Here is a 72089-nt window from a genome sequence, read left to right on the forward strand (position 1 = left end):
GACAACGAACTTATTGTGATGAATGCAATATTTTAGAACATCCATTACAATCCCAGATAACTTCTACATAATGTGAGAATTCTCAGGTTTGGCGGACACTTACACTACCTGTAATTCCAAATATGCCAAGTGTAACACTCCTTACCCGTATCTTACGCTGGGACAGGGTACGAGGCGTTACTGGACTTAAACTCATGCATATAAACATTTTTGGGTCATAAAATTTCGCTCAAATTAAAACTTTCAACCTTCCTCTTAACGTCCCTAATATGGACCTACAAGGCCCAAAACATGCTTTGGTAATGGTTCGGGAATAAACCGAACACTTTAGAAAACTTTGAAAAATTTTAATGCAAATAGGGGCACACGCCCGTGTGGAAGGGCATGCCCATGTGTCCTCTTAACATGGCCATGTTGAAGGTCCGAGTAGCTCACACGGCCTGAACGTATCGGGACACGCCCTTGTCCCTAGCCTTCATGGATTTATTTCTCAATTCGAACCTACAGGGGTTTTCACATGGCCTGGCACACATGGCATGACACGCCCGTGTCCCTCACACGGCATGACACGCACGTGTCCCTCACACGGCCATGACACGCCCGTGTACTAAACCTTGACATTCTATTTCTGACATCATCAACTATTTAGGGGCACACGGCCAAGGCACACCCGTGTGCTGGGCTGTGTGGCGAATTTAATTTCGCATTTAACGTGCAGACTTCATACGGCTTGGGCACACGCCCGTGTGCTATGGCCGAGTTCTCCACACGGTTGAGACATACAGTCGTGTCTCTACCTGTGTGGTTACTACTGGACATTCTATTTTGCCAAATTTAAGTGCAGGGGACGCACGAACGGGCCACACACCCATTGGGCAGACCGTGTGTCACACACGGTCTAGACACATGTCTGTGTATCTACCCGTGTGGACAAAAACAAGGTTATTTACCAAGCCTTTTTGTCACCCTTACACCAACCTAAAAAGCATCAAAGAATACCAATATCACAAAGACATGTGACCATATCAGCCAATACCAAGGCATCCACACATCATTTCCTAGCTACTTTCTATAACATACAACATCTTCTACTTATCAATACAAACCATGCAACAACCACATCCATGAAAATTCTCATCAAATACATTTAACAATAATCAATATTAGCCAACAGCAATGGCATATACAAAATGAATATCACATCAACATGAGCCAACATTCATGGCTAAACCAACATGACACTTAACAAAAAGACCAAGTCCTTATACATGCCATACTCAAAATGATAAATCTAAATATACCCAATTGTTCCGATTGATAGTGTGATCGAGCCTCCAACATCCTTTGATCCTCGAGCTAGCTTGGCGATGCTATAAGAAAATGGAAAAGAAAGGGAGTAAGCACAAAGCTTAGTAAGTTACATATAAATAATTGGCAACACTTTACAAAGTAATATCATACTCATAACATATTATACACTTGCACAAGATTCTCGAATGACCATAGACATAACTTACTCATTTTCATCCTTACTACTCATGTACACAACCCGAGCTTATTCTCATGAGTTTCGTGTAAGTACCTGTACCACTTGCAACATAATCATAACTTTTCTCAATCATGACATAATCTTTAAATCACTTGTTAAACCAGTTGGAATACTGAAGGATACCTGATAAGCCTTGTACAAAAGGGTAAAATGTCGATGCCATGTCTCAAACATGGTCTTACACTACCTTACATATTGAGGCCAATGCCATGTCCCAGGCATGATCTTACACTAGCTCTCATAACAATGCCGATGCCATGTTCCAAACACGGTCTTACACTGGCTGATATATTGAGGCCGATGCCATGTCCCAGACATGGTTTTACACTAACTCTCATAACAATACCAATGTCATGTTCCAAACATGGTCTTACATTGGCTCACATATTGAGGCAGATGCCATGTCCCAGACATGGTCTTACACTAGCCTACAAATAACCCTAGTATCATGGCATGGACATCCGATCTATTCCTACAGTTCAACCGGGAGTTTTACCACATCAAGTCTCGTCATGCATATTCATAACAAAAATCTTACATTCCATTCGATAACAATTATTCAATACCTAATAACAATAGAATGGTTTGATTTAATCCACTAGCTTGGTTTTCCTCCAGTCTAGGTTCGGATTCCGTATTTCTTGATCTATAATGACAACATTTATTTATTTAACCATCACATAAATCAAGATATTCCAAAATTCCTACTTTGGCAAAATGACCGTTTTGCCCCTAAACTTTCACATTTTTACAATTTAGTCCTTAGGCTCATAAAATAATTTTCATCGAATTTATTCATTAACCAAGCCTAGCCGAATATACTTTAAGCCTATATCATCTCACAATTTCAATTGTTTCACACCTTTACCACCCATTTTATAACTTTTACAAAATGATCCCTTTTTGGGGTTTTTCATGAAAGCCTCTTCACAAAAGTTGTTTATTTAACAACCATAATTCATTTTATTCCTTAAAAATTTAGCAAACAACATGAGTTCTCAAATGGCAACACCCTAGACTCTTAACCATTTTGCAAAATAGTCTCCCTATTAGTTAGTTTATACTACAAGGGTCCCAAAAATACAAAAAATCATTAAGAAAGACCATCAAAATCACTTACTTGTAAAGAAACCAAGTGGCTAAAATTTTCAAGCTTTAAAAACCCCTTTTTGCTATAATTTTTTATGGTAAAGAGAAGGAATGAAAAAGATGACAGCTAGTCATTTAGGTCTATTATTTTATTATCAATTAAGTCACCTAACATTTGACCATCCCTTGAATTAAGACTCCATGTCCAGCCACTAATATTTTATTGGTCTATTTACTCAATAAGGACCCCTAATTTAATGTTCCATAGCTATTTGACACCTTTAACTAGTAGAACAAAACTTTGCACTTTATGCGATTTAGTCCTTTTTCAAAATTAAGCATGCAATCACTGAAATTAATTCACCAAAAATTTTAAACACTCATACAATCATGCTATAACACATAAAATAATATAAAAAAATTCTCCGGCCTCGAATTTGGGGTTCCAAAACCACTATTCTGACTAGGCCCAAAATCGAGTTGTTACACCAAGTTCCATGTCATGACGGGTTACTATGGTGGATTCATCAGTCGGGTACATTGTCGAGAACTCTTTCAGAAAATGCCTTAAAGGCATACCTAGATCTCATCACCAAGGCAGATTGACAACTTGCCACTTAGACATTACAAAATTCACCACACAGGCTTTCCAAATAACTTGCCACAAAGGCTTTTTAGATAATTTCGCCACTACAGCTTTCCATGTAACACCCTATACCCAGTCTGGTCGCCAAGCCCGAATATCAAGATGCCACACCACCTTCTAATGCCATACACAACAAGTAAATGCTCATTCTAAAAGAATCGTCTTTCATATTATCAATTGTATAGGTTTTAAGTCAATCATACTATTTAATTATCATCGTTACATGGTAAACATACATCAAATAGTCCTGTAATAATAATTAAACATGCATAAGTACATTTAGGAAAATTTTAAAACTAACCACATAGGTATCGATACTCGTAGAGTGGTATTGATAATTCTCTCAAGTGGTATCTATACTGCTTGGAAAATCCATTCCAAATTAACTTAATATTTCTCTTCTTAAAAACCTAACTTTCAAAAAATATTGGTACCACTAAAAAAGTATCGATACTCGTGGCAAAATATCGAGATACCAACTAGCAAAATTCCTACACTTCAAAAATTATAGAAGTATTATTTTTAAATTCCGAATATTGATACCTCTATTCCAAACCTTAAAAACACAACATATATCATCACATAGATCATTCCAAACTAATTCAAAACATCATGCATCAAATACCACATAAATTTAGCACCAAAATGTCTCAAATATCATCTTAACATCATATTTCAAGTCCATAATTTCCAAGTATAATAGTCATGCAAACAACTAAAAAAAAATCATATCAAAGCCAACATAACATCTACCACATTGCCTTTTATTCCCAAAACAAAAATAATCAAATAACACCTACTAATAGCAACTAAAGTTTCTGGCTTGGACCACCCTTCAAGACCACACTACTCACATCGGCACTACTTATCTACACTGATTTTAATAAAGGAGTGGGTGAGCTTCACCAACTCAGTGAATGCTCAGAAATAACCACAATGTGCATAGAATATCAAAGGTTAATCAATAGCATACTACAACACGCTCACAAATTCTAGTCAAGTCAAAATATCATATTCACGTTTCATTAAATCATAAAACTAACATATACTCCTACCTACAATTACACTCAAGTCGCTTATATATAATTCATAATTCATCAAGACTAAACAACATATACATGCTTTAATAACCCACAAGTCTAGTTGATATATTCACTTGCATTCACAAGTTAAATCGAAACAATCCAAACCACAATTACATACACAATTTACTATAAGAACATAATAATATTTTCATGAAACTTAAGTCGACTCATTTAACATATTATTCGCATGTTTTTGCATCCATCTCACATTGTATTATTACAACATATAAGATCACATTTAAATGATAATTTGCATAGCAGCCACATACTCATTTAGGCATACATCACATTACACATATATACATTTTAAAGGTAATTTGGCACTTGAGGCTATGAAACATAAAAGTGGGCTCTATCACCACACATCGGATACACGAATCTCAAACACACCAAATGACTCATAGAGTTGAATATATCCCAAAAGTGAAGCATAAAGCTAATACTCTCCAACGCACCAAATGACTCATACATTCAAACATATCCCAAAAGTGAAGCATAAAGCTAACACTCTCCTACACACCAAACATGTCCCATTGAATGGAGCTTAGCTCACATTCCCTTATCTCCCCAACATGTCCCAGGGCCTCAATGCCCAAATCACAGAACACATATAGATGAGTAATCACAATCCTATGGCATGCCAACTATATCCAACGGTCTTATAAGGTCACAAGGCCAAAATATCCACAATTACACAATTTTAATTACTAATTTAATGCACATCATCTCTGTTCATATTCATCAATTCACATCACAAACATGTACAAAATACATACTTATCAAATTCACATTTAATTGCACTTAAAGTGCCAAAAAATGCTCATTGAGCCATCACGTATCCAACCACATATGAGTGCATTAAAATCAGTTTATCACATACATAACACTTTACATTAGCATCACATTTCATAATTCAACACATACATACTTACTGGTTCTTGCACACTTTCACTGCATATTTATATAGCTACAACATCTTCACTATTATGCCCACAATACAATATAATTCACAATAGTCACCGCATATATCTCATATCACAATATCGCATCATAATAATCAATCCAAAAATATTCTCATAATCACATAATTTACCAAAAATAAAACAAGGGAAATAGCAAGTTTACACATGGAACTTAGGATAGGGGTTTAGGCTATTCCTAAGCTCCCAATTAACACTATGAATTGTGTCTACTAACAGTGATTCCAAACAGTCAACGATTATGCTTTCGTCGAAAAGTCGAAAGCTTAAACTAGCTTTTCCTTGCCTTTTGCCTTGCTTGAAGAAGGTTCTAACAAATCCGAAGCTTCAGCACAATATTTTACACAACAGTACAGTCAAAAATCAGCTAAGGACTCACCATAAGCAATAAAAAAAAACAGAAGCCTAAGTTATGTTTTCATGTAGCCGAAAACTTTAACATAACCAACTTGAAATCCAAATATCTCGGTCTACACTTAATCTTTTCGCCTAAACAAGATTCATTCATCTAATTATTCGTCAATGACTAATTTTCAACCTTTAAACTACACAAAACTACTCAATTCATGGTATCGACTTTTTCGACATGTTCATGGGAATTTTAACGAAAATTCATTAAAACTTAAGAAATCTTTAAGGAAACTTCAAAATAAGTTTAGAAACCTTATAATCATGTCAAAACTAATTGAAAGACACTTTGAAACCACATTTTTACTCAAAATCCCGAAATCCACCATTAACAACCCAAATTTTGGCTTTTATTTAAAACATACGATTTAATGGTTAAAATTTCAGTTTAAAGGATCAAATAGCATCTAAAACTAACATGGAATCGAATCGTTACCTTAGTTGACGAAAAACCAAGCATTTGAATGAAAACTCGAAAGACCCGAAAGCTTGACAATGGAGAAAACTATGGTGTTTTTGGGTGTTTTTCTTAACTTCTATGGAGGTTTATGACTAGAAGGATGAAGAAAATCAATAGAATTAAGGTTTGCAAACAAAAAGTGAAAGAGAGGAGCTTGGGAAACGAGGGATGACACAATAAAAAAGATAGAGAAAACTAATGTGGGTTTTGTGAATATAAAAGGTGGGAAATAGGATGAAAATTAAAATTTGGTTTACTTGCCTCTTAAAAAATCTATGTTTTGACCCTTTTACAAATCAGTCCAATTTTCAAAATTGAAGGTCTTTAAAACTCATTTTCAAAAATTTATTTAATTTTCTAAAAACCATAATAAAAAACATTATCAATATATCATGTTACAAAATTTTGAACACTCTAAGGCTAAAATCCCTAAAATACCCTTAAAAATCTTAGGCCCTATTTTTAAAACTCTCTACTATTTATAATTATAGAAATTTTACACCAATTTTAGAATTTATACACTTTAGTCCCTATGTTCGAAAACTAGCAATTAAACTTCATAAAGTAGTTCTTTTTCACTTCTAAGCTTAAAATTTAACAATTTAGTACCAATTTCTTCAAACATTCAACAATGAAAAATTGTATAAACTTTATTTATTTTTTCAAATTGGTACATGGCTAGCTAAATCATGCTCCCACGACCTCAAAAACATAAAAATTTCAAGAAAAACACGAATACATACTAAATTGAAGGACCGACAGTTAAAACTCCAAAACCTTATTTTCTTCTTTCTTATTTGGTGATGAAGAAAATGAAAAGAAGAAATGTTTTGTTTTGTTTATTTTATTTTATTTTATCTTTTATACTTAATTTCTTATATATTTAATCTTAATTAATTTAACTAACTTTACATAATCAACCTTAAGCATAACTAACTAATTTGGTGGATTACAATTTTCATCCACCATCGATTGGCTACATATTAGTGGTCTAATTGTTTAGTCCTTCAGTTAATTAAAAGTCCTTAGCAATGAACTTTTACAACTTTTATAATTTAGTCCATATACCTTAATTAACTATCAATTTTACTAAAATAAGGTATCAAACTTTGATTAACATTTATACTAACCTCGTAAATATTAAATAATATTTTTTACAGGATTGAACATAAGAAATGGGGTTTCGAAACCACCATTTTTGACACACTGACAGACAAGTTATTATAGTGTCACATTTATTGTTAAAGCAACTACAATCACCTATATTCAATTTATACTATTAAATGATCAAATCCAATTCATTCATACATATCATACAAAATACCACAGTTTTTGAGTCTCATCCGAGCTTACGAAAGCTTTAAAACTAACTTGAAGTTGAAATAGAACCAGATTGTAAGAATTTCAAAAATATCGAGTTGACATCGTGACGTCAGGGAGTTTCTCATCATGATGCAACATATTGTCAAGCCTCATCCCAACAACCAAAGTTCGGCATCGCACCATGTTGTGGCATTGAAATCTCATTATGACGATCACTGTTCGACATCGCGACATGACATTCTATTTTTAAAAGGGTAAGTTTTAGGTACTTGATTGCAATGCCTAAAACCTTTCAAATTTACCAACACATAATATCAACAAAATCTATATACCTATGTATAATGAACCAATTATACAAGCATACCATCACCCATTTTAACAATTTCAATTGAATTTGCTAATAATTTGTCGAAATATTTCATTTAACTAATTAACATTTACAAAAAATGTACATGAACATAAAACTGATTATGATACCACAAATCATGTCAAGTTATAGTTTTAACATTCACATACTTTAGCAAATAACCAAATCAAAATACTAATTCCGACTCAACCTAGGTACATGTCATATAAGCAACAAAAGAAACTATACACATGTTCTTGAGTAGGGGATCTTTATCTGGATGTTGAAGTCAATGCTCGAGACCTCGATATGAACCTAACTTGCGCACGAAAAACAAATCGTACGTTGAGCAATAATGCTTAATGGTATTTCCATAATTCAAATCAATATAATGCAAATTCCAAATCAAATTCATAGAATCAATTTCAAATTCAAATATCAACCAATTTATATACAATTCATGCTAATCTTCAATTCATATAACAATTTGCATATTCCATAAGATACGCTAATTATACCAAATGAATCAACTAAACAATTTACTCAATTAACAAAACATATCATATCAAAGTCTTTAATGTACACATTTCTATTCAATTAACATATTCAATTAAGTTTACATGTCATTTTCGTATCAAAACAATTCAACCATTATCGTTTTGTGTCGGCCCTTAAGCTCGTTAAACCAGTTCACATGATCTTTTACATGCTACCGATATTCAAATATCATAAATAATACATGTATTACAACTTTGTAACATTTAATCATTTCCAATATTAATCAATCAATTACCACATTATATCCCCTATTAACTTGACTCAGACTCGAACTGATACACGGATCCCAAACAACACACCAATTTGACACTTAGTGCCTCATCGAAACATTTGAAGGAGAATGCACCGAGCGCTCATCAACATATAGCCGAAGTAACTCATACTCAATCTATCCTATGACATTCTAATTATACCTAACTTTGTTCGAACAGTAAAATTATACAATTCATCAAATAATAAAAATTACATTTCATCATTTCCAATTAAAAATTCAATTCATCAAATTATCACATAAAATAATATATTCCAGCCCAATTCAAAGTCAATTTCATATTTTCATTAAATTACACTATTTCAACTTTATTCAATTTAGTCTTCCATTTCAATAATAAATCTTAATCATAAAAATTCAATTCAAATAATCACTTTAAACTCACCTAAATATCATACTAGGCAAAAAAAAAAATATATATATATATATATATATATATATATATATATATAAATATGTAACAATTATAATGATTCACATCACAAAATACAAATCGAAGACTCGAGTTACTCGTTGTCGACTCTTGCCTTTCCTTTTCCTCTAGATGGCTCTGTGTCATCTTTAGCTACGAATAATAATCCAAAAATACACAATATTAAATTAAAATCAATTCACAATCAATTAAAAAGTCACACATATTTTATAATCTATTCAATTTAGTCCCTAAACCCGAGATAAGCATAACTTTCAACCTAGACCTTCGGATTAAAATCTGATTTCACATATAATCATTAAGGACATTCTATTTTCTATTCCTATTGAAATTTTGTGATAGTTTTACATTTTATTCAATTTGGTCCCTAATGTTCAAAACTATCAATTAAGCTTTACAATGTAGTCCTTTTTTAAAATTAAGCTTAATTTCTATCAAATTCACACCAATTTTATTAATTTCCCAATTATAGAAACTTTATCAAACTTTAACAATTGATCCTTGGGTTAGCATAATCAAGTTTTCAAGATAAAAGAATGTAACACCCCTAACCCGTATCCGTCGTTGAAATAGGGTTTCAGAACATTACTAGAACTTTCAAAACATTTTAAAATAAATCATGCAAGTTACTATTTGAAGACCAAATTCATTCATAATGTCCCTTAAATGGACCCTCGAGGCCCAATATGAATATTAAATTTGAATCGGGACTTAATCGGGAACCCTAAAAATTTTTGTGAAATTTTTAAAATTTTTCCAAGTTATAGGGCTCACACACCTGTGTGGTCCAAGGGATACCCCCGTGTGACCCTGGGGCACACCCGTGTTGCAGGCCATGTTCGACCTCGTGTAACTCTCTAACTTGTGCACACAACCATGCCACACACCAGTGTGCTAGGCCTTGTGGTTAAATAATTCAATTCGAAATTAGGTGCAGGTTTTACATAGCCAAGACACACGCCCGTGTTCTAGGCTGTGTAACACACACGGCTGAGACACACGCCCGTGTCTCTGCCCGTGTACTTAATTCTGAACATTCTATTTCTCAAAATTTAGGGTGCATGGGACACACGGCCTAACTACACACCCATCTATTCGATCGTGTATCATACACGGTCTAGACACACGCCTGTGTGTTTGCCCATGTGTACAAAATAAATCCATTTCTAGCTTCATTTCTCACCCAAAATTTTCACCAAGTTCCCACATCAAATTTACATCCAAATACCAACCATTTCAAGTATTGAATCCAAGCAATTTATAACATTTAACATGATTTATTGTTACATGATCTCATTCTTTTAATCTTACCTTTCATAAGTATATTTATTTAACCTTTCTCTATCAATCAATAACAAACAGTTATGTTATCCATAAAATGAACTTAATACATACATACATACATATACCAAAATATAATTATCACTAGCCATTCTGACATGCTGTCGTTATGATGTCAAAAATAAATAGCCTTAATCTCGATAAAATGATTGGAATAAGTAGAATAGGGAGAGTAAGGGTCAATTCCACAGGGACTAGGAGTTTGATAATTTTCTTGCTTTTAACTTTGCTTAGGTGTGATGAGTAAAGGGAGGAGTAGAAGGGGGTTTGTTTGAAGTGAAGTAAATGATTGAAATTAAACAAGTAAATTAAAGAGATTGAAATTGAAATCAAGAGATAAAAGTCAGCCTTAGGCTAAAGACCTTGTCTCGATTTAAATCGATCCTTGAATGGGATTTTACCTCTAGGCACATGCCGGTTACAGCCTATAGGGCCCAACCCCTATAACTTGTTTTTCTCTCAAGTGAATCGAGAACCTAAAATCAATTTTTTGATCTTAATTCTTTATGAGCTAATAGCGTCAATCGCTTATTAATTCAATGCATTGAAAATCTAGAAAAACCCGACTCGGATTCTGTCGTCTTAAATAAGAATCTAACCCGATTTCAGTTTCCCTTAGCGGACCGCCGCTAAGCGTGTTTACAAGAAGCCGAAGTGCCACAGGCCGATCCTTCCTCCCAACTGTTAATCGAAACTGAATTTTATTCCAACGTACACTTTTTGAAATAAAACCGACTTAATTATAAAAGGATGGTCGATTACCAATCCTTGATTCCTGAAAACTGAAAATGTAACCCTCAAGGGTATGAAGTGCTTTTCGATTCTCACGGCTTAGAATCGAGTCATCGCTTTAGCCTTTGGCTATGGAAAACTTAGCTAAGCATGGTAGAGACCATACTTAGCATTTTAAGAAAATAAAGTAAAAAGTAAATCAAAAAGAGAAATTTATTAAAACTAGAAAGAAACAAAGAGTTTAATAAATGCAAAAAGTGAAGAATGCTTGATGGATAAATCCCCCCTTTGAGGCTTACCCCAATGGGGCATTTATAGTCCTCAAAAATCCTAAAAAGTAGCATTCAAAATTAAGAGAAAAATCCTAAATAAATAAATAAAAATAAATCTTAATCCTAATTTGAATTTAAATGGGCGGCTAAGTCTCTTTCTCCACGCCAAATGCCTTTTAGAAATTGCTGACTAGACCTTCTAGAAACTGCTGACTGGACGCCACGTCAGCGACATCATGCCCTAAGTCACGCTCGGTAATTCGGCCATGTATCCAGAAAATCCTCAAAATTCCAAGACAATGAAAAAATTATTCCGAAAATTATTCAAAGAAAAATAGAAGGTAGGAGAAACAAGAAATTCAATCAGAGCACACTTCACTCTCTTTTCTTCTTTTTCTTTCTTCCTTTTTTTTCAAAACATTCTTTTTTCTTCTTTTATGCTCGAACCAAACTATTTTCCTGCTCATTCAAATCAAAACTGCACTGTTAAAAAATCTGCACAAAAATTGCACTGTTTGAAAGAACTTCTATTTGAACAGGGTTAATTTCTAGCTGGTTTTGTTCGAATCTGGACTGTTATTTCGAAAAGCTTCTTCCTTTTTTTTTCTTTCCCGAAACAATCTCACCTTGTCATGAAAAAGGGTAACAAAAAGATGGTAAAAATAAAATAGCCTCGGGTTTTAAGTGTGGTGAATCAAAGAAAAGGATAAGGCTCAAATTGGCTCCCTAAGGGGTAAAACAAAGAAGGTAGGCTATTTTATTTGGGAAAAGAAATGGGTTAGATCCTAATGCCTTTATCAAACCATAGCATCATAATCAACAATGTAATCTCAACAAGCATCGAGTCATAAGTTCTAGAATGGAATCAATTGGTTCGGCATACTCAATTAAAACAAAGAGCAAGAATAAAAGATATGCTCAATAGGTTCAAAAACTCACATAAAAGGCTTGTGAACTAAGTCATCCATCCAATTTGATCAATGAAAGCATGAAATTACCAAGAAAATTTACTCAAATTAATCATGCCATACTATCTTGAATCCTAAATTCAACAAGAACATGCTTGAATTCACAAAGAAACACAAAGAAACTCAATAAATCAGAGATTGGCAATCAAGATAAGTCAACAGTCATAATCAAGAAATACTCAATTTCAAATCAACGAATAAACAAGAGTTAACTTGATTCTAATCCCCCTCCCCCCCCCGGCACTTAAGATCATATTGCCCCAATATGAACAATAAAAATTAAAATGCACAGGAGAGGATGAAAGTACTCCCTGATTAATGTGGGGGTGTTGGCGGTAAGGGGACAAAAGGTGGGTTTGGGTTGTGCTATCTTGTGTCAGCCCTATTCTTGCTTCTAATGTGCACCGAACGCTCCCTCTCACTTAATGGTTATGGTGCGTCTAGAACATGGGGGACCCTGCTGCTGCCCTTTCACGATAATTGCTGGAAATTGGCCTTAAATTCAGTTAATTTATGCTTTAATTGAACCAATTCTTTGCTTCGGCTTTGTCCAAATTAAAATGCCCGGGGTACCTACAAAATTCAAATTAAAGAATTAAAAATAATTAAGCGAAATTAATAAAAAAAATCGAATACTAAAGATTGAAAACAAGAAATGAAAACGAAATGGGTTGCCTTCCATTAAGCGCCATTGTTTAACGTCGTTAGCTCGACGACTTGATTTCAAAGCTTGGGTTCTTCCAATTCAATCTCTTCAACCAATCCGACAGGGGCGTTCTCATAATACGACTTCAATCTTTGCCCGTTAACCTTGAATCGAACTCCTGAGTTGTCTTCTATTTCCACGGCGCCATAAGGAAAAATTTGATTTACCTTGAATGGTCCGAGCCACTTTGATCGAAGTTTTCCTGCAAAAAGTTTAATTTTCGAATTGAATAGCAAAACCTTTTGATTAACATTAAATGATTTAAAGGATATCCTTCTATCATGGAGTTCTTTCGTCTTTTCTTTATAAATTTTGGCATTATCGTAAGCATTTCGTCGGATTTCTTCTAACTCTTGAATGTGTAATTTTTGTGCTTCTCCGATCGCTTCCATCTCCATGTTACATTGCTTCACCGCCCAATACGCATGATGCTCAAGTTCAACTGGTAAATGGCACAGTTTACCAAAAACTAGGCAGTATGGAGACATTCCGATCGGCCCTTTGGAAGCCGTCCTATATGCCCAAAGTACTTCGGATAACTTTAAACTCCAATCCTTGCGATTTGGTTTGACAATCTTTTCCAGAATTGCCTTAATTTCACGATTTGACACCTCCACTTGCCCATTTGTTTGTGGATGGTAAGCCGTGGCAATTCTTTGTGTCACGCCAAATTTTTTCATGAGTGCTTCAATAATTCGATTGATGAAATGGGTTCCTCTATCGCTAACAATCGCCCTTGGTGTGCCAAACTTGGAAAAATAAAATTCTTTAAAAAATTAACAGTAGTTCTCGTATCATTATTATGGGTTGCTTTCGCTTCGACCCACTTTGAAACATAATCGACTGCTAGAATTATATAAGTGTTACCGTAAGATGACACAAAAGGTCCTATATAATTGAGGCCCCACACATCAAAAATTTTGCATACATGGATTGGATTCATAGGCATTTCATTCCTACGACTTAAATTACCTGCTCTTTGACACTTTTCGCATGATTTACAATAAAAATAAGTATATCTAAATATATTCGGCCAAGAGAAATCGCATTCTAATATTTTATGAGCAGTTCACTTCGGTCCAAAATGACCGCCACATTCATACGAATGACAGAAATTAAGGATCGAATTTACCTCTTCTTCGGCTACACATCGTCGAATTACCTGATCGGAGCAGTGTTTCCAAAGATAAGGATCATCCCAAATGTAATATCGAGACTCCCTTTTAATTTTATTAATTACCGCTCTTGGTAGGTGCATCGGAATTTTACCCGTCCTTGTTGCGTTAACATTAAGTGCTCTTCGGGAAACTCATCTTTGATCGGTGGATCAAACGAAGTGATGGGAATTCATCTCAAGTGATCGGCCACCAAATTTTCTCGTCCCTTCTTATCCTTTATTTCCAAATTAAATTCTTGGAGAAGTAGAATCCAACGAATTAGCCTCGGCTTCGCTTCTTTCTTGCTCATCAGGTACCGTAATGCTGCATGATCAGAAAAAATGATAATATTAGTACCTAATAAATACGAACGAAATTTTTCTAAAGTGAATAATATAGCAAGAAGCTCTTTTTCGGTAGTGGAATAATTTCTCTGAGCCGAGTCTAAAGTTCGAGACACATAGGCAATGATGTGAGGCTCTTTGTCGATTTTCTGATCAAGAACTGCGCCAATGTTAGTGTCAGAGGCATCACACATCAGCTCGAATGGATATTTCCAATTCGGTGGTTGTACAATTGAAGCCGTTGTTAGCTTTTCCTTTAAGGTGTTCCACGACTTTTTGCATTTTGGATTGAAATCAAAGATTTGGTCCTTGTGAAGAAGATTGCATAACGGTTGTGCGATCTTTGAGAAGTCCTTGATAAATCGTCGGTAAAATCTTGCATGGCCAAGAAAAGAACGTACTTCCCTAACCGTAGTCGGGTAAGGGAGTGAGCGGATAACATCGGTCTTGGCTTCATCGACCGCAATACCGTTAGAAGAAACTATATGTCCTAGCATCAACCCTTTATCGACCATAAAATGGCATTTTTCATAGTTTAAAACAAGGTTGTATTCTAGGCATCACTTCAAAACATTTGATAAATTAAAGAGGCATTCGGTAAAGGTGTTACCATAAACAGTGAAGTCGTCCATGAATGCCTCTATGACCTTCTCGATAAAATCAGAAAAGATACTAAGCATGCAACGTTGAAATGTGGTTGGCGCATTGAATAGACCGAAGGGCATTCGTCTATAGGCAAACGTTCCAAAAGGGCATGTGAACGTCGTCTTTTCTTGATCTTCAGGCGCCATTGGAATTTGGAAGAAACCTGAAAATCCATCAAGATAGCAGTAGTGAGTTTTACCGGCTAATCTTTCTATTAATTGATCAATAAAAGGTAACGGAAAATGATCTTTGCGAGTTAAAGAGTTCAATTTCCTATAATCGATACAAACTCGCCATCCATTTTGCACTCTAGTCGGAATTAACTCACCTTCTGATTTTTTTATTACCGTTACTCCAGTCTTCTTAGGCACAACATGTATTGGACTTACCCAACTACTATCCAAGATGGGATAGATAACATCAGCATCAAGTAGCTTTTAAATTTCCTTTTTTACCACTTCCATCATAGGCGGATTTAGTCAACATTGTCCTTCACGTGTTGGTTTCGTTCCTTCCTCGATCTTTATCTTATGCATACACGTTGAGGGACATAACCTTTTGATGTCGGCAATTGTCCACCCAATGGCTTTTTTGTGCGCACGTAGTATTTCCACAAGGTCATTTTTCTCGTCTTTACTTAACTTGTTTGACACAATAACCGGTAACGTATCATCATTTCCCAAAAAAATGTACTTCAAGTGATCTGGTAATTCCTTTAGTTCAATCCGAGGAGCCTGCAAAACTGAAGGTAATAATTTAGTTTTTGAAGGTGTAGTGATTTCGTTAGAATTAATGGAATCAATAGAGAAAGTTTGTTTCAACTACCTGAATTCACCATCGAAATCATCGAATTCCCTGCAAATTTTATTAACAAAATTAGTCTCAACAAACTCATCAATCGCAGGCTCAATTATATCGACAAAATTAATGCTTTGAACATCATCGGGATACCGCATCGCTTTGTAAACATTAAATTTAACGACCTCACCATCGAACTCCATTGTGAGGATTCCACTTCAGACATCGATTTTAGTGTTGGCGGTGCTAAGAAAAGGTTGCCCAAGGAGAATTTCGGATGAAGTGTTTGAGCGGTCGTTTTCCATGTCAATTACATAGAAATCGGCCGGAAAGATTAATTCGTTTACCTTTACCAAGACATTCTCCAAGACTCCCTCCGGGTAAATAATTGAATGATCTGCCAATTGAATAGTGACCTTCGTTTCCTTCAATGGGTCGGCTGAAAGAGTATTTTACACTGATAGAGGCATCACGTTAATGGAGGCTCCCAAGTCGCACATCGCCCTCTTTATGCCCACTTTGCCAATTTTGCAAGGTATGGCGAACATGCCTTGGTCCTTCAACTTCGGTGGAAGTCGTCGGGTCAAAACCGCAGAAACGTGCTCTCCGAGATTTACCTTCTCATGCCCTGTTAGTCTTCTTTTATTAGTACAAAGTTCTTTAAGGAAATGAGCGTACCTTGGCACCTTCCGGATTACCTTTAAAAGAGGAATGTTGATCTTGACTTTTTGGAAAACGTCTAGGATTTCCTTCTCCTCAGCTTGCTTATCTTTCTTTATAAATCTCGATGGAAAAAGAGGTTGTGTGGCGTAAGGAGATGGTGCTAGTTCGGATATTGGATTCTTTATTTTTCTTCGAGTTGTTGCATCATTTTCCTCTTGGAGATTGGCATCATTTGCTTCTTCCGTACTTGTGGATTTTTTGACAATTGCCTTATCATTTTTTCTTGTTTTGGCGTCGTTTTTCTCTCGAATTGGCATTATTTTTTGTTCAACAATTGTTCCGCTCCTAAGAGTGATGGCACTCACGTTCTCCCGTGGGTTTGCTTCGGTTTGTGAGGGAAGCTTGCTTTGAGATTCTAAGCGACCCATGGTTTTTGCCAATTGACTTATTTGTTTGTCAATTTCTTGCAAATGTGACTCTGTTCGGTCTTGAAATTTCTCTTGGGATTGCGCCAATCACTCTACGAGAGACTCGAGTGAACTTTTTGGCGGCTGATATGGTTATGGTAGAGGCGGCCTTGGTTGGTAAGATTGGTTCGACCTCTGGTTTTGTGCGTAGATAAAATTCGGGTGGTCTCGCCATCCGGATTGTAAGTATTTCTATGGGGGTTATAAGGTCTTTGAGGTGGCCCCGAAAAATTCCCCACGGCATTCACTTGTTCACCTATCCCCTCTTGGAGTGTCGGGCAACAATCGGTTGGGTGGTCTGGCATCGTACAAATTTCGCATACACTGGCTGATGCGTTCTTTCCTACAATTAGAGAATTAACAACGTTAGTTAATTTATCGATTTTATTTTCAAGTGAAACGGTACTTACTTCGTGAACCCTTCGGCTAGGTTCATTCGTGGCACCAAACTATTGAGAGTTGGCTGCCATTGTCGAAATTAATTCCCTTGCTTGGTGGGGGTCATGTTGACATGCGTTCCTCCACTGGCGGTGTCAATCATTTTCATCTCCATCGGAAGCAAACCTTCATAGAAATATTGCAGAAGCGTTTGTTCGCTCAATCCGTATTGCGGACAGCTCGCACATAGCTTCTTGAATCGCTCCCAATATTCATAAAATGACTCGTCATACTTTTGTTTAATTCCAAGGATGCTTCGCCTTAGTTCACTTGCTTTTGCTGCTGGGAAAAACCTGTCAAGAAAAATACGATTCAAATCACCCAAGTAGTAATGGAATTTGGCGGTAAATAAAACAACCATTCTTTTGCTATGCTGGATAAAGAAAAAGGAAACGCTCGTAATTTAATTTGGTCTTCGGATACTCCCTGAGGTTTCATGCTTGAACAAACCAAATGAAATTCGGCTAAGTGTGTGTGTGGACTCTCGCTTAGGAGGCTATTGAAGGTAGGAAGGAGATGAATTAACCCCGTTTTTAGAGTAAAAGGGGTGGTGCCTTAAGGAAATGTAATGCAAAGTGGTTGTTGTGCCGCAGGAGCCGCGGTTAACTCGCGAATTGTTTGATCGCCCATCGCTTTTGTTTGTTGTGCGTCAGGTGTTGGATCGGCAATGGGAGTGTTCTCGGCGTCAATCGGATTGGTGGAATCCGTTGATTCTTCATTGGTAGCACTAGTTGATTCTTCGGAATTTGTTTGTTGTTGTCATTTCTTTTTATCCCGAAGTGTTTGACCGTGAATTCTTCTTGCTCGTGCTTCGATTTTCGGATCAAATTCTTCACATGTGCCCGGATTTTGCCTGGTCATAAATCAGAAACAAGAAAATTAAATCAGTAACTTGTCGAAGTCCCCGGCAACGGTGCCAATTTTGACATGCTGTCGTTATGATGTCAAAAATAAATAGCCTTAATCTCGATAAAATGATTGGAATAAGTAGAATAGGGAGAGTAAGGGTCGATTCCATAGGGACTAGGAGTTTGATAATTTTCTTGCTTTTAACTTTGCTTAGGCGTGATGAGTAAAGGGAGGAGTAGAAGGGGGGTTTGTTTGAAGTGAAGTAAATGATTGAAATTAAACAAGTAAATTAAAAGGATTGAAATTGAAATCAAGAGATAAAAGTCAGCCTTGGGCTAAAGACCTTGTCTCGATTTAAATCGATCCTCGAATGGGATTTTACCTCTAGGCACATGCCGGTTACAGCCTATAGGGCCCAACCCCTATAACTTGTTTTTCTCTCAAGTGAATCGAGAACCTAAAATCAATTTTTAGATCTTAATTCTTTACGAGCTAATAGCGTCAATCGCTTATTAATTCAATGCTTTGAAAATCTGGAAAAACCCAACTCAAATTCTGTCGTCTCAAATAAGAATCTAACCCGATTTCAGTTTCCCTTAGCGGACCGCCACTAAGCGTGTTCACAGGAAATCAAAATGCCACAGGCCGATCCTTCCTCCCAACTGTTAATCGAAACTGAATTTTATTCCAACGTACACTTTTTGAAATAAAACCGACTTGATTATAAAAGGATGGTCGATTACCAATCCTTGATTCCTGAAAACTAAAAATGTAACCCTCGAGGGTATGAAGTGCTTTTCGATTCTCACGTCTTAGAATCGAGTCATTACTTTAGCCTTTGGCTATGGAAAACTTAGCTAAGCATGGTAGAGACCATACTTAGCATTTTAAGAAAATAAAGTAAAAACTAAATCAAAAAGAGAAATTTATTAAAACTAGAAAGAAACAAAGAGTTTAATAAACGCAAAAAGTGAAGAATGCTTGATGGATAGATCCCCCCTTTGAGGCTTACCCCAATGGGGCATTTATAGTCCTCAAAAATCCTAAAAAGTAGCATTCAAAATTAAGAGAAAAATCCTAAATAAATAAATAAAAATAAATCTTAATTCTAATTTGAATTTAAATGGGCGGCTAAGCCTCTTTCTCCACGTCAAATGCCTTTTAGAAATTGCTGACTAGACCTTCTAGAAACTGCTGACTGGACGCCACGTCAGCGACATCATGCCCCAAGTCACGCCCGGTAATTCAGCCATGTATCCAGAAAATCCAAAATTGCTCAATTTTGTCGACTTAAGCTCAATTTCTACAATTCAATGTCCTGAATCAAAAAGGAATGAAAAATGCCAAGTTAGCAACTCAAAATAGCTAATAAAGGAGTAATCAACCATGAAATAATGTATAATTTAAACACTAATCACATTTGTAACATCTTGATTTTCGGGTTTTTTTGCGATTCTCAATATTTTGGTAAAGTTTTTAAAATTTGGTATTTGGTTGTGGAATTCATAATTTGGGTAGGTAAATAGGCTTATGGAAGGCCCATGTGTTGGCCAAAAACCCGGTGGAATTTTTGAATTTTGGACTTAAGAAGTTAGGGGCCTTGGATAGGTGGTCTTATTAAAATTTGTAGGTAAAATGTAACACAAATGAGCCTTTGGTAAAGTGGCTAAGTGATGCCACTAGGGAGCTATAAAGGTGGCATGTAAGTGTTGGGGGAAGACTTGGGTTCGATTCCCTGGGATGGCGAAGGTAATGTTATTTTTATGCTTGTGCATGCTAGAGTTTAAAGTTAGATGGAACTCTATGGGGGAGAGTTTGAAACAGTCAGATGCATGGATTAAGGAGGGATAAGGGGAGAGATTTTAGGGATTTGAGAGAAGGATAGAGCTTAGACTAATTGAGGGGATTAGAGAGGGGATTTCGGCAGAGGGGTTTTAGTTAGGGATTTTCGACATTAGGGTCTAGGTTGTGCCGTTTTCTCCTTTTGGTGTAGTCTTTTTCTCTCTTTTCTTTTCCAGCCGGATCTACCTTCCTCCTATTCATCTTTTCTTCCATTTTTCTTTTCCAAAACCAGCCCACTACTCCCATTCGTTCACCTATTGTTTTTCTTACCTCCACTTCTGCCGAAATACCACAAAAGCCAAAATCTGTGAAGCTAGGGGGGCCGATTTCTTGTTGACCAGCAAACCTCTTTTTCTTTTCACTTTTTGGTGGCCAATCCCTTTATCTTTTAAGTATAAGTGGATTCAAGAAGAGAGACTATGGTAAGTACTCGAACTCTAAACGATTCCTATAGTAACTGTTGACAAAAGCCGAAACCCCTATAGTTTAGAAGATGGCCGAAAGTGGGTATAGGCTCTATTTGGTTTTTTCTTTAATCTTTTTATGGTTTGTTTAGTGGAGGAGCATCAAGGTGTAGGGTCGACTTGGATTAGTTTGGATCATCGAAGTGGCTAGAGCTAGTCATCAATTTCGGCAAAGGTAAGGTTCCTAAGGCCATTATGGAGGGTGGCCGAATGTGTAAGTGTTGATATTAGATGGTTCTCGATTTGGTTCAATTATTGTGAGCTGATCTATTAACGGTTGTTTATAGGAGAAATCGTGTAGGAGATCTCGTCGAGGAATATCGCAAAACAGGTGTGTAACGAACCCTTTTTCATAGCTTAAAACGATAAATGCCGAAAAGCTGAAATGCCGAAATTCTGGCATTTCGAGGACTTGCGAGCAAGCGAATGCTTATTGGTTAGTTAGATTCGCTAAGTTGATGATCGGGATTGTTGGAACAGGTAAGAGCACGATTTTTAGCATGACGGTAAGTTGGGCCTCGAGGGGCTGAAGTTGGGCCCAATGGGCTTTCAGGCCCATTTGGGTAAAATTGGTAGAAAATGAAAACCTGTTAAATTGCGCATTAAGGCTGGTAACAACATTATGGAATATAGGCTAAATGGGCCTAGATGACAAAATCGGCTAAGTAGGGCCCATTAGGGGTTTTTGGCCCAATAACTCGATTGCACTAAAAATGGGCCAGAATCGCTGTTTAGAACATATGAATTGTTAGTAACTAATAATGAACATGGAAAACCCTAATATTTGGTAGAATTATGAAATTACCTTTATAATATGAAAATGACTGTTTTGCCCTAGGTAAAAATGACCATTATACCCCTAGGGTTTACTTATAAATTTGATACGTGGGATATGATATACATGGTTGATACGATATGCACATGACATGTATGATATGCACATGATATGTATGAAATGCACATGATGTATTCATAATTGCATTGGGTTGGGTTTGTTATATGGATGAGGAAGTGCAAAAGGGCTTATACCCTAATTTATTGAAAAGGGCTTATGCCCCAGTTTATTGAAAAGGGCTTATGCCCCAGTTTATTGAAAAGGGCTTTGCCCCAATTTATCAAAAGGGTTTTCCCCAGTTATTAAAAGAGGCTAGGCCTCTAGTTACATGATAAAGCAGCTATGCTGCCAGTGGTGTATTGGTTGGGTGGGTTGAATCATTCCCCACATGGTGTGTTGGTTGGTACGGGTGGAGATTAGCGGATGATGGGTCGAATAGTCTCCCCAAATGGGCTTGCATTCATTCTTTCATTGACATTACTCGTGATAATGAAATGGGCCTACTGGCCATACCATTTACAGTAAAGGCTTCGACCCAGTGTATGAAATATGAAAAGGCTTCGGCCCAGTATATGTTGAGATCGGATGTGGGCTTAGGCCCAGTAGGCTGATATTGCTTTGGGCTCTGAAAAGGGCTTGTTACACATTGAGTTTCCAAACTCACCCTCTTTCCTTAACCTTGCAGGTGAGCCTTGATTTGGAGACTTGGAGCCGGAGGGGATTCAGAGTGGCCACGGTGATCGCCTTTGGGGTTTTGAATAAGTGTTTGGTTTTCATTAAGTTTGCTTTATTTATTATTTATTTTTGAGTTGTAATAAGGCCATTTTGATTTGATTTTCTTTCTTTTCTGGGATTATATTATTTTTAATAACTTTAAACTGGTTGATAATAAATGGGCTAGACTTAGGACGTGTTTTCAAAATGACACTTATTTTCCAAACAACACAACGTTACGATTATCCGATTTCTCAAAGATATCCACGTAAATAAATTTCAAATCAATATAACTAAGTGTGGTAATGGTTGTAGGCATGTCTAGGATTGGATCCAACCGAAGAGCTTGGTACTTAAGCAGCCTTCATGGCTCACCTCCTCTGTTACGGATTCCTACCTAGTGCCCAGCTTCCATTCACTTTGTTAGCTTAACAAAAGTCAGTTTTTAAAACACTAAAACTAAACATGGATTTTAACTCCAATGTGGCACATCGGATTCGGCCGTAACGTCTGGGCCGGGTTTGGGGTGTTACAACATTCCAATGGCTAGATTACAATAATCATTTACATTTACATGCCAATATGACCAATATAACCTATACATTCCATTGTAACCATAATTGCTTTACCATATTGTACCAACATGGGTCGATGGATAGTGTGAGTGATCTCCGCCAAGTCCAATGAGCTTCTGATTTACACTAAAATAAGGAAATAAAACTAAGCATAAAATGCTTCGTAAGTTCGTATAACATGGTACTTAACTTACCATTCATTCTATTTTGAGGTAACTATGTAAGGCGTATTCAATAAATTTGACCTCAAGCCCTACACATCCTCATGGCCCTTGTTAGTCCTAAAATCCACAATAACATCAAAACATATATGGGCTCAACAACAATCAAGATTCCAAGCACATATGCTTTCCACAACATGTATTCATTCAACGTGCATAATTTATCTCATTATTACAAGTATAATTTCATACTAGTTCATTTCGAGTTCAGATCATTTCATATCAGAACTTAACTCATATTACTCGGAATATCAAGGTCATGATTAGTACACTCAAGGTGTATAAGTCTATAATCAAGGATGTATATACTCATCAAATAAATTCCATGTACAATATCATCATTTCATATTTTCATATCTAAATTATCACGTATCGTCATTTTCATGTATTTTAGGCCGATATGTGTAATAACTCATTTCTTATTCATATATTCTTATGTCAAGAACTTTTACCCATTGAATTTATCTGAAATGTCTATGGATACGCAGGTAGTACACTCGAGGTGTACGAATCAGAATCCGTCAATTCATGTCCAATGGTACCTATAGGGACTATATCAGAGAGTACACTTTCGAGACACACATGTATACGACATGATTACCAGTCCAGGCTAAATCCTTTTTATGACATATGCTCAAATGAGTTTGATCTGGATTACCCATCCGAGCCAAATCCAATCCATAACATATGCTCAAGAAGACTCATATCAGGATTACCCGTTCGGGCTAAATCTTGTCCGCAACAAATACAGGACCTTATTCATTTCGGGAAATCATATATCCATCAAAATTTTGATTTATTCAACCAAGATTTAAACATTTTTTTCAAGTATTATTGGGCATGTGATTATTTCATACATCTATAATCATCCATATAATTCAAATGATCACATTCCACATTCATTCCAAGCATAAAAGTAACATTTTCATACGGAATTTAGTATCTTTCAAGCATTATCAAGCATGTGGTCAATCTCATATATTTATACATTTATTCAATTCAAATGTTCACATTCAATGCAAGCATAAAATTAACATTTTTATCATTTATCATTTGTCGGGCATTATAATTGATCGGGCTCTTTCATGTATCGAGCTTTAATGAGTATGTGATCATTTCACGTATTTATGGCATTTATACAATTCACAACATTTAATTCAAGCATAAAAACATATACAATTTAGTTACACGAACTTACCTCGACAAATGTTCATGTACATAAATCTACTAATCCAACATTTTCCTCCTTTTCTCGTTCTAGCTCTGAATTTGGTCTATCTGGATCTATACAAGTAAATTTAACATCAATTTATCATATTTTATATTCAAGTGGACTCAATTTTTATGCTAGGAAAAACTACCATTTTGCCCCTAACTTTTCCATAAATTCCCATTTCGTCCCTAGGCTCGAAAAATAAAATTTGTGCAATTTACTCCTTATTCCAAGCCTAACCAAAATCCCATTACAAAATTTACAGCACATGTATTCATAAAAATTCATCATTTTTCTTCAATTTTACAACTTTACATTTTAGTCCCTAAATCATGTTTTCATCAAAAATCACTGTGTAAAAGTTGTTTACCTATCAACAACCTTTCATTTCTACCATAAATTTCTAATTTTCAGCATATACATCCATGAACCATTTTCCATACTTTGATAAATTCTCAAATTGATCCCCAAATAGATAGATTAAGCTATCTTGGTTTCAAAAATATCAAAATTACTAAAAACGGGCCAAGGAAACATACCCAATTTGGCCATGAAAGTTTCTTCTATCTCTCCTAGGGTTCCCATGTATTTTTTTGGAAGAAGATGATAAAATAAAATGATATTTCTTTTTTATCATCTTTTAATTAATTAAATATTTTCATTTTCCAATTAGTCTTTGCCGTTTTTCTGAATTTACATGGATGAGTCACCAAAATATCTACATGTTTTTTATTAATGGTCTAATTACCATATAATAACCTTAATTTTTGAATTCGATAGCTATTTGATCCTTCTAGCTACTAGACTCTAACTTTTTTATTTTATGCGATTTGGTCCTTACCATAATTAAACACTTAATCGATAAAATTTTCTTATCAAAATTTTCACATGACATGTCTATCATAATACGAACCATATATCAAAATAAAAATAAATTTTATTTTTCGGCTCGGATTTGTGGTCCCTAGACCACTGTTCCGATTTCACCGAAATTGGGCTGTTACAAAGAATCTGTAAAAATCAAAGAAAAATTGCCAGGAACTTACTTGAAATGAAGGAAAAAAGTTTAAACAAAACAATAATGACATCCTCCATTTTCTTTCGATGTTTGGATGGTTGGAGAAGAAGATACTTCATCTCTTCTTCCTCTAATTTACACATATATATAGATTAAATTTTAATTAGTTTAAGTAATTATGTTTTAATCTTAATTAACCTTAATTTACTTAATTAATCCACAATCATCGTTACCATCCACTAGAACATGATTAGTAATAGTTTATTAACCATTTTGTACCTTTGAAAAATTACAATTTAAGTCCCTAAGCCATTTACCAATTAAAAATATATAACAATTAAACTTTACAATTTAGTCCCTAGGTCTTAATTAACCATAACTTCGGCTAAATTTACTGTCCAAATTTCAATTCATCTAAATATTAACTCCTTAAATATCCCTATTTAATATTTATGGTCTCGGTTTATTAATAAGGGGTCCCTAAACTACATTTTTCGACACCACTAGAAATCGGATCATTATAGTTCTTCCCCCTTAAGAAATTTTGTCCCCGAAATTTACCTGGAAAGAGGTGAGGATACTAGGATCTCATTATTTCTTCCGGTTCCCAGGTTGCTTCTTCCACGCTATGACTTTGCCATAGGATTTCTACTAGTGGCATGTGTTTATTTATCAGCTCTTTTACTTCTTAAGCTAGAATCTCCATCGTTTTTCTTCAAAGGTCAGGTTAGACTTAACTCCGATTGTCTTCACTTTTATAACATGAGATGGATCAGACTTGTAACGACCCATATTTCACGGGCACCGAAAAAGTGAATTTAGGGCCTCCGTCTTAGGAAAACGAGTCTTTAAATATTTATTAAAAATATTTACGAAGTTAGTTATGGGTTGAATTAGATTTTGATTAGGTGAATTTAGTTTAATTAGAAGTAATTATTAAAAAGGACTAAATCGAATAGAGCGTAAAAGATTAATTTTAAAATAGAGAAAATGATAAGGGACTAAATTAGTAATCAAACCAAATTAGTGACATGTGTAAGATAGAGAATAAATACATGTGTATTTAAATTATTAGTACAAATGTATGTTTTATATATATATATATATATATATTTACTTATTTATTAAGTAAAAGATATTTACTTATTATTATTATTATTATTATTATTATTATTATTATTATTATTATTATTATTATTATATTTTATCTATTAATTGAGATAGTGACAATTGTATGGTGATAAATAACACATGTGTACATGTGTGTATAAATACACATGTATTATTTTTATTTGTTATTATATAGATATTTTATAATTAAATATTAATTAAGTAAATAAAATGAAATAAAGAAACAAAAGAAAAAGAGAAATAGTTACAGAGAATCAAACGAAATAGAAAGAAAGAAAGAAGAAAAGAGAAGAAAAAGGAGAAATTAGGGTTTGAAAGCTTGGAAGTTAAATTGGTAAGTCAATTAAGTCCCTTTCTTTGTGATTTTGATGTTTTTGGAGTCTTAGAGTACAGTACTCTTAAATTTGTGTGGAAATATTGAAAGTTGATAGACTTTTGAGTAGGGTTTATGTTGAATAAATGATGAAATTAGGGATCAAATTGATAAAATTGTTGATTAAAATTGATTAAAGGACTAATTTGTAAACTAGCCTATAAGTTTTGAATTTTAGGGATTAAATTGGAAGAAATTCGAAATTATGGAAAATAGTAAAAATTTGATGGTTATATTGAAGTTTTGATGGAAATTGAATAAGAAAATGATGTGAATTGTAGAAAGGAAGAAGATGAAAATGGTTGGGACAAATTTGGGATTTGGGTAAAAGTTGTATAAAGAGTTATTATTTTATATAAAATATGTTTGTTATTAATTAATTGTACTTATGCTAATTTTCTTAGCAAACAAGGAAACCGAGACGTTTTACGAAGGGAAAAGAAAAAGTGATCGACGATTTGTATTATCATAATTCAAGTTATCTCTTATTAAATGTTTAATTTTAGTGTATGTATATGGAATTTGAATGTGAAGTAAATAGTGATATTTGAGTTGAATGAGAATTGGATTTGATTGATGAATGTATACATGTGTGAAATTGAATTGTATAATGATTTGTGGTGAATTTGAAATTGTGATTGAATTGTTATTGCGATGGATTTGAATTCGAATGATTACGATCAACTGAAAGTGAAAGTGATATGAATATGTGATTTTGATACCCTATTAACTAGTCGGGCTAGGGTGGATATAGTTGGCATGCCATAGGATAGGAAGTGTTCAGGGATACTTCGACCTCAAGTCGATGAGACACATGGTGTGTCATTATTGCTTCGGATAGATTCGATGAGGCGTTGGTCGCCACTTTGCTTTGGCTTAGCCAATGAGACGTGGGTCGTCACTTATTTGCTTCAAACTATCCGATGAGGCGTTTGTCTCCATTCTGGTGTGGTGGTTGGATCCGTGTATCCGCGAAAGTCCGAGTCATGTTAATAGGGAAAAATAAGTGAAATAATAAAATCAAATGAACTTGATTAATCGAGCTATCAAATAAAATGAGAAAGTGATATTGTAAGATGGAATGTGAGATGGAATTTGTAAAGAGATTGAAGGCATGAACCAAAGGTTTATGAAGTGTTTATATTTGAAATGTGAATTGAATAATTATATGTGGTTGAGAGATGAATCAAAGGTTCATGAGTTATTTGAAATCTCATTGATGATTTATTGGATCTATCATTGGAAATGATATAATAGAAATATGAAAGTTTGGTATAAATTTGTATGTATGATTTGCTAATTATTGATGCATGTTATGATATTTTATTGTTTTTATAATTTGATTTATGATAATACCACTGAGTATTTCCAATACTTAGCGTACGGTTGTTTCCCGTGCGTAGGTTAGGTAAAGTTGAAGTTCAATCAAGCATCTGAGTCAATCCCGACCTCAGCTCAATTTTGGTGATGCATCTATCTTTTAGAAATGTGGCATGTACTAGGTTTGATGTTTGTCACTTGTAAATGTTTTATATTTTGAATGTAAATGTGGTGCATAATCCTTAAGAGGTAATGAAATGAATGAATGAAAATTTGCTAAGTTTGAAAGGTTTGATGAATGCTATTTGATCAACATTTATAAGTAAATGTTTTAGGCATGAATTAGGTGTGTTTAGTATGTGAAAATAACTTAAAAATGGTGAAAAATCATGTTTTCACAAGGCCAAGTCACTTGGGCGTGTGCCCAGGCCATGTGGAAAAGTTAGACTTGCCCACAGGTTAGTCCCACGGCCGTGTGAATAAGTCAGATCTGCCTACGGGTAGGCCACACGGGCATGTTCCAGGCCACACAGGTACGTCTCAGGCCAAACAGGCGTGTGCCCCTATTTTCAAAGAAAAGTTTCCAAAGTTCCCGGTTTAGTCCCAAAATACTTCCTAAGTATATTTTGGGCTTCGTAGGTCTATATTAGGGTCTTAAAGGTGGAATTTGAGAAATTTTAAATTGAAATATAGATTTATGACTCAGTGTTGTTTGTTATCAGTGTTTACTTTCGGTAATGCCTCGTAACCCTGTTCCGGTGACAGGTTGGGGTTAAGGCGTGTTACAAGACTGATATCATTAGAGTATATATACATGGAATATATCATGGATCTTTTGCAACTCCAACGGAAGAGCTAGACGATAAGCAACCGGTCCAACTCTTTCAACAATCTCGTAAGGCCCGATAAATTTAGGGCTCAACTTTCTCTTGCGCCAAAACGCGAAATCTTCTTACACGGAGAGACTTTCAAAAACACTTTATAACCTACAACATATTCTATGTCTTTCTGTTTCAGATTAGCGTAAGATTTCTATCTATCTGAAGTTACTTTAAATCTAACCCTGATCAACTTAACCATATCTTCCACTTCCTGAATCAACTATGGCATAATTACTTTCTTTTCACTCAATTTCGATAAGCATAAGGGTGTTCTACATCGTCAGCCATATAATGATTTATATGGAGCCATTTGAATGCTTGACTAAAAACTGTTATTACACACAAATTCAACTGACGATAAATAATATTTCCAGCCAGATTTGAGATCAATAATGCAAGCTCGCAACATATCTTCCAGCACCTGAATAACTTGCTCTAATTGGCCATCAGAATAATGATGAAATACTATGCTAAAATTCAACCTTGTAGCAAGCGATTCGTGTAACTACTTTCAGAATCTCGAGGTAAAATGGGGATCTCAATTGGAGATAATAAACACAGGCACACCATGGAGTCTAACTATCTCACGAATATATAATTCAACCATCTTCAAAAGTGGCCAATTGGTTCTCACAACCAAAAAATGAGCAAACTTCGTCAGTCAATTCACTGCCACCTAAATTGCATTTCTTTTATTCGGTGATGTTAGTAAACCAACCACGAAACCTATGACAATTCACTCTCATTTCCATTCTAGAATAGAGATAGGCTGAAGCAACCTAGTAGGAACTTGATGCTCGACTTTTACCCATTTACAGGTTAGGCATTTAGCGACATACTCCATAATTTCCTTTTTCATTCCATTTTGGAATAAAGATAGGCTGAAGCAATCTATGGTACATTTTCACACTACAAGGGTGAATAGAAAAAGGAATTTCCTGAGCCTCACAAAAAATCATTCTTTTTAGGGTAAATTACACTAACAGTCACTCAACTTTGGGGTAGCTAACAAAACAGTCACCTAGGTTTCATATCAGTCACTCAACTTTTAAAAAATAACAAAACAGTCACTAACGTTATAAAAAAGTGACAAAATAGTCACCGGTTAACAGTTTCTGTTAGGGGGTTAACGGGACCACTGATGTGGCAAGTTAACAAGCTGATGTGGCAAGTTAACTTGTCACGTTGGATGTACACAGTAAAATCCACCCAATTTAAGAAAAAATTGAAAAAAAATAACGTTAATAACAGAGAAGAAGAAGAAGAAGAAGAAGAAGAAGAAGAAGAACAAGAACAAGAACAAGAAAAAGAAGAAGAAGAACAAGAGACTGTAAAAAAAATCTTCTTTGCCTAAATTTGGCCGGGTCTAATTCTTTGCCTCTTCCTTTGTAACCTTCTGCCATTGTTGTCCCGGCAATATCAATCTTTCAATTTCTAGGATTTCCCATGGACTCCATCTCAAAAAAAAATTCTTATCTGTTCAAATAAAGTCTTTGCTGTTGGGTTTAAGTCAATGAGTTCTTCTACAAATCTCTACACTTTCTCTATTTGGTATTACAACACATCTAGAAATAATGCCCTTGTTTGGTTGGCTAATAATGATTCTTCGCTGACCTAAAATTCGTCTCTTGTCATCGGCCACTGATGGTGTAATTTACTCGAGTAACACAGCCAAGAAAAAAGTGATGATAGGCAGGTAACTTGTTGTAGCAGCAACTAAAGTTGCAGTGGTATATAAACAAGGGCGATACCATTGATATCCAAGCTTAAAGTTATCCTGAAATCTAAAATTTCTCAACAGTTGATATGATTTCTTCCACTGTAGTGGCTGTGCAAAAACCTTAACAGCATCCATAGGTCTTCCTTCTCTAAGCTTCTTCTTCCTACACAAACTATTCAACAAAGTAGTATAACTCAATGAATCTGGTACAAATATTTTATTCAACATATCTTCTACCAAATCTACAGCTCTATTCACCTGACTCTTCTTGCATACCCCTTGCATTAATATCTTATAAGACTCTGTGAAAAAATAAAATAGAATAAAATAAATAAAAATAAAGAACACATAAATTTTACGTGGAAACCCTTTCGGGAAAAAAACCACGGGCAGAGGAGAAGAAAATTCACTATGTCGAAAAATTTTTACTCAAATACAAGAGGAATAGACTATGTCTATTTATAGGCTTGCAAAGCCATATTCTAGTAGGATTGAAACACCTTATCCTAATCAATATAAAATAGATGGAGTTTAATAAGGTTTAAAACCTTATTCTAAAATAAAATAAAAGAAGTCTAGTAAAATATGGATTTTACTTTTATTTTATTTTCCATCGTATTTTATTTAAATAAGAATTTGGGTCACTTAATTCTAACAATCTCCACCTTGACACAAATTCTCAATGAACAAGTTCTTCATCGCGAACTTTCAATAAACAAGTTCTTCACCTCTTCCAAAAACCCCTTAAGGGTTTAACTTCAACAATGAACACCAACCAAGTCTAAGCAATGCTCAAACTTGGTTATAGGAAGTGACTTAGTCATCATATCTGCAGGATTTTCATGAGTGCTAATTTTGCTCACAACAATATCACCACGAGCAATAATATCACGAACAAAATGATACCGAATATCAATGTGTTTTGTTCTCTCATGAAACATTTGATCTTTTGTAAGAAAGATGGCACTCTGATTGTCACAAAATCTTCGTGGCTGATTTGAAGGTCTTCATTGAGTTCACTAAATAGTCCCTTCAACCAAATAGCTTCTTTACAAGCCTCAAGAATCGCCATGTACTCACCTTCAGTGGTAGACAAAGCGATCGTAGTTTGCAAAGTGGCTTTCCAACTAATTGCACAACCTCCGATTGTAAAGACGTAACTCGTGAGAGATCTTCTTCTATCAAGGTCTCCAGCAAAATCAGCATCAACATACCCTATAACTCCATCTTTAGTTCTTCCAAACTGTAAGCAAACATTAGTAGTACCTCGTAAGTATCTTAAAATCCATCGAATCGCTTTCCGGTGTTCTTTACCAGATTCGCCATGTATCGCTAACCGCACCGATCGCATATGATAAATCGGGCGTGAACAAACCATAGCATACATGAGAGATCCTCTCGCACTAGAGTATGGAACATGTGACATGTACTCAATCTCATTATCGATTGAGGAGATAAGGCCGATGAAAGTCCGAAATGGGTCGCTAAAGGAGTACTAACAGCTTAGCACTCTGCATATTGAACTCGCAAAGAACTTTCTCAATGTACCCCTTCCGACTTAGGTACAATTTACTTGCTTTTCTATCTCGAGAATCTCCATACCAAGTATCTTCTTTGCTGGTCCTAAATCTTTCATCTCAAATTCTTCACTTAGTTGGGCTTTAACCTTTCTTATCTCTCTTTATCTTTTGTCGCTATCAACATGTCATCAACATAAAGAAGTAGATACACAAAAGAACCATCATGCTTTTCTTAAAGTAGACACAACTGTCAAAACTACTTCTTTTGAAATCATGAGAAGTCATAAAGGAATCAAACCTCTTGTACCCTTGTCTTGGTGATTTGTTTCAAACCGTAAAGGGACTTTTTCAGCAAGCAAACATAGTCCTCTTTTTCGAGACTATAAAACCTTCGGTTGTTGCATGTAAATATCTTCCTCAAGTTCTCCATGCAAAATGCGTTTTACATCTAACCGCTCAAGCTCCAAATCATGCATGGCCACAATACCAAGCAAAGCTCGAATCGAACTATGCTTAACAACCGGAGAGAACACATCTGTCCACTCCACGGAATTTGATCTGTAACCCTTTGCAACAAGCCTTGCTTTATATCCGGGTTCTTCAACTCCTGAGTCCCTTCTTTCTTTTTAAACACCCATTTACAACGAATGACCTTTTTACCTTTAGGAAGTTTTACAAGATCCCATGTTCTGCTTTTGTGGAGTGATTCCATCTCCTCTTGCATAGCAAACATCCACTTTTACGAGTCTTCACACTAATCGCCTCGAATAATTAAATGGCTCTTGATTCGCATCTATATCTTCACCACATTTAAAGCATAAGCAACTAGATCAACCTCGGCATACTTCTTTGGAGGTTTAATTTCTCTTCTTGTCCTGTTTTTGGCGATAGAGTATTGCGGTGAAGAAGCAACTCTATTCTCAATTTTGTCTTGGCTTGAGGAGTTGATTACGTATTAATCGATGCTCCACCGCTTTTGGTTTTCTTTATTGGAAGAGTCTTTAAGAGATAAGTTAGGTAGCATAGCGGTTTCATCAAAAACAACATCTCTGCTAATCACAACTTTTCTATTTTCAGGACACCATAACTTATAGCCTTTTACACCAGCTTTATAACCAAGAAAAACGCATTTAATGGATCTTGGTTCCAATTTTCCATTATCAACATGAGCATACGCAGGACACCCAAAAATCTTCAAATCAGAATAATTAGCAGGATTACCAGACCATACCTCTTGTGGAGTCTTTTTCTCAATGGCAGCGGATGGAGATCGGTTGATCAAAAACATGCAGAGAGGTCGCATACGCCCAAAATGACTTCGGTAAGTTGGCATTTGACAACATACATCGAACCTTCTCCATGATCGTTCGTTCATTCGCTTCGCAACACCGTTTTGTTTGTGGAGTATGACGAATCGTCAAGTGTCTCATGATCCTTCGACTTGCACAATCTATTAAACTCATCGAGCGTAACTCTAAGCCATTGTGCATGCGGAGGTATTTTATCTGTTTTCCGTCTGTTTTCAATCATAATTTTCCAAGACTTAAATGTGGAAAACACATCGCTTTTACGCTTGGGAAGAACGCCCAAACTTTTCGGAAAAATCATCAATAAAGGTTAGCATATAATTAGCTCCACCTCTCGAAGGCACTCGGACGGCCCCACGATCGAATGGATATACTCCAACGTTTCCTTCGTGTTATGGATTCCTCTAGTGAATCGAACTCTCTTTGCTTCCCAAAACACAAGGTGCTCACGAAATTCGGTTTGCAAATTCCTTGCCCATTAAGAAGTCCTCTTTGCTTAATTACGCCATGCCATTCTCACTCATATGCCCTAGGCGCATATGCCAAAGTTTAGTAATATCATCATCGACAAGGAAGAGGAAGCGACAATTGCATCACCGATATGATAGAACCACAAAACATATAACTTGGCAATCTTTCTTTGCCCTTTCATCACAACAAGGGACCCTTTGAAATCTTTAAAACCCCACTTTCACCGTGTATCTGCACCCTTTTGAATCAAGAGTACTCAACGAAATTAAATTTCTTTTCAATTCGGAACATGCCGCACGTCACTAAGTGTTCGACAACTCCATCAAACATCTTAACTTTAATTGTTCCAACACCGCGATTTTACATGAAGCATTATTTCCCATCAAAACAACACCTTGACATCTTTGTTTCATAAGTTGTAAACCAATCCCGATTGGGACTCATGTGGAAGGTGCAACTGAATCAAGTATCCACTCTCGCTTACTTTAGAATCATTGATGAAGCAACTAGAAGTTCACCATCGTTGTAGTCTTCTACAACATCGCTTCACCGAATTTTCCGGTTGTTTTCCTTTTGATTCGCACCTCCTTTTAATCTTATTTTGTAGCTTATAGCACTCAGATTTAATGTGCCCTTTCTTCTTGCGAAGTTGCAAGTTTTACCTCTGTTTGAAGATTTCGATCTACCCTTAGATTTACCACGAGGATTCCGTTCGTGTTCTACCACGATCATCATCAACATTCCGGTCTTGTCTCCCACGAACAATGAGACCCTCTCCCGAGAGTTGGGTTTAACCACAAGATGCTTCATCTTATCATACGAGGTTAAAGAATCATAAACCTCATCAAGCGTGAGAGACTCATGGCTATATAAAATCGTGTCTCTAAAGGTTGAATAAGACGGGGCAACGAACAAAGTAGAATCAACCCTAGATCTTCCTTATCATATTGAACCTCCATGGCCTCCAAGGTTGAGAGAATTTCTTTAAACACTTTGTTAAGTGTTCGTGTCTGACGCACCTTCCTCCAAACGATGAGCATAAAGACGCCGCTTCATATGCAACTTGCTTGTTAGAGTTTTCGACATACATATTTGTTCTAGCCTCTTCCATAATGCAATGGCGGTTTTCTCTTTCATCACATCCCGCAAAATTTCGTTGGACAAATGCGGATGTAATTGTGTTAATGCCTTTCGATCCTTACGTTTCTTCTCTTCATCTGTTAATGTCGAAGGCATCTTATCTATCCTAGCGGGGCATCCTCTAGATCCATCTGCAAGAAGCGCTTGCATCTTAATTTGCCACAACGCAAATCGGTGTTGCGATCCAACAATGAATTTCATACTTCAAAGACGCCATTACCGTGATCGAGATGAATAACCCTAAGCTCGATACCAATTTGTGAAAAATAAAATAGAATAAAATAAATAAAAATAAAGAACACATAAATTTTACGTGAAACCCTTTCGGAAAAAAACCACGGGCGGAGGAGAAGAAAATTCACTATGTCGAAAAATTTTTACTCAAATACAAGAGGAATAGACTATGTCTATTTATAGGCTTGCAAAGCCATATTCTAGTAGGATTGAAACACCTTATCCTAATCAATATAAAATAGATGGAGTTTAATAAGGTTTAAAAACCTTATTCTAAAATAAAATAAAAGAAGTCTAGTAAAATATGGATTTTACTTTTATTTTATTTTCCATCGTATTTTATTTAAATAAGAATTTGGGTCACTTAATTCTAACAGACTCGACATCAGGCATAACACCTCTCTCAAACATTTTTTTGAACAGTTTGTACGCAATACTTAAGTCCCTGTTCAAACAAAATGCACCCATCAAAATGTTGTAAGATTTGGTATTGGGGAAAACACCGTATTTATAGGCAATCTTGAAAAGGTCGAAAACAGGCATGATGAAGTCACGATGAGAAATAAGCAACTCGAGGATATGATTTAAGTGTCTGGGTAAAGGCTTAACATTGAATTCAAGCATTTTGTAGAACACATTGAGAGCTTTCTGGGATAAATCAGCTTCAGCGTAGATTTTGATGAGGTAAGAAAAAAGAGTCGACATAGATTTTGATCGGATTTGAGACGAACGAGAAGGTTGTTGACAAGATAAAAGTGCTTGGAACCACCGAGTTTGAGAATGAGGATGAGGAAGGAAGAGTAAGAATGACAAAAAACGGGTTGGGTGGTGGCAACATCGAAGATTTCTTTAGCGAGGATAGGGTCGGATTAGGCGGATATCAGTTTCAAGACTCGCGTAGGGGAAGCTATTAGCAATAGCGACGGTTGCCATTGATTTGAAAACTGGACACATCTCTATTTTTTCTCCTCTTCTTCTTCTTCTTCTTCTTTTTCTTTTTCTCTTCTTAAACCCTAAATTGGTGCTGATAGGGCTATTAAATTGGTGGTAACTGGCCACCTAGAGACTATCATCTGCCATGTCACTTTACCGTGACGGAAAGGACTGTTTTGTCACTTTTTCAAATTTGAGAGACTGAAATGAAATTAAGGTGACTGTTTTGTCAGCTAGCCCAAAGTTGAGTGACTGTTGGTGTAATTTACCCTTCTTTTTAATTCAATATTATTATAGACACAAAGTTAAAGCTAGGTGCTGAGATGATTGTGGTTAAAGGAGATGCAATAATAGTAATATCCAAGATGCAAATGGAGAACCAAGACCTATCAAATATTGGTATGTTCCTAGTGGAAGCACACCACCTCATACTCATTTTTATCCCATATTTCTTTTTCGCATATTAAACTCCAAGGAAACCATATTCCTCATTTTTCTACCTAAATATGGTTTGTGTTGAGAGGGTCGACTCATTTATTAGGAGAAGTATTTGAAGTGCCGTCCTCTAAGAAGCCGACCGAACCTTCAAACAATAAAGGTATTGTTCTTGGAGGTTCTATGTTTGGTTTTAACCTCAAATTTGTGTCCCTACTCCAATGAGAGCCTAATGAGATTCACAGAATTTTTTGCGAGAATGCCTACTTCCACGAAGGAAATGTTCTATCATTGGGCCTTGGTGGGGTTCAAACTCATAATGCCTCTAAAGGGTCTTACTGTTCAAGGGTTTGACCGGCTATGCAAAAATCCGATGCTTCAAAACTTCTCCTAATAAGAAAATCAACCACCCTCAACAATTTGAATTTGTAGTGAACATTTTGGTTTTAGTTTTGGTTTGTACTATCCTTCTAATATTTTTAGTTTCGTAATTGTTGATATCAAAAATTCTAAAAATAACTCTTTTGAACATAGGCTTTCCATAAACTCTAATGTCACAAAATATTAGAGAAGTCGCAATATATAGTATGTGAAATTGATTATTTGTTTAATTTGTGTTACACAAAACAGTATGTAATTCGTAATTAGATAATTTTTTCATAATTACATAAAACAAATTACACAAATATTATAAAAATTGTAAGAACTTGAAAAAGTTGTGTAATTGAAGCTGATAAAACTTTAAAAAGTTAATCCCCAAATATTACTTTCAAGAAAAACAAAAAAATAAATAAATCATGGTCATGTAATAAAAATAGAATACCAAAATTAAACGAGGTTAGGGTAAAGATCTTAAATTGAAAACAGAATAATTGTTGAACACACAAAAATAGAAAAGATAACCTTGAATTCTCAAGGTGCTTTATTGTGTACTATAATTCAACAAAGTCCAATAATTTAATGTCTAATCAGTAATACAAATCGACAAAGTCCGCCAATCGAAATATCCCCATTAGGTCAATGAGAAAAAAAAAAAAGCTAAATTTCTTGAAGTAATTTTGTTTATTGACAGACAGGCAAGGCCTGTCCTAAAAACCTAAACTGAAGGAAAACTAGGAGTCCCTATTAACGGGAAATTTTCAGTTATTTTAGTACCTTTATTTGCATCTCACGTTTTACAATTGATGAAAGATCTAGAAATGGCTCCCAACCAATGCACTTACTGTTTAATCAAGTTTCTAATAACATATGGAAGTATACCACCATTGTTGAAGTATGCCAATTCAACCTGCAATTGCAACCCAAAATCAGCTCTGGTATTACATATCTCAGGCTCTAAAATACGTAATTTCGTTAAAAAGTTGCCACATATTTGGACTAAGTGGAATTAGATCAATGTAAATAATCATGTAAGGACTAAGTAGTTGCATTTTTCAGACAAAGGGGTACTTTTCGTTTCTAAATTGAAATGTGCAGGCAGCGATAATCACATAACAGAAGATAGTAAAACATGCATATGCCGCATTATTTTGCACATAACAAATAACTGAAACCGTTTATTACCTCAGTGTCAAAGCGGACAGTGCAAGTGAAAGACTTCCCATTGTCAGTCGTGACGGTTACATCTTGGCCAGGTCTTATGTCGGATATTTTGTTTGGGAGATCAATGGTATAACGCTCGTGACCAGTCAAACCTAGAGTGTCTGCATCCTCACCAGACTTGAAACAAAGTGGAATGATGCCCATTCCTACCAAATTACTGCGATGGATTCTCTCGAAACTTTTGGCAATTACTGCTTTTACTCCCTGTTATGCAACAAAGTTAGACAGGTGGACTGTACAACTGAGGAGTATAGACCAAGTTTCTTCATCGTGGTGAAATCAAGACTTACCAACAACATTGGACCTTTTGCAGCCCAGTCCCGGGAGCTACCACTTCCATAATCTGCTCCAGCCAAAACAATGGTGTCATGCCCTGCATCCTTGTATCTCTGAAATTACAGATTCATTGTCAGGCTTTGTATTGAACATTTGATCAATTTGGCAGCACTTAAAAATTATTATCATTGCCCAATATAAATAACTGGTGCAGATTAAATTATACTTAATACCAATTAAAACAGAAATTTTGATTGTAAAATTGACAAGAGCAGAATAGTTAGTTTTACTTATAAAAGTACTCTCTAATGGAAAATGGAAAGTGACAAGATATCAAGAATTGTTGCCGTTAATAAATAATTGGTTAAAATTGATAACTTACCATTGCTGCATCAAATACATAGAGTTTCTCTCCTGTAGGGACATGTATTGTCTTAGGGCCAACTTCTCCATTCAACAGCTTGTTCACAAGGCGAATGTTAGCGAAAGTTCCCCGAGCCATCACTTCATCATTACCACGACGACTTCCATAAGAATTGAAGTCCTTGCGCTCCACACCACGGTCAAGTAGGAATTTTGCAGCAGGACTGTCCTTATGGATGCTTCCAGCAGGAGAAATGTGATCTGTTGTGATACTGTCACCAAAGTTTAGTAAGCAGTAGGCATCCTTCACACCATGGACTCCAGGAGGCTCCATGGTCATGTTCTTGAAGTATGGAGGCTCATGAATATAGGTCGAGTTGGGGTCCCATGTGTACAAGATGGAAGAAGGCACTTGTAGCTGATTCCACATAGGATTACCCTTTGTAATAGCCTGGTAAGTACTTCTGAACATATCTGGCAAGACACTGGATTGAACAGCCTATACAGCAGAGAAGCCCAAGATAATTAATTTTATGCTTTAAACACACGAAAGTTGAGATAATATACAAATTCTGGGGCGTCTACCTCTGCAACTTCTTCTGTAGACGGCCAGATATCCTTAAAAAAGATGCTCTTACCATCCTTCCCAGTTCCAATTGGCTCCTTATCAAAGTCAATATCAACCTGAAAAACAATCACAGTTACTCATTGATCATCACAAATGATACCGCAAAAGCTATTAGTCCTTTATTAAAAAGTACCGATGCCCACCCTCTTCTCTTGCATAGTGAGATGACTAATGAAGTTAAGAAAGCTTAATGAGGAAAAAAAAATCCAGATGCACAAGACACAGGTTAATCTGGATCACATAATGAGAACATAAACCCTGAGTACCAGTAAATAATGAGATATTACATACTGTGCTAGCCAGGGCATAGGCGACCACTAAAGGCGGTGAAGCGAGGTAGTTGGCTCTGGTTAAGGCATGAACACGACCCTCAAAATTCCGGTTCCCAGAAAGCACAGCAGCTGCTATAATGTCTGTAAAATATTAGAATTAATTTACATTAGTAAGCATTAAACTCGAGTAAGGAATATGATTAACACGTTAATGTGATGCAATAGTGTATTTACAAGCTTCCATCAAGCTAATTATGGATCCAGAAAAACAGTAAAATATTCACTGGTACCATTTTCTGAGATAGCAGAGGCAACTGATTCATCCAGTTCTCCTGAATTTCCAATACATGTTGTGCAGCCATATCCAACAATATGGAAACCCTGCTTATTCAGATATTCTTGCAGCCCACTGCACAAAATAAAACAAAATTGGTAATTCTGCCATACTGATACAAATATTTTATAAAAGATTATATTCACTCCAAGTCCGATTTAGATAAAAAAAATATATAGGAAATACCTCTGCAATAGATATTTTGTAACAACCCCTGAACCCGGTGCAAGACTTGTTTTTATCCAAGGTTTGACCTGAAGAACAATTATTTAAACAAACTCATTTATGGTCCGATAATATTAATATTCATGTAGTTCTCGTAAAGGTGAGAAGACTGAATAAATCCGAGGGAGTTTTTATTCTTTTTTATTTACAAAAAAGGGAGAGAGAGAGAGAGAGAGAGAGAAGGGGATTGGAAAGAAACAGAAAAGAAAAAGAGAAAAATAAGAAGAGATTGAGGAGTACCTGTAAACCAAGTTCACAAGCCTTTTTTGCAACAAGACCAGCCCCAAGCATGACACTAGGATTTGATGTATTGGTGCAGCTTGTAATTGCAGCAATCACAACACTGCCATGCTTAAGCTCTGCTGGCTTCCCGTCGAATGAAAATTTTGCCACTTTTTCCAGTGCCTCTTTTGGCACAGCAAAGCCCTACAACAGGGCAATACATTCAGCGGAATGTTTAAAAGTTTAAGAGAAAGTCGACCATTCTATAAATTTACAGACTGAACGAGAGGTCTGATCAAAGTTGGGTCTATTTCATGTTCCGTCCAACATAATGTTATTAGCTATCTTTTATTTTCCTACCTTGTAGTTACTGTGCTTGAGTGACCCGATTTTAGGAAAAGCAGAGTATAAATGAAGTTCTTAAATGATAAAGGAGGTTAGAAGTGTAGAAACATGGAAGAAAGAGAGAACCTATCATCCAAAATAAAAGTCAAGGAGAATTTCTTGTTCTATGTCAGATTTATCATAGAATATTCATCCATTACTGATTCCGTGACAAATATGGTCAACATCTTGTCATGTGCCAATTGCAAAGTATGGGACTTGGATGCCCCATAGGAAAGGAAGGGATTTCCTAATGGGGTTTATATGGACCTAGGCTCCCCAACCTCAATAGCTAGCTTTTGGAGTGGTTTTCTCCAAAGTTCAGTATCACATCTTATTTGGAAAGTGAGCCACACACACATCTTATGCAACAGAGATATTTTGCTTTGAGTCAAGTAAATTTTACTTTTCTAGATCATTATACATCATATCAAATTGTTATGTTCTCTCTCCAAGACTTCAACTGGATCGAAAGTTAAAGAAACAGATTAGCAATTGATTGACAATAAATAATTGTTTAATTAAAACATGAAAGTGTTCACTAGTGCTGGATCTTAGAAATGCAGCAAATGCAAGCCTCACCTTGAAACCAACTTTATTATTAAGACAAGAATTCCAATCAGCCTTCATTTCTTTTAAAGGAACCCGATCATGAGGTCTGAAAAGAGTAGCAGCAGTTACAATTTATAACATATTATATCTAATACATATACATAAATGCCAAAGAAAACAAAGAACCTAATGCCCTACCGAAAAATTTAGAAACAGAAGGAAAAAAGACAAACCTCTTCGGTCCCGAAACACAGGGTTCAACTTCAGCAAGGTTTAATTCTAGATATGATGAGTACACTCTTTCTTGTTGGGGCTGAGCATATCAAGATTTGGGTTTGGAGGAAAGCACAAGTAGAACAGGAAGAAATTAGACTAGCTACATCTAAATACAAGCAGAACGGCTGAAAGTTGAGAAGTTTATAGGACAAAAGGTAAAATTGTAAAAAAGAAGAAAAATTCTTGCCTCCTTATAGTCAACAAACATTTTATTTGCACGGAGATATGATTCTATCATTGCCACCTGAATTAAAGGACAAGGATGTCACCTAGTTATTCAATAATTTTAGATTGAAGGCAATTATATGATGAAGTAGAATACTCACAGTTTCGTCACTTCTGCCAGTCAATTTGAGATACTGCAAAGTAACATGATCTACAGGGAAGAATCCCATGGTTGCACCATACTCAGGAGACATATTAGCAATGGTAGCCCTGTCAGCCAATGATAGCTCACCCATACCATCCCCTACAAATATGTATAAAATTAAAAACTTACATAAAGAATTTGAGGGCCAGGCAATTGAGGAACTACAGTTAACTGCAGGTCAGCTCCACGAAAAGTAATTACCATAAAATTCAACAAACTTGCCAACAACACCATGCTTCCTCAGCATTTGTGTCACAGTTAGAACCAAGTCTGTAGCTGTCACACCATTTCTCAACTTTCCGGATAACTTAAATCCAACAACACCAGGCAAAACCATACTCATCGGCTGACAATTTTCGAAATAGATTAACTTTAGAAAACACAAGTGATAGAGATGTACATTCCATCAAATGAATGAGACAAACAAGAACTGTGTCATTGAAAGAAAGTACAAACTAGAACAAGTGGATAGTGTATAGGACTACTACTATTCTCAAATCATTAAAAAATTATCATCTTATTTGATTAGAATCTTCAGTCAAAAAGCAACTGAAACAAGTAAAAAAATGGCCACTTGATAATGGCCACAAACAAGAACTAGGAGACAAAGATCATTTGCACCATAAACTAACATGCCAACTTAAGTTAAAAGAGACTTCAGACTCCTGCAGTGAGTTTTATATTCACTATTAGCTATTAATTTTGGCATGTGGTTTAGAAGAATGAAGTTGTAGTACATTAAGTAGAAAAGAATCGGGCTATACTCATCATTGCAGTACACACTTTAATTAGCAAAAACTGAAATCATCAAAACCCAAAGTTAGAAACTATTTAAGAAAAACATTGTCGTTGGTCCACCAGAATACTGACTTGACCAAGCATAGCTGCTTCAGCTTCAATACCTCCAACTCCCCAGCCAGCTACTCCTAACCCATCTATCATAGTTGTATGGGAATCAGTTCCAACCACGCTATCAGGGTACAGCGTGCCATTGGTGTTGAACACAACCCGTCCAAGATATTCAAGATTAACCTGAAATTTTACAGTGTCAACTCACTTGGCCACCATGTTCACACAGATAAAGCATCCAAGAAAAATTCAAAGTAATGAAACATGTGAGCTTATCCATTCATCACTCAGTAAATTATTTGCCACATATAAGGTTAGCAAGGATAACTCCACCATTATGTCAAAATGTGTATTGCATATTGCACTGAATACCAAAGTATACCTGATGCACAATACCAGAACCGGGAGGAACAACAAGCATGTTATGGAAGGCACTAGATCCCCATTTAAGGAAAGAAAACCTTTCCTTGTTCCTCCGAAACTCAAGCTCCATGTTTTCTTGCACTGCATTTTCTGATCTTGTTACATCAACTTGAACTGAATGGTCAATGACAAGATCTACCGGAACCTGAATACAATATATTTTCAGTAACAAAATTTACGGATAGATTAAAAAGGAAAATTATTCCATGATAGTCAGGAACATTGTAGAAGACATTTTACATGCAAAAGTGCATATTATTGAACTGATACCGATTAGAAATCTCAAGATATCTTCCTATGAACTGACACCGATCAGGATCACAGATGGAAACAAGATGCCTCACACTGCTAACGTATGAAAAAAATCAGTTAATTATGCTTTCGTACTAACTAGCATATTAATATGATATGTAAAAATTTCTCAAGATCCACAACCTTATTAAGCCAAAATTTTCAAAAGATTACAATCTTAACCAATAGCTTCTAGTAACTGACTATCCCTCTCAAAATAGAAAATGGTTGACAATATGTCCGTACCCTTATTACAGTAAATATTCAAGCAAATGATGTAAACAAGCGCACCAAAGGATTAATCTTGCTAGTATCGCTGCCAAGCTTGTTCATAGCATCACGCATACAAGCAAGGTCGACCACAGCTGGCACTCCGGTAAAATCCTGGCAACAAAACAGACTGGATTAAAAACAAAGCAAATCATCACCTGTTCCTTTAGTCGAGAAGAATATAAATATGTATATGTATAACAAGGATTATCAAACACCTGTAATAGAACACGAGCTGGCTTGAAGGGGATTTCAACTTGCTTTGGTGATGTATTTTCCCAATCAATAATTTTCTCAACATCTTCCTTCTTCACTTGGAAGTTGTCACAATTACGAACAGCCGACTCAAGCAGGATTCTGATCGAGTATGGTAGTTTATCTATTACATATACAGCAGAAGCAAGGGACAGACACAATCAGTCACATAACTAATGGAAATTACTGGGCTGGACCCAAGGCATGAAGTAGTATATCCAATCAAGTCAACGAGTGAATGTATATATATGTATAGTTGTACGAGAAATTTACCAATCCTTGGATCATTGAGAGCAGGCAAGCTATAGAACTTTCCAAACTCGCCACCACCTGGCTTGGGAAGACTCGTCAACACTTCCTTAAAAGGATGTTCAGCAGCTGAAAACCATAAAAACATGTTAACCAAATCAAAACTCCAAGGTGATGAATTGAATTGTCAATTTTAAATAATTCAAACGATTAGAATATAGGGTATACATCATTTTTTAAAACATTATACTAATTTAAAAAATATATATATATCTCCTTGATCCTGCAATCAATAATGATATGTTAATCATGAACCGGAAAAAAACAATTAAAAATTTTAAATTTGAGGCCTCGCGCTCATTGAAAGCTAACAAAGACTTTGACTTAGAGTGAGAAAGACAGAGACGTTAATCTAAGCTAAAAACTAAAATCAGCAAATAAAATGTTGAATTAAGATTAAAACAGAATCAAAAGCATGCGAAAGAAAGAAGCTTCAAAAGTATTGGAGAGTAGTACCCATAGTAGCAAACTGCTTCTGAAAGCGTTCAGTGACAGGATTAAAGGCTCTGATCTGAGCACGGAGGCTAAGAGGAGATCTCCAATCAAGACGGTGGCACCATCGCGAAGCAGAGGAATGGAAGGAACGAACAACGACGGATGCAGTAGATCGCTGGTTGTTAAGAGCAGAAGAAGAGGCGGGATTGAGATTCCTCAAAGAAGAAGGAAAAAAGCGAGTACGAGTGTAAGAGGAAGTTGCTCTTAAGAAAGAAGAAGCAGCTGAAGAAGAGGTAGAAATATACATGACGTCAAATGATGATGTAAAAGATCAAAGGATTAAACGAACACACATTCACAGGATAATGGCAGTAATCATTAAGCAGAAGATAAGGGAAATTCAATGACAGGAGCAACCAAACAGAAATTCATGGCCCTTTCTGCATTTTTTTTTATTTTTTACCTTAAGTTTGTTAAAAGTGGATGAGAAGAGAAAGAGAAAGGCGTATGGGAAGTGAGGGCAGTGGAATGAGGAAGGAGCATAGGGCTACGTGCCCGCTTTCTAGAACGGCTCTGGCCTCTTCAGAGCTGGTCACTCCGGAATTGCAGGGATCTATAAAAGTGCTAGTCTAGGGTTTTAATTTTCACTCACCAATTAAGTTCTGCCACCTGCATCTTTTAATTATATTCTTTTTCTTATATTTGTTAATAGAAATAATTAGAACTAATGAGTTGAGTCGTGTTGTTTAGGTCTAGACTTGTTCTTGTTTATAAAAGGGGCATAAAATTTTTTTCGTATGATAAAAATGTTAAAACTTAAGTTTAGTTGAACTCACCCGTATTAAAAATTTTATATAAAAATAAATTTAAAAATATAATACAAAATAAATGCTTCCTACAAAATAAAAAAAATTAGGTACATCTTAGTAAGCAAATACACTTAAAATAATAACAAAATTAATAATAAAATAATAATTATATGATATTCAAATAATAATAATAAAATAATAGTAATATAATAGCGAAATAATAGCAAAATAATAATAATAACAATAGTAGTTCATCTTTTTGCAAATTCGGTCCGGTCAAGGGCCCAGCAAAAAAGTTTACCTAAGCCTCGGTTCATTTAGAAAATGAGTCTTACTTTTTATCTAAACTAATTTTTTGGGCTTATATTTTGTCCTTGATCAAATATAGTCATAATGCATAATTTGGTATTGAGTTTAACTTTTCTTTTTTAATTTGGTGTTTGTGTTTTTTTTCAATGTGACACTTATATTTTACAAAAGTTATATATTTTGGTGTCGAAAATAATCATATTAATTTTTAATATTTAATTTAAGTTTTAGAATTGTTTTAATAAAAATTCATATTTAGCTAACAATATTAACAATTAGTTCAATTAATATTAAATTTATTCTATTAATAAAATTATGAAAAATCCAAACTGTTAATATTAGTAATTAATTTTCATCAAATCAATTCTAAAATTCAATTAAACATTAAGAAGTTAACACCGTTACTTTTGAGTACCAAAATATATAACTTTTGTCAAATACAAGTACTAAATTGATATAGAAAATAATATAAATATCACATTAAAAAATATCAAACTCGGATACCAAATAATATGTTAAGCACGCTTAGTAATCTGATTAGTCCTTAAAACAATTTAATTTCTATTAGATGATTATGGAGTTCAACTCTAACTATTTCAATGTTTAATTTGAATAATTCAAAAGTTTAATTAATTTTTTATTTATTATAAAAATGCTAAAACTCAAAGAGGTTGTTGTTATGTATTTATATTATTATAATTTTTATATAATGTTTATAACTATATATAATCTCTCTTTAACTTTTAAATACGATGATAAAAGTATTTCAGCGCTCAAATCTAGATTACCTTACATTTGCAATAATATCAATGTCAATTAAACTAAAACTTAATCCACTTATATATTATTATAATATTTCATTGTGAATTATATCACAATATCATCAACTTGATTAGAAAAAAATTTAAAAAGCATTTTTTAAAAATTAAATATTATTATAATGTGTACACAAAAGTCTTACCATTTCATCTCTATTTCATCCGAAGAATATTTTTATAAATATATATTAAAAACAATAATCTAGTTAAAATATGAAAGATTAAATGTTCCATATATATGCAAACGGGTAAACTTGAAGTATATATCAGTTTTAGAAAATAATTAGAGTTTTAGGTTAATTTTTTTTATATTTAGAGAAATAGGCCGATTTTGGAAAGAGAAACAAAAAACGCATCTTCTCTGTTCTATTTTTTTTTTGTGTGTTCGATGTTGGAAATTTGGAGAAAAAGATTTATTTGTGTTTGAGGTATACATTGTGATAGTTTTAAGGTAAATTTGAGTTCATAGTGATGCAATAGCACTCAAAGACCTACACATCTCATTTGCTGTATTGGGATGGAATCATCACCTTAGAAGCCCATCGTATTACAACTCAGGCTTAGAGTTCAAGGTGCTTATATGGTCACGGGTTGAAGTATAACTATGGCTCCTAGTTGACGGTGGTTATGCGATCCCGAGCTAGAATATAACTTGGGAGCCCAGTTGGTAGTGGTTATGCGTCACGGGTTCAAGTTTCATGATACTGGAAGAGAATACTTTATAAACCTCATACATAAGTTTGAGATCATAATCATAGGGAAAAAAATGGGTTTTCCAGTATAATAAACTTATTCTTTTTCTCCATCTCCACCAGAAGTAGTATCCTTAAACTAATTGTCTGAAACCTATGAAAGAGTTGGATGTAAGAGGACTTTCAAGGGGGTGACTGTGTCGGTGGAGAGAAGATAAAACTCAAGTTGATGCAGTAGCAGTTGTAGTTATTAATGAGTTCCTTAATCACAGCAACTACTGTCGGCCCGAAAGGACTTTCATCTTTTCTCCACCATCACAATTACTTCTCCCCCTAAAAGTCCTCTTCCCTCAACTTTGTCATAGGTTTCGAACATGGAGGTCAAGGATATTGCTTTGGTGAAGATGGAGAAAAAGAATAAGCTAATTATACCAGAAAGGCCCTTAGTTTTTCCTTATAATTATTGTCTCAAACTTATATATGGGGTTTATAAAGCATCCTCTTCCAATGGCATTAAACTTGAACTCGTGACTACATAACCACCATCAACTGGGCTTTCGAGTTATACTACAACCCATGATTGCATAACCACCGTCAATCGAGACCTGTAGTTATACTTTAACCCATGACTGTATAACCACCGTGAACTAGAGCTCAAGTTGCAACGCAATAGGCTTCTAAGGTGATAGTTCGATCCTTACACTGTAGATGAAATGTGGGGTTCTCTGAGCGCATCACCGTGAACTCAAACACACCTTAAAACTATCATATTGTCTCCCTTAAACACAAACACAAATAAATCTTTCCGTCTAAAAATTTCAACACTCAACCAAAAAAATAATTTAGGAGAGAATTTTTTATTTTATAAGGGACAATGGCCGAGAGTGTTATGGAGTAGGGGGAACAAAACCCCCTTTATATAGGTAACTAGGGGAAATTGGAAAAAAAAATACAGGAGCCCATAACCGAGATTCCTGAGATAGTATGTCTAAAACTTATCCCAAGATTCCTGAGATGCCTGAAAATAATCCCGGGATTCCTAAGTTTTGATTTTTTTTACAGGTTAAGATTGGGGTTGAAAATGGGAAGGAATAAAACAATAGGAAGCACTTTCAGTTGAGGTGGAAGAATGTTCTTTGAAAGCGCACCTTGTAGGACACACTTTTAGCCTGTATGGCAACCAAACCAACAAAAAAATGTCTTACAAGGCGCGCTTTCAAAGAACATTCTGCCACCTCAATTGAAAACACGTTCCACAAGTCGTGTTTCCTTCTCTCCCATTTTCCACCCTCACCTGTGAAAATTCTCGGAACTGTAAACCTAACCTTAAACCATAGATTCTTGGGCCAGAGAATCCCAAATAAAATTCAGACATCACATCCCAAATTTTTTTTAAAAACACTTCTAACAAGACACATTTTTAAAAACTGCCTAGACTTTTCATGTCCAATCTTTTCCAACATTTTTAAGTTATGTTTGATATCAGGGATAGTATTTGTTATGAAATGAGACACCGTTATGTTGGAGAACCTCCATACTGAAATTTTAAGCGGATAGTTTTTATAAGGAGATCTGCATAAGGAGGAGATTATTTATGTTAAATATCTAGATTTCAAAAAATGACCCAGGAAACTAAATTAGTTCAAGTAAGTTTTGTTGTTGTTATTTTTGGATAATTCATACTCTTTTTTTTTCTACAAAATGTTTTCATTTTAAACATCTGAAACAAGTTATTTGGTTGAAGATGAGTAGACAAATTAAAACCGTTATGTTAAACTACCTTTATTGATAATTTGTTTTGATATAACAAAAAATATTTTTGAATAAAATTTATTTTTGAACAAAGAATTTATAATGTTCAAAGCATAAAAATTATTTCAAGGCTTCCAAACATCTTAGAAAATGTTTTGAACACTTAAAATATTTTGGACAAAGTTCAAAAACGACTTTAAACTCTTGAACATAATTGAAACAATTTTAAATCAATTGAAAAACTGCTCCTTACAAGAAGTATCCATATTTCCAAAAAAAAGTATCAATACCCATGCGATTTTTATCAATACCATATTTTTTATTGATACCAAAATTGCTCACTGACTTGAATAAAAAAATTGAACTAAAGAAATAAGTATCGACACTTTTCTAAATATATTGATACCTATTAAATTTTATCGATATCACTTTTGCAATTTGTTTCTATGACTGTTCAAACAATGGAAAAAAGTATCGATACCCATAAAAAATATATCGATACATTTTACCAGGTATCATTGTAATCTAACTTAAACGGTCACTGAATCATACATTAAATGCTACTAGTACTGATACTCATAGAAAAAGTATCGATACTTTTTGTTGTAGGTAAATTTAATGATTTGGTATTTTCATCCCCAATGGCTCTATTTATTTTCTCAACAACCACAACTGTTAGAAATGAATAAGGAAGTATAAATATCAGCTTTTAAAGGCAATGCAACAACAAGAAAGAATATTCAAGCAAAAAGATCAATCAAACAACCTTATGCAAAATATTTCTATTTTTTTTCATACAGTTGTGAGCTTCATTGCTATTCTATTAGCTTAAGTGTTTTTCTTTGTAATTGAGCTTACTTTGCAAACACTTTGATCTTGTAAGGATTATTTTTTTGTTTGTTTCTTTATATCTCTTTGAAAGGGTTTGTGTATTAAGGTTTGAAACCTTAAGGGAGTTTGTAAGGTTAAACCTTGTCCTCAAAAGTTAACAAATTAGTGAATTTGGAAAAATCCTTTGTTGTAGAAAAATAAGGTAGTAAAGTAGGCAACTACGGCCGAACCACTCTAAATTCTTGTGTCAAATTTTTCTATCTTTATTCTCTAGCATCCACAAAATTTTAAAAAGCCAATTCACTCCCCTCTTGGCAATTTCGGTATGATTATTTGAGCTAACAATTGGTATCAGAGATAATCTCTATTTGATGCTTTTACAACCAAGAGAAGATCTTTAAGGTAGCTTAACTTTCAGCCAATCAATCCACAAGAGATAATGTTACATCCGATTCAGCTTTTCTTGGAGAATCACAATCTATCACCAAGCCTCCTTACTTCAACAATGCCAACTATTCATATTGAAAGGCAAGATTAATGTTGTTCATAAAAGCAAATGACCTTGTTGTATTAGACATTATCATGGACGATCCATGTAACGTTCTGTAAGTCTGGGGTGTTGGGAAACATATTTCTCGGACCTACCTTCGCGAATCGGGCTTACAAATATTATTACTATATTTTTAGGAGTTACTTTAGAAGTGAGTTGAATGTTAATTGGATAGTTTTAATTATTAGGGACTAAATTAAGGATGAGATAGATATAGTGGTTACTATTAAATTGCAAAGTGAAACTTGATTAAATAACTTATTTAATAAATAGATCATTACCTATATAGATTTTGTTGGTGGATTGTTATGATGGTTTATATATATATATATATATATATTGTGTATTGGAGTCCTAAAATCATGAATTAAATTGTCCATGTCAAAATTTTAGAGTTGTTAATGTAGTGGAACATATCATCTTTGTAATAGTTGAGTTTTGAAGTTGTTTGGTGGAATTGGGGGATTAAATTGTTTATCTAAGTGAAGTTTAGGGACAGTTTTGGAGGTAGTTCTTTGTGCTGGAAAATTTAGTTAAGTTACTAAGTGTAATGTGTGATTAAAAACATTTTATTAAGGGTTTTTATAGTAATAATTTGTAAGAAGTTAAATATTATAAATTTAACTAACCTAGTGTTAATTTGTTATTTTTATGAATCTGGAATTCTTTTATGAACCATATGTATATGGGTTAACTATGAAAGTATTATGGAAAAGTAATGAAGATGGGATTAAGCTAAATTTTGGTATTAATGATTTATTATGGTCAATTTTTTTATATTTAATAGTGGTGTCAAGATTCCACAAGTGACAAAATGTTGGTTTAATTTTTGGTAATTGATAGTAGAAGGATATGATTTATAAATGTATTTCTTAATGTGAAGAAATAGTATTAATTGAATGAAATTATAAACATTGATCAAGGAATGATTCGATCAGACGTGAATCATGGAAAAACGAAAGTAACAGAGTAGTCATCGACCACACTAATACGACTATTTTGTTAAGGTAAGTCTGTAGATTCGAACTTAACTTTCCTACTTACTATTTAATTAATCAATGCTAATCTAGTACTTGATATAAAAATGTATATATTTTATCGAATTGATGTAAGGAAAATGAATGAGAGAATCGTGGAAGTAAATCATTGCACAATATCATCGGTATATCTGACTAGCGCTGGGCACAAACATCGTTGGTTTAACCAACTAGAGTTGGGCTTACTACAAATTTTGTCAATATACTCGACTAGCGCTGGGCGCAATTTTTGTCAGCTTGTCTGACTAGTGTTGGGCACACAATCATCGGAATACCCCACTAGTGCTGGGCGCAAATGCCATTAGTTTATCCAACTAAAGTTGGGCTCACATTCAATAACGTCAGCTAACCCAACTAGCGCTGAGCACAAACATTGTTGGTTTATTTGACTAGAGCTAGGCTTACATTCAATATCGTCAACTAACCCGACTAGCGCTAGGTGCAAAACTCTTCTATGGTTTATTCGTTAGGCATCGGGTGTTATGTAATTAATAGACCATTCGAAAAGATTACTTGAATTATTGAAAGTGATGGTTATAGGTATCATTAATGAAGAATTGAAATTTTTATTTGGTTGAGTTATAAGCTCATATTAATCAATTTTTCTTGTGGTTAATTATATAAATGAAATCTATTAAATGTAAATTGGTTTCCATGTTTGCAGATTAGATAAATTATAAACTCAGACTCGGCATCCTACAAGAATCCCGCATTCAATGTTGGTGATGTTTCTTCTTTTTGTAAATTTTGACATGTACTTAGGGTGTCATTATGTCCTTGAAGTTGAATATTTTGCGTATGTGTTTATAAGTTTGTAAATATACACAAATATATGCTATGTTGTATGTTTTGGTGATGGTTGGTTTTTGTCTATATGCTTATTTCATATGATAATGCTCAACGAAGGTAGTTATTTTGAGGAATATGAGTATAAGTCATGTTTTTACTACATTCAATTATTTGATTACTTAAATTTTGTTTGAGGTACCTTTGAAAGGTATATTGGTTCTGGATGGATGTTTTAAATGTAGTGTCAATGAGGGCACATTGGTTAGGTATTAAGATATTTGTTTAAATAAGATTTGAACATGTTTTATTGAGTTTGGTTGTTGTTCATGACCCCTTGTTAAAGTGCATTTAGGTAGTTGATTAGTTATGCTTGTATTGGTTTGGAAAAAAAGCTTGTTTTTAGGTGATTTTTAAACCACACGGCCTGAGACATAGGCATATGTCTCAGCTGTGTGTGACACACGGCTTGGCAACACGCCCGTGTGTCTCTTATAGGTTCCTTTGCATGTAAGTCAGGTAGTTACACAGCCTGGAACATGGATGTGTGGCTTGTTTGTGTGACCCAAGTCAGTGAGTTATAGGGGCATGGACACGACTGTGTGTCCCTACTTCGAATGTCCACATGGCTTGAGGCACAGACGTGTGCTTCAATCGTGTGAGTCACACGACTGTGTGACCCCTGTAGTAGAAAAAATTACAACTTTTGCTTTAACTTTCCATATGATTTCTAATTAGTCCCAAAATGTTTCTAAGGTATTTTTAGGGCCTCAAAGGCTCGATTTTAGAACGATACGTATGAAAATGATTCATTTAAAGTATGTTTATGATTATATATGTAATGTTTGTTAAATGTTTCGATTGTACGGTAATACTCCGTAACCCCACTTCGATGACGGACTTGGGTTAGGTGTGTTACATTTAGTGGTATCAAAGCCTATAGGTTTAACCGATTTTTAGACTAAATCGAGCTCAAAATTGAGTCTAGAGGTATATGCCAAAGTTGACTCGATTTTAAGTCAAGATTGGATACTAATTATACTATTTTTACTTATAGTTTAAAGATGTCAGATGATGCTAAAAACGTAGTTGATCAAGAAGTACATATTGGTGATGAATCTATTGGGTAATTTGATGAATTTGAATCAGTAACACCGAGTTTCGCACTGATGTTATTCTACAATCAAATGCTAATAGTGGCCTAATTGAAGGGCAATCTGAAAATGATGTATTACGAGTCATAGCGAGAGCTCTTCAGAGGGTAGCGAGAGTCACTCCACTTCTGCTAACAACACCTGTGGTTAAACGAGCTCCTATTAAGGAACTAAGAAGATATGACGCTACTGAGTTTGCTGGAACAAAAAAAGTTGACCCGTCATCGGCAAAATCTTGGTCAGAGTCAACAACATAAATTTTACAACAGTTAGAATGTACTCCCCGATAAAGCATTATTTGTACAGTTTCACTACTACAATGGGAAGCTTATACATGTTGGAAAATAGTTACGAGGCATGTTCTTGTAGAAGTAGCTGATTAGGAATTCTTTCAAGTTGAGTTTTAAAGGAAGTACATTGGTAAGCTCTATCTTGAAGCCAGGAAACAAGAATTTCTCATGTTAAAGCAAGAAGATATGTCGATAGTGGATTATGAACGGGGATACTTACGACTTAGCAAGTATGCAAAGGAGTTAATTCCTATGGAAGAAGAAAATTGCAAATGTTTTCAATGGGGTATGCGGGATGAAATCTGAACTCAACTAGTAGCATTGAGAATTAAGGAGTTTACGGGCTTATCAAAATGAGTAAAGATGGTTGAGCAATCCTTAGGTTTATGTAAGAAAGTTGAACTTCCTCGTGCTATAGGTAAACGGTTTAGGAACTTTAATTCTTTTCTACATTAAAAAGAATTAAGGAATCATGGGAAATTGGGAAATCAACTGCTAGATCGAATGTGTCAATTAAAGTGCGAGATCGTCAACCCACAGTTTCAGTGGGTAGTGTAAAGGGACCAAATAGAGTTTCAAAGATACAGAATTAAGAACATTGTGGGAAGAAACACTAGGGTAAATGCTGGAAATTGACGAAAGGCTATTTTCGTTGTGGGTCATTGGAACATTTTGCTAGAGAATGTCTAAAGAACGAAAATGATACTCCCGATGATTCTTAAAAAGCCGCCTCTGCGGTGAAAGGTCGAGGGACGAGTAGAAGTAGGTCAGTTTTGAGGGGTAGATCAAGAAAAAGGAATGAAATAGTTACTCATCAGCTTGATGCCAGAGCACCGACACGTCCTTATGTAGTGTGGGCTCGTGATGAAAGAGATGCTACCGATGTTATGGCTGGTATTTTTTCTATTATTCTCCACACTTATTTTTACTTTAATAGATTCTGGTTCCTCTCACTCATATGTTAGTACTAATATGGTTAAATCGGGGAGCATGAATTATGAAATGTCTAAAGTGGCTATGTTAGTATCGAGTCCCTTGTGTCAAACAATATTAGTAGATCAAGTTTGTAAATGTTGTCCGGTAGAGATTCAAAATCTAGTGTTTCCTGTAGATTTATTGATTATGCCCTTCGGTGATTTTGATATAATCTTAGGTATGGATTGGTCAACCGAATACGGTGTGGTTCTGGATTGTCATAAGAAAAAGTTTTCGATTCAAAATTCAAAAGGGAAAGTCATAGAAGTTAGCGGTGTTAAAGCAAGTAGGGAAAATTAGATTATCTCTTTGATGCAAGTTGATAAGTTAATGAAGAAAGGTTGTGAAGCTTTCTTAGCATATCTTATTAACTCAAAAACTAGAAGCGATGACATTGGTGATATTTGGACTGTTTGTAAGTTTCCTGACATATTTCCTAAAGAATTATCGGGGTTACCACTAGATAGAAAAGTTGAATTTGCAATCGAAGTGTTTCCTAGTACAGCTTCAATATCCATAGCTCCGTATCGGATAGCTCCAATAGAGTTGAAAGAATTGAAAATTCAGTTACAGGATTTGTTGGAGCATGGTTTTATTTGCCCTAGTATATCACCTTGGGGAGCTCTGGTGTTGTTTGTTAAAAAAGAAAGATAGTTCAATGCGACTCTGGATTGATTATCGTCAATTAAACAAGTTGACAATTAAAAATCGACAGCACATATCGGTGACTTGTTTGATCAACTTAACGAAGCTTCTATCTTCTCCAAGATCGACCTGAGATCGGGATACTATCAATTGAAAGTAAAAGATAGTGATGTACCGAAAATAACTTTCCGAACACATTATGGTCCCTATGAATTTTTTGTGATACCCTTTAGATTGAAGAATGTTCCAATAACGTTTATGGATCTAATGAACTGTATTTTTCAACCGTATCTTGATCGGTTCGTGGTTTTTTTCATCAATGATATTCTGATTTATTCAAAATCAGAAGTTGAATATGAACAACATTTACGAATTATGTTACAAGTATTGAGAGAGAAGTAGTTGTTTGGGAAATTCAACAAATATGAATTATGGTTAACCGAAATAGTATTATTAGGACACGTGATATCAGTTGATGGAATTCAAGTAGATCTGAAAAAGATTGAAGCAATTGTTCAGTGGAAAGCACCGAAGAATGTGTCAGAAATTCGTAGTGTTCTTGGTTTAGCCGGTTATTATCAAAGATTTGTGAATGGCTTCTCGAAAATAGCTATGCCAATGAAAAAGCTTCTCTATAAAAATGTGCAGTTTGTTTGGGATGAGAAGTGTCAAGAGAGTTTTGATAAGTTAAAATAGTTGTTGACAGAAGCATTGATTTTAGCTCTACCTAAGTCAAAAAGGGAATTCATGGTTTATAGTGACGCTTCACTAAGTGGTTTGGGCTATGTTTTGATGCAAGAAGGAAAACTAATTGTGTATGCGTCTTGATAATTGAAAACTCATAAATGTAATTATCCAACGTATGATTTGGAGTTAGCTACAGTAGTCTTTGTTTTGAAAATTTAGAGACATTACCTGTATGGTTAGAGATGTCGTTTATATATTGATCATAAAAGTCTTAAATATCTCTTGACTAAAATAGAGTTGAATTTAAGACAACGTCTTTGGATAGAGCTTTTGAAAGACTATGACTGCATTATAGATTACCATCATGGTAAAGCTAACATTGTCGCAGATGCGTTGAGCAGGAAAGTAGTAGCTGATTTGCAAGCAATGTTCACTCAACTCAGTGTTAACAGTGATGGTAGTCTATTGGTCGAATTGAGGATCAAACATGTATTAAAAGAATTAATTTTACATAAAGCTCATGATAATCCTTTTGCTTTACACCCGGGTGGAACAAAAATGTATCGAGACCTACGAGAGTTGTGTTGGTGGCCGGGCATGAAAAGAGAAATAGTAGAATTTGTGGCTAAATACCTAACCTATCAATGAGTCAAGGCGGAACATCAAGTCCCCATGGGATTGCTTCAACCTATTTCTATTCCTCAATAGAAATGGGAGCACATAACAATGGATTTTGTTGCCAGATTGCTGTTATCTCCTAATAAGAGAAATTTTGTATGGGTGATAGTTGATTGTTTCACAAAGTTGGCTCATTTTATTGCGGTCCGAATGGATTGGTCTCTACAAAAACTAGTTGAAGTATATATTTAGGAAATTGTCAGATTACACGGCTTACATATGTCAATTATATATGATCGGGATCTCTGATTCACTTCTCAGTTTTAGAAGCAATTGCATGAGTTACTTGGTGCAAGGCTAAATTTTAGTACGTCTTTTCACCCTCAGACAGATGGACAATCTGAACATGTTATTCAGATTCTAGAAGACATGCTTCGAGCTTGTGTGATTGACTTTGAATCTGGTTGGGAACATTATTTACCTTTGGCCAAGTTTGTGTACAATAATAGTTTCCAATCAAGTATTCAAATGGCTCTTTATGAAGCTTTATATTGTCGAAGATGTAGAACATCGGTATGTTGGTCTGACTTGTGCGAGAAGAAAGTGATTGGGGTTGAATTGATTCAAGAAACGAAAAATAAGGTTAAAGTGATTTGAGACAAATTGAAAGCGGCTGTCGACAGACAAAAATCCTATGCAGATTTGAAACAACGGGACATTGAATTCTCAGAGGGTGATAAGGTCTTTTTACGAGTGTCTCCATGGAAGAAAGTATTGCGTTTCAGAAAAAAAGAAGAAGTGAAATTGAGCCCTCACTTTATAGGTCCGTATAAGATCACTGAAAGAGTCAGAACTGTGGCGTATCGATTAGCATTACCAATTGAATTACATAAAATTCATAATGTTTTCCATGTATCGCTGCTTAGAAGATATCGGTCGGATCCGTCTCATATCTTATCGGCAGAAGAAATTGAATTACAGTCTAATCTGACGTATGAAGAGAAACGGGTAAAAATCTTGGCTCACGAGGTGAAAGGATTACTTAACAAACGAGTCCCATTAGTGAAAGTTCTTTGGTGTAGCCATAACATCGAGGAAACGACACGAAATTAGAAGATACAATGAGGCCATAATACCCTCACCTTTTTTCAGGTAAATTTCAGGATGAAATTTCTTAAGGGGAGGAGATTTGTAACGTTCCGTAAGTCTAGGGTGTTAAGAAACATATTTTCGGGACCCGCCTTGACAAATCGGGCTTAAAAATATTATTATTATTATTATTATATTTTTAGGAGTTACTTTAGAAGTGAATTGAATGTTAATTAGATAATTTTAACTATTAGGGACTAAATTAAGGATGAGATAGATATAGTGGTTACTATAAAATTGCAAAGTGGAACTTGATTAAATGACTTAGTTAATAAATAGACCATTAGTTATATAGATTTTGTTAGTGGATGGTGATTGTGGTTTATTTATATTATATATATTGTGTATTGAAACTATTAGTAACTAGATTATTTATAATAAAAAATTTAAGAGAGATGGTTTAATAAGAAAAAGAAAAAGATTAGTGGAGAAAGAAAAAGAAAAGAAAAAGTAAAAGCTTCATGTTCTTTTGCATTGTGAGATAAAATTTCAATAATTCTATTCATGCCTTTAAGCTCAAATTGGTTAGTAAAATTTTGGTTCTTTCTTCATGAATTTTGTGTTTTTGGAGTCCTAAAATCATGAATTAAATTGCACATGTCGAAATTTTTAGAGTTGTTAATGTAGTGGAACATATCATCTTTGTAATAGTTGAGTTTTGAAGTTGTTTGGTAGAATTGGGGATTAAATTATTTATCTAAGTGAAGTTTAGGGACTATTTTGGAGGTAGTTCTTTATGCTGGAAAATTTAGTTAAGTTACTAAGTGTAATGTGTGATTAAAAATATTTTTATTAAGGGTTTTTGATAGTGATAATTTGTAAGAAGTTAAATATTATAAATTTAACTAGCATGGTTCTAATTTTTCATTTTTAAGAATCTAGGGAATTCTTTTATGAACCATATGTATATCGGTTAACTATGAAAGCATTATGGAAAAGTAATGAAGTTGGGATTAAGCTAAATTTTGGTATTAATGATTTATTATGGTCAAATTTTTTATATTTAATATTGGTGTCAAGATTCCACTAGTGATAAAATGTTGGTGTAATTTTTGGTAATTGATAGTAGAAGGATATGATTTATAAATGTATTTCTTAATGTGAAAAAATAGTATTAATTGAATGAAATTGTAAACATTGATCAAGGAATGAATCGATCGGACGTGAATCATGGAAAAATGAAAGTAACAGAGTAGTCATCGTCCTCATTAATACGACTGTTTTGTTAAGGTAAGTTCGTAGATTCGAACTTAACTTTCCTATTTACTATTTAATTAATCAATGCCAATCTAGTACTTGATATAAAGATGTATATATTTTATCGAATTGATGTAAGGAAAATGAATGAGAAAATCGTGGAAGTAAATTATTGCACAATATCGTCAGTATATTCGACTAGTGCTAGGCGCAAACATCGTTGGTTTAACCTATAACAGCCCGATTTTAGGGCTAGTTGGAACAGTGGTTTCTAGACCACAAATTTGACATAGAAAAATTTATTTTTATTATATTTTTATGGTCTACAGTTTCATGGAATGATTTCGTGAAAATTTCCTTTGAAAATTTTGACGTTTGGGCACTCAATTTAGTAAAAAGAACTAAAATGTAAAATGTGCAAAAGTTGAGTGCTACATGCTAGAGGTGTCCAATTGCTATGTGATTTTAAATTGAAGGTCTTTATACGGTAATTAGACCATTTTACTTTAAGTTGGACAAAAATAGACATGGGGTAAGAGAATTTTTGTGTTTTGAGAAAAGGGCATTTTGGTCATTTGGTTAATAAATGAATAAAAAGGGAAAATAAAGCCAAAATTGTGTCCATCTTCTTCTATCTTGCCGAGATTCTCAAGACACCATAGCTAGGGTTTTCTTCAACTTTCAAGCTTGATTGTAAGTACATCCTAACCCTGTTTTTAATGCTATTTACTTTTTAAAGTTGTTATCACCCGATCTTTCTATTTCTACCATTGTTTTGAAGTAGGGTTCATGTTTAAAAATTTATCCATGTGTGACATGCATGTATTTTGATGTTTGATGGAAGATATTGTAAGTTTAAGGTGTTATAAGAAACTTTTACTAAGTGATTTTTAGTGAAAATGTATAAAAAGGACCTATTTGTAAAATGACATAAAATGGGTAGTAAAAATCTGATTTGATAAAAAATGTGAGCTGATATGAGCATGTATATGGTTTGGCTAGCCTTGGGTAGCAAAGAAATTGAATACATTTCATTTTATGAGCCTAGGGACTAATTTGTAAAAATGTGAAACTTTAAGGGCAAAAAGGTAATTTTGTCATAATGTGATGTTTGGACTGATTTGAGTAATGTGAATATTAAATAAGTTAAATTTGCTATAATAAATCAAGAAAAACGAAGTTCGGACCTTGACCGGGGAAAGAATAAGGTGTTTGACGATTAAATCCTTTTTTACTATTTTTGTACCGATGTAAGTTCGTATGTAAATATTGCATCCTTATTTACGCTTTAATTGCTTTAATATCGTATGAATTGTAATTTACTCTTTGAACGTAATTGAAAAAATTCGACAAGAGAGAAAATCTCGGTTGAACTTTAGGAATAGTTAGGATACAAATGTCATGACATTAGGGTTAGTGGAGATTACATGTGAGACCATATCTGGGATATGGCATCAATATGAGACTTCGTGTAAGACCATAGCTGGGCTATTGGCATTGATATGAGATCCCATGTAAGACCATATCTGGGATATGGCATTGGTATGTACTATGTGTGTGAGATATCCCGAGTATCCTTTAGTATTCCAAGTGTTTCAACGGAAAACTTAACGATAATGTTTAAGTTGTGAAAGACTATGGTATGTTGTGAAAGATTATGGTAAGTTGCAAGTTGGTATAAGTATGCACATAAAACCCATCCTTAATGAGTTCGATATATGATGAACCCTCGGTATGGTATGATTAAGTAAATTATGGTGTTAAGGTTTTAATAACATCTATGTTAAGTTTGATTATGAAATTTTGCAAAGATATTTATGTTAATTTACTTCATGTTAAATTTATGCTAAAGTTGTATGATGCCTATTATTTGCATAGGGACTTACTAAACTTTAAAGCTTACTCCCCTTTCTTTTTCCCTTATCTTATAGCGTCACTAAGCCAGCTCAGGGATTGAAGATGGTCGGAGATCCATTCACACTATCAAATTATCTTTTTGGGTACTTATGATTACAATATTTTGAGATATGGCATGTATAGGGACTTGGTTGTTTTGTTATGTGTCATATTTGATTTGACCAAATGTGTTGGCTTTAATAGTTGATAATTCATTTTGTAAATGGCCATTGAAATTGGCTAATATTGGCTTAAGTATATATATGCATATGATGATGTTTTCATGGATGTAAGAATTAGCATGGACTGAGTTGATAAGTAGGTGATGTTTGTATGTGGTAGATGGTTGCATGTAAATGATATATTGATATCTTGTTTGTGGCTGAATTGATTGTATGAATATGCTTAGATTGGTGTTGCTTGTTTTTGTGTAGGTTAGTGCAAGTAAGGGTGGCAAAATGGCTTGGTAAATAGCCTTATTTTTGTCCACACGGGTAGACACACGAGCGTGTGTCTAGGCCGTGTGTGATACACAACTTGTCCCATGGGTGTGTGATCCAGCCGTGTGTCCCCTGCATTTTGAAAGAGAAACGGACGTGTGTCTCAGCCTTGTGAAGGACATGGCCCTGGGACATGGGCGTGTGCCCAAGGCGTGTGAAGTCTGCACCTATTTTATGAAAAATTATGAAAATTAAATCGCCCACACAACCTAAGCACACAGGCGTGTGACTTGGTCGTGTGACTTCAATTTGTTGCTGACATCATAAACAGAGAGTTACACGGGTTAGACACGGGCGTGAGTGACCACACGGCCTGCCCACACAGGCACATCCCAAGCCACACGAGCGTATGACACCTGTTTTAGTGAAATTTTCTATGTGTAGGGAAATTTTCTAAAGTTCTCGGTTTAGTCCCAAACCACTCCTAATGCTAGGGACTATATGAATGCTTATGAAAAGTTTTAAATTTGAGTGGAAATTTATGTCCCGATTTTGAATGTTTGTTTAAGTTTTAGTCCGGTAATGCCTCGTACCCTGTTCTGGCGTCGAATACAGGTAAGGGATGTTACAAAACCAATTAGAGTTGGGCTCACTATGGATTTTGTTAATATATTCGACTAGCACTAGGCGCAATTTTTGTTAGCTTGTCTGACTGGTGCTGGGCACACAATCGTTAGAATACCCAACTAGCGCTGGACACAAACACTGTTGGTTTATCCAACTAGAGTTGGGCTTACATTCAATATCGTAGGCTAACACGACAAGCGCTGGGCGTAAACATTGTTGGTTTATCAGACTAGAGCTGGGCTCACATTTAATATCATTGGCTAACCCGACTAGCGCTAGGCTTAAAACTCCTCTGCACTTTATCCACTAGGCATGGGTGCCATGTAATTAATAGACCATTCGACAAGATTACTTAAATTATCGAAAGAGATGGTTATAGGTATCATTAATTAAGAATTGAAAATTTTATTTGGTTGAGTTATAAGCTCATATTAATTGATTATTCTTGTGGTTAATTATATAAATGAAATTTATTAAATGTAAATTGGTTTCCATGTTTGCAAATTAGATAAATCATAGACTCAGACTCGACATCCTACAAGAATCCCGCACTCAACGTTGGTGATGTTTCTTCTTTTTGTAAATTTTGGCATGTACCTAGGGTGTAATTATGTCCTTGAAGTTGAATATTTTGGGTATGTGTTTATAAGTTTGTAAATATACATAGATATATGCTATGTTGTATGTTTTGGTGATGGTTGGCTTTTTTCTATATGCTTATTTCATACGATAATACTCAATGAAGGTAGTTATTTTGAGGAATATGAGTATAGGTCATGTTTTGACTACATTCAATTATTTGATTGCTTAAATTTTGTTTGAGGTACCTATGAAGGGTATATAGGTTGTGGATGGATGTTTTAAATGTGGTGTCAATGAGGGCACATTGGTTAGGTATTAAGATGTTTGTTTAAATTAGATTTGAACATGTTTTATTAAGTTTGGTTGTTGTTAATGATCCCTTGTTAAAGTATATTTAGGTAGTTGATTAGTTATGCTTGTATTGGTTCGGAAAAAGGCTTATTTTTAGGTGATTTTTAGATCACAGGGCCTGAGACACAGGCGTGTGTCTCAGCCATGTGTGACACATGACCGTGTGTCTCTTGTAGGTTTCTTTACATGTAAGCTAGGTAGTTACACAGCCTGGCACACGGGAGTGTGGCTTAGTCGTGTTACCCAAGTCTGTGAGTTACACTGGCATGGACATGAGCTGGGACACGGCCGTGTGTCCCTACTTTGAATCTCCACATGGCCTAAGACATAGGCGTGTGCCCCAGCTGTTTGAGTCACAAGGCCTTGTGAACCCTGTAGTAGAAAAAATTTTGCAACTTTTGCTTTAACTTTCCAATTGATTTCTAATTGGTCCCAAAATGTTTCTAAGGTATGTTTATGGCCTCAAAGGTTCAATTTTGGAACGATACGCATGAAAATGATTCATTTAAAGTATGTTTATGATTATATATGTAATGTTTGTTAAATGTTCTGATTGTACGGTAGTACTCCATAACCCCACTCCGACAACGGACTCGGGTTAGGTGTGTTACAATCCATCCATATCTCTCAAGCAAGAAGGAGATCTCATTATTCCAAAGAGCAAGAAATAGTGGAATGAGGAAGATAGATGAAGTGTTTAGTTAAATGCCAAAGCTATGCACACCTTATTTTGTGTACTTGGCCTAGAAGAATATAGTAGAGTTTCATCTTGATTCAATGCCAAGGAGATATGTGATAAGCTTGAAGTCACACATGAAGGTACCAGCCAAGTAAAGAATTCTAAGTTTGGCATTTGTACTTTAAATTATGAAACTTTCAAAATGAAGCCTGAGGAAGATATCAAGGCGATGTCCAATCGGTTTACTATTATCATCAATGGATTAAAGTATTATAGGAAAACATATTCAAATGAATAGGTGGTAAGAAAGATGTTTCGAAGCTTGCCTAAATCATGGGAATCCAAGGTGACTGCAATTGAAGAAGCAAAGAATTTAGAAACATTGACTTTGGATGAGTTCATCGGTTCTTTGCTTAAAAATGAGATGAGGCTTAATGAAGGGGTTGAAGAAGCCAAAATTGAGAAGACAAAAGTTGTTGTTGCTCTCAAATCAACCACTAATGAAGATAGTGAATCAAGTGAAGAGGTGGATGAGGATATAAAAATGGAAATGTTTGCTAGAAGATTTAAGAAGTTTATGAGATCTAATAGAGAGAAAATTTCAAAAGAATGAGGGACTCAAGCTTGAATCTTCCAAGGAGAAGGATCCCACAATATAATATGAATGCAAGAAACTAGGACATATCAAGTTTAATTATCCCTAATGGAAGAAAAAGGGATCAAGCAAACAAAAACTCAAGGCTCTGGTTGCTACTTGGAGTAATGAGGATTCATCTGATGATGAAGATTAAGATGTAGCCAACCTTTGCCTTATGGCCATTGGTGAAACTAAGGTATCTTCTCACTTGTCTAATTCAATTTCTTATTCATTTTATGAGTTACAAGATGCTTATGATTAGTTGGGTTTGGAGTTTGAAATTATGGTTTCAAAATATAAGAAAAATGTTTCAAAATTAAAAGATGAAAATAGTTCACTTTCCAAAGCCAATCATGAACTTGAAAGTAAAATTCATGATATGCAAGCTATCATAAATTATTTTGAGAAAAAGAACCAAGACTTACATAATTTGCTTTTAAAAGTTCATGATAATCATCAAAAACAACTTGAGTTGCTTGAAAAAGAAAAAGTCTTATCTAACAAAGTATCTTCAACAAGTTTTAAAAAAGGAGAAAGCTTAAGATCAAACTTTGTTGGAACAAGCTTTAATTTCTATAAATATAGAGGTCCCTCAAGATTTTATAAAAGAAAAATTGTTAAGAGTATATGGGTCCCTAAAGGACTTAGTGTTACTTAAGACAAAGAGATGCTTTCAAAATAGATTCCCAAATGGATAACAATTTTAGGAACTAATAATTATGGACCCAAAATTTGGGTACCAAAATTTAATTCTATGTTTGTAGGAAGAGAATCATTGCTTCAAGGTGCGCAATTCAAGCAAAAACTCATGGTACCTTGATAGTGGATGCTCAAGGCACATGACCAATGACAAGAGCCACTTTATCAAATTGAAGCCAAAAAGTGGAGAATAAGTTATACTTTGTGACAATTCCAAAAGACAAATAGAAGGAATTGACTCTATTGGTAAAACCTTTTAATTCTTATTGAAAATATTTTCTATGCCAATGGTCTTAAGCATAATCTATTAAATATTAGTCAATTTTGAGATAAAGGTCTCAATGTCCTTTTTGAGTCAATGGATGTAAAGTAATTAACATTGTGTCTAATAAGATTGTGCTTGTAAGACATAGGATAGGAAATACTTATATGGTACAGTTAGATGACTTGCATAATTCATTCATATGTCTTGTTGCTAAAAATGAAAATAATTCTTTATTGTGGCATAGGAAACTAGGACATGCTAGCATAATCATATTGCATAAACTAGTCAAAAATAACTTAATAAAAGATTTACCAAAAATTGATTTTGATTTAGATAAAGTTTGTGATACATGTGTTAAAGGCAAACGTAAGAGAGTTTCTGTTAAACCTATCAATGATGTATCTACTAGTAGAGTTCTTCAGTTAATTCACGTTGATCTTTTTGGACCAATTAGGACTACTAGCTTGGGTGGAAAACAATATGCTTTTGTGCTTATAGATGATTATTCTAGATTTACTTGGGTTCTTTTCTTAAGTTCTAAAGATTAAGCATTAGAAAAATTCATTACACTTTCAAAAATTAATCAAAATGAAAAAGGTTTGTAACACCCTTAATCCGACCCAATTCACCATATCCAAATCATGGGTGTTATCACATAGAACACTTAGTCAAACTCATAAAAATGTATCAGATAATCAATTATTTAAAACATGCTCTTTTTAATTACATTTAAAGACTAAATCTCAAGAAACAAATATGGTACTTAAACATAAAATATTACAAAATTACAATAAATCTTTCTTAACACAACCATTTGATAGTTACAAATTCATTAAAGTAAAATCCTATAATACGCCACCTCAACAGCTCTGTACGCATAATAACCCGATACGCCTCTTCCTTGGTGTAGTCCTGGCATTGTCCCTCTAGACACAGCCTCTTAACATCGAAACCTAAAACATAAACACAATATAAATAAATACAAGAGTACTTAATGAGCTTTATAACTAAAATACCTTGGCGGATGCTTTATAATCTTAAAAGAACATATTTGCATCAACCATATATCTGAACCACTTATATCGAACGGATACTACTATAGTTGTAATACATACATATACGTCGATTATATACTCTTCATATACACATTCTTTCTTATTTAATTAATTGAAGATTTCTTCAAGAGTTTCTTAATTCTCTTGTTCACATATGCATTTATGAATAGAACATACCTTTAGAACCCAATTGATACAACCTATTTTCTAATACTTGCACTTGACTTAGAATAGTTGTTCATTATTATTATTCATAGCCAGACACATACACACATGGCAAATACTTATGTAGATTTGAGTACCATCAAACTAATAAGCAAATTATACCCGGATTCGATACCATACAACTCATATTGATGATGTACTTCATAGATCAATCTATTGACATTCACAACATTATTCCATAACTCTAGATGCTCAAAATAATCAATATTTAATTTTCATAATGTAGCACCCCAAACCCGGCCCAGAAGTTATGGCCGGATTCGGCATGCCACATCAAAACGTAAAAAAAAAATTCCATTCTAAGTCCAGAAAATCGTACTTGATGTTCAAAAGATTAATTCATTAAGGGTTAAAGTGAAAGGAAGCTGTGCACCAGGTAGGAAATCGGAAAAGAAGTGGTGAGTCCATCGGACTGCTTAAGTACCAAGCTCCCTTCGGATCCAATCCTAGACATGCATACCGCCATTGCCACACCTTAACGTCATGGATATTTCTAGGAAACCGATTTGATTAAGTCATTTTTAGGAAAAGTGATTAATTTTGGAAAATACTTTCATTGCGGAAGCTTTTCTTGTTGTCGTGTTATTTTGAAATCAACTGTTGTTTTTGAAAACGCGCCTAAAGCTATCCAATTTCAACAGTTAAAATAAATATTATCTATCTTAATAAAACATATAAAACCATCAAAAATAAATAAGCGGCCTTATTACATTTAAAAGCCCAAAACCTCAAACGTAATTAAAAGGATGTCCAGTTCACGGAAGAAAATCAAACTTTCGAACGGTGGCCACTCCAATTCCTCACGACTCCAAGCCCACTATGGTTGGGGATTTCTGCGTGGATGAAAATAAAAGGAGTGAGTTTGGGGAAACTCAGTGTGTAAGGAAAACCCATTCAAAGTCCAAGTCACTCAAGCCCATTGGGCCTAAGCCCATTCAGTAATGATGGTATTGGGCCGAGCCCTTTTCAGATTACAATAACCGGGCCTTAGTCCCTTATTCAGATAACAAGATGGCCTATAGGCCCATTTCAAAATACATGCAACATTAGTAAACATATGCAAGCCCATTTGGGAGACTACTCAACCCACCAACCACTACACTCCACCCGTACCAGCCATACACTCCATGTGGGAATAGCTCAACCCACCCAAATTTAACACTCCACAGCTTGACCTTGCTGCTCAGTTAACAGTAAATTGAGGCAAAGCCTCCAGTACGTGGACAAGCCACTTTTAGTACTTCCTCCGTCAATATCCCAATCCCATGCATCAGATAATAACAACATGGCATGCAAGAAATAACAACAAATCAAACATGCATTTAGGTCAATTTAACCCTAGGGGTATTTCTAATTTATCTACTAGGGGTAAAGCGTAAATTTTCCACTTTTAAAGGTATTTCAGAATTTATCTATTTTAGGGTTTTTCATGCATATTCCTACTTTTCACGTGCTAATAGAATCACTACCGAGGGTTCTTACCGAATTGGGCCCGTTGGCCCATCATTCTAATTTTGGCCCATTAACCCCAAAAATATCGAGGGCACAGAAATCATGCACTTTGCAGTCCAAATTTTGCAGCTTACCAAAAACATTAATCGATTTACCTCACGAGCATTCGCACACTCGCAAATCTACAAAATACCGGTTTTTGGCATTTCGGCTTTTCGACTTTTGCCGATCTAGACTAAGAAAGAGGGTGTTAGTTACACATCTGTTTGCGACGATATGTTGACGAGATCCACACACGAACCGCCTACAATTGGATTACTAACACGTTAATCTAACTATTCAAATACAAACTACATATTAACCCCTTACAATATTCAGCCAACCACACCTACAGATCATAGTGAGCTTATAAGAAATTAATAAGCAACTCATTAACAAATTTTTGTCAATGTTTACCACATAATCATAATTTCACTGCAAGCTGTCTTCCTAAGCAACAGTCACTAAATCATTTATAACTGGAGCTACGAAACTCCAAATCAAGTGCCGTTAATTTTCCTGAAAATAGACTCATATATCTTCTATCCATAAAATTTTCAGAATTTTGGTTTATCCAATAAATACCAGATTTTTCTCAAAGTTTCCCATGTTTCACTGTTTGACTAATCTGACCACTCTTCATTACGAATCAAATTTCTCATTGTACAGAATTCAAAATATGTTCTAGTTTATTTCATTTGAAACTAGACTCATTAAGCTTTAATTACATAATTTATTCAGCTTCTAATTCATCTCCCACAATTTATGGTGATTTTCCAAAGTCACGTTATTGCTGCTGTCTCAAGCAGATTTATTACCAAATCACTCTTTCACACCTAACTTGCATGCTTGTTATTTAAACATGTATATCACCAATCAATCATCACATATCTATGATTTTACTTAAGCATAATCTCCATTTCATCATTTTAAAGCACAACATGTTAGCCGATTTCCCTTTAGCATCTAAGGCACATGCATGCTTATTTGTTTGGCTCAACTTCACATATCTTCCATTTTTCATCAAAAGAACATGAAACAACAACCATTTCCTTCATTTTAATTCATGACCAAATGCTCACAACACAACCAAAAATCAAAATATACTTCAAGAGTTAAGGTAAAATCAAGAAGAACTCATGAACCTCAAAATAAAAGCAAGGTACCAAGAACTTACCTTCAATTTTCCTCCTCCTAATGACCGAATACTCAAGAGCTTTCTCCTCTCCTTTCTCTTCTCTAACTTTCAGCTATGATGAACAAAGATGGACAAAACTTTGTTCTTTTCACCCCTTTTTCTTTTAATAAAACTTCATATTTCATCCATTTAATTCTTTAATACAAAAGACATGAAATTCTTATCATGAAACATTTACCTAACCCATTATCATGAAACATTTACCTAACCCATTATCATGAAACATTTACCTAACCCATTATCATGGAACATTTACCTAACCTATTATCACTGAACATTTACCTAACCTATTATCAATTTGTATCAATTTGTACCATAAATTATGGATATCAAGTGTACATTTTGTCTACAACAACATGATGGCTGGCCACTTCATGTAAAATGGGAGGTTTGTCATGCAAATCCTCCTATTTTGCACTCCTATTTATTTGGCCACTTCAATTTAGCCTATAGCATTTTCAAACATTTTCACATAGGTCCTATTTCATAATTTCACCCCCTTTTTCTTATGGAACAAAAATTAACTAAAATTGTCGGGTTCTATCTTAAGTTTGGGCTTTCTAGAGGCCCACTAACATAATTAAACCTATGCCAACATTCACAGAATTCCCAAAAATTGGGGCGTTACACATAAGATTTCAGACCAAGTCATTATACAACTCAAATATGACAGATTCCAAACAACTTTAATTCAATCATATAATCATGGCGAATACATTATTAGTATCTAGACACACAGTTATTTTCAAAAGCACTCTTTAAACTTATTCATTGATTTCATTAATCTTACTCAACCTTTAACCCTAAGCATATGAATACCTGATCTTAGCCATACTTCATACAAAACTAATAGAAATCATCCATAACTTACCACAAGAACAAATATATATATGAAAGAACAGGCCACAAGGGCCAAATAAAATACGCCATAATGATTCACACAAAATACGCCACAAAAGCATCATATAGAGTTACGTGTTTACTGTCCCGATGAAATTTCACATAAATCCATGTATCATGATTATCCAGTTCGATTTATATATATTCCAAAGGCTACAACATGAGTATTCAAATAGACATATCATGCCATGCGTCTTAACCACATGGTCTTACATACATTCATGTATTGTGTTCTGCCAATCTAGTTTTCATCTTAGTGGAGGCTACACTATGAAAGTTTCCAAATCCTACCAACTATCATGGGCCTTTAATTCATGGTCTTACACAAGATTTCAATCCAGGATATGCTAGTCTGGTTAGCAATATAATTGCCCAACCAGAGGCTTCACAATAGAATGTTAGTTCAACATTTAAATACTTAGAACATCACCTTCTTACAAACTCATACATCTCATATACCAAACGTTTGCCTGCATGCTTATCAGGCATTATTCTTTTAATAAAACTTTATGCATATTATTATAGAACATCTCATATCTTTACTATACCCATACCTTTACCATTTTCTGTAGATATCACCATTCTATCTACGAATGTGTATATATATAATTCTTATTTGAATAGTTCATATAAAAGAGTTAGGGTATAGACTCAACTTAACTCACCTTCTACAGTTCTAAGCTCTAGACTCAGGCATCTCTTTTAAAATAGCAACAACAACCACCAAAGTTGGAATAACTACTGGTTAAACCAAGAATCTAAGTTTCTAGTATAAAGAATAAGAAATGAAATCAGTTCTAGAAGAGAATCAGAGAGTAACATTTAGAATCTAGAAGAAACTCCTCTCAGAACCCTTATCTCATATATATATAATCCAATCTTCCTTACAGACATTCAACAAGTGTCACTTAAATTCAAAACTTGTCTCTCTTATTGGCCTCCAAAAGAAACATAAATAAAAATATTACATAATAAATATTAAGACAATCAATTCAGTTGGTTCTTAGCTAAGCACTTTACAACCCAATGAGAACAGTACTAAGACAAATTGGGCAAATTATACATTTGGTGATAAATCATATTGTAATTTGGCTTTTTGTCTAGCTAAAACCTTTACTCTTTGGCTAATAGAATAATCTAAAATAAAATTTCCACTTAATTACTTGGTATATACTATGCACCCACAAGTATACGCCAAAAGAAACAAATGGCCGAATTACAACCCACCAACCGAAAGTTCTTTTACTACTATATGCCTTATCTTTGAACTCCTTTGAACTGTGTGTGACAAGATTACTGTTAGCTCAAATAATCAAACCAAAAATTTCAAGAAAGGGGTGAATTGGCACAAGAATTTTGACAAAAGAATTTAGAGTGGTTCGACCCCAATTGCTTACTCTAGTACCTTAGTTTTCCACTACTAAGGATTTTCTCAAATTCACTAATTTGATAATTTTTGAGGATAAGGTTTAACCTTACAAACTCCCTTAAGGTTTCTACTCAAACCCTAAGACACAAACCCTCCTAAAGAGAT

At 34.8% G+C, this 72089-nt stretch overlaps 1 protein-coding gene, 1 long non-coding RNA gene and 1 pseudogene across 5 annotated transcripts; all 3 read right to left on the reverse strand.

The window, feature by feature from the left end:
* Window positions 1-17719: 17719 nt before the first annotated feature.
* On the reverse strand, window positions 17720-36932 carry LOC108465117 (pentatricopeptide repeat-containing protein At4g01400, mitochondrial-like; annotated as a pseudogene).
* Window positions 36933-37765: 833 nt separating this feature from the next.
* On the reverse strand, window positions 37766-45899 carry LOC108465130 (aconitate hydratase, cytoplasmic). Of its 4 annotated transcripts, none has more exons than XM_053025672.1 (21): window positions 45675-45899; window positions 45233-45426; window positions 44741-44845; window positions 44431-44591; window positions 44234-44326; window positions 43611-43796; window positions 43250-43411; window positions 42581-42725; window positions 42336-42478; window positions 42197-42253; window positions 41967-42046; window positions 41764-41839; window positions 40816-41001; window positions 40537-40604; window positions 40307-40425; window positions 40036-40157; window positions 39702-39800; window positions 39136-39615; window positions 38768-38866; window positions 38439-38681; window positions 37766-38163 (listed from the first exon to the last, which is right to left on the reverse strand). In XM_053025672.1, exons 1-21 carry the CDS (start codon window positions 45752-45754, stop codon window positions 38095-38097), a joined length of 2967 nt encoding a protein of 988 aa, XP_052881632.1. In that variant the 5' UTR covers window positions 45755-45899; the 3' UTR covers window positions 37766-38094. The 4 variants fall into 4 exon arrangements, with proteins under 4 accessions (XP_052881632.1, XP_052881633.1, XP_052881634.1 ...); XM_053025673.1 differs by having other exon boundaries at window positions 45233-45493; window positions 45675-45813; XM_053025674.1 differs by having other exon boundaries at window positions 45233-45386; window positions 45675-45810.
* Window positions 45900-68444: 22545 nt separating this feature from the next.
* LOC128290279 (uncharacterized) lies at window positions 68445-69821 on the reverse strand. The gene is made up of 2 exons (XR_008279968.1): window positions 69635-69821; window positions 68445-68722 (listed from the first exon to the last, which is right to left on the reverse strand). It is a non-coding gene; the product is annotated as an uncharacterized LOC128290279 (long non-coding RNA).
* Between the last annotated feature and the right edge of the window lie 2268 nt (window positions 69822-72089).

The sequence above is a fragment of the Gossypium arboreum genome, chromosome 3 (assembly GCF_025698485.1).
Source record: "Gossypium arboreum isolate Shixiya-1 chromosome 3, ASM2569848v2, whole genome shotgun sequence".
NCBI classification, from domain to species: Eukaryota; Viridiplantae; Streptophyta; class Magnoliopsida; order Malvales; family Malvaceae; genus Gossypium; species Gossypium arboreum.

Bases quoted from the DNA above. Each gene is read 5' to 3' on its own strand.
- LOC108465130 (XM_053025671.1), bottom strand. From the start codon at position 45,518: ATGTATATTTCTACCTCTTCTTCAGCTGCTTCTTCTTTCTTAAGAGCA. The intron at 39,616-39,701 runs GTAGACGCCCCA...TCTGCTGTATAG, and splicing joins CTACAGAAGAAGTTGCAGAG to GCTGTTCAATCCAGTGTCTT. The intron at 38,867-39,135 runs GTAAGTTATCAA...CTGTAATTTCAG, and splicing joins ATGTATTTGATGCAGCAATG to AGATACAAGGATGCAGGGCA.